Genomic DNA, 72,089 nt, shown 5'->3' on the forward strand with positions numbered 1-72,089 from the left:
CCAGGAGGGCAGCGGGGAAACGGGTTGGTTTCTGAGGGAAGTGGAACTTCAGGCCAGGCTGAGGAAGGCTTGTTTGTTGAGAAAGTGGAAGAGAAGGAGAAGAAGGAGACCCCGAAAGGGTGGACTCCCTTTGGACTGGAGGAGGAAGTAGACGGGGTATTAGGGATGGTAGCGAAGACACTACCGCCCCGGTTTGTTGTTGCTGCTGATGTTGCTGTTGTTTTTGCTGCTGCTGTGGCGGTGTTGGTTGTCTTTGTTGTTGTTGTTGTTGTTGTTGTTGTTGCTTTTGCTGTTGGGGTTGTGGTTGCTGCTGAGTGGGGGTAGTCTGGCGGGGACTGCGCGCAGCCCGGAGGTCTCCATCACCTCCGGGAGAAGAATGTCTATGGCGTTTCTTCTTGTCGCCCTCAGCCTCTCCTCCGGGGCGCTTGCTCACCCCGGTCATCTTCGCAGGGAACACAAGACCTTCCCCCTCGCTGCTACTACTCGAGACCACCATGTTCTCGGAAGGCCCCTTGACAGGAGGCTTCTCCACCACGGGCACGATTTCCCTCTCCACCACCGGAGACCCTTGCGCCTCGCCACTTGTCTTCTTGGGTGTGGCAGCTTTACCTCCCCTACCAGCTCCGGCCTTTCGTCCTTTCCCCTTGGACGGGTCTTGGCTGGTGGCGGCCTTCTTGATAAGTGAGGTAGCTCTCCCCAACATCTTTGCTTCGGGATGTTCTGTAAAAAATGTATGAAGAAAGGTTAACCAACCAGCAAGCGATGTGAAAAAAGATAAGCAGAAAACAAAACAAGCAACAACATAAAAGCACAAACAAGTCCACCAGCAGGGAACAAGAAACAAAAAAGAGAAAAGTTTGAAAGGGACGACCATGCACAAGAAACGTGGATGGCCTTCCCCGAGCAAAACAAGACACCGCTTCCTGCTCCAGGAAGCTCCCGTACTCCTTGAAGTCCGGGAATGACATGCTGAGGGAAGAAGGGTCAACCATGGTGACACCTTCTGGCAGACTACCGTCACTCAAACACCCAAGGAGCTCATCTACCCTATCGCAATATCTGTCAAAGGGTATCCTACGCGGATCTAGCCTAAGGAAGCGGGGATCGAACCCCACCTGAGAAGTCTGGGAAACCTCAGACAGGCTGGGGGTGTGGATCAATCGAAAGCTAGTCTTACCTTTCCTAGAGGTACCAGCTCCCGGAGTCCCTTCATTGGGGTAAGCTGCGGCGTGGCGAGCCTCGATTTCTTCTTCCTCCGACTGGGGGTCGGGGAACCTCTCCGCCCAACTGGGGGATAAATTATTCTCGTCCTGGGCCGCCTGGCAGATCACCTTGGACAGCTTCAGGGCAATCTGCTCCCAGACGTCAGCTGACACCTGACTTTGCCCCCTGCCACTCACTGGCTCAATATTATGGAAAGAGGCGAGTAGCCCATACTCCCTCAAAGATTCGGTGGTCACAAGTCCTTCCACCTTCAGCTCTTCCTCCGAGAGCCCCTCGTAGAAGTTTGACCTCCTTATCATCTCCGCGCAGCGAGGTGTCCGCGGGACGGCTTCTGCAAAGTCCAAACACGAGTGTTAGAGATCCTCCCGGAAGGAAAACCAAACGTGAAGAAACAAAGTTAGAAAAGAAAGGAAGGAGCACTTACAAGGGACTTTGAAGTCCAAAGACAGAGCTGGCACCCTCTTCAATGGGAAGCCAGTCGTCAGGAACCAGTACTCCCGGAGATCTGGAACCCTCGCGGTATGACATGTGGGACACATCACGTCCGGATACCTCTCCAGCCTATAAAACCCCACCTTGTCTGCATGACCTCTCATGGGCTGAGACTTCATTCCATAGAAGTATAGCACCTTCTCTGGGGTAGAAGCCTCCAGGTCCCGGGACTTGCAAAAGATATACCACCCCGTTAGAAGCTTGTAGCTGGGGGGAATCAACTGGAAGGGGGCAATCCCCGCCTTCATGCAGAAGTTGGAAAAATAACTTCTTAGGGGCAAGTGTGCCCCACACACTATGTGTGCCCAGCTCCAGGCACCAAAACCCTCGTGACTCTGGCTGGCAGACTCACCCAGCACCGACAGGCGGTGCCACATCAGGCCTGGGATGTTCTTCAGGCCTGCCTCTGAGGAATACAGCTCCAGCATGCCGTAGTTCCTGAACAGGTTCGGCTTCTGGTCCATCTCCCAGATGGAACTGTTGATAGTCGGTGGGCTAGCCGCGGCCACCTTAGCTTTTCCTTTCCCCTTTGCGCCGGCAACAGGGGAACCTTGCTCCTGGGCAGATTCAGCCTCTACTGCAGCGATGATTTGTTCCTTTGAGGTGTTCATCACTGAGCAAAAGAAACAAAGAAGAAAACACTCCAAGCAGTCAGCACCCTTGTCATACCCTAACGGTATTAAAGGCGTCGGGGAGACCCTCCCCAAAAACTGCTTGGAGAGGCTCCCACCGAGCTTGCCAAGGGGTTGGCACCATGCCACCCGGAGGACAGCAAGGAACCAGATTCAAACTCCGAGCCTAAGCCCACCGAGAGAAGTGTTTTCCCAGGGGAAGACACCCTAAAGGCGTTCACGCTTATGCCCTAAAATAACAAACCAGAACAGCACAAGCAGACGAGAAACAACTTTCCAAAAGCAAATCGTCAAAGCATGCAAAGAAATGACTTATTGACTCACATCAGTCACATGCCTATCAAAGCCCTATTCACGCATGCATAAAGATGACACCGGCAGAAAACTCAACCCTAACAACTACCAACAATCTGAGGTTTAGAAGGAAAAAGCAAAGTGAAAATACTTACTGGTATTCGGGTAGTTGAAGATTGAGGGAGTAACCGGGTCACTGCACCGCACGAGCACGTGAAGTAAAGGCTGCAAAGACAAGCAACGATTCAAACCTAGAACTTCGGCGAACAAACCTACTGCCAAATCGAAAGAAAAGTTCCTGGATTCCTTACCAAAAGAAGTGGCGAATTCGAAGGAAAGGAAGCTTGGAAGCTTGAGAGTTCGAAGATTTGGGAATCTGAGAATCTGAAAGTTCGAGAATTTGAAAGCGTAAAGAGGAAGAAGGGTCCGTTCCCTCGTTTTTATAGCAGGAACGAAGTCATTTCGAATTCCACAAATGGACGGTCCGGATCTTCCCATACCGCATGCATCAGATCCGACGGCTGGGGATGAAGTGCCGGTCCCATTTATGACTCCTCGGATGGGAATAAAGTATTTATTTCCCATCATTGTACCATCTCGGGCCCGGTGTACCATTAAATACCGTCAAATCACTACTCAGACGCCTGACGCACGCATACTCAGCCAGTCGCCTCACGCACACGTCTTGGTCGCAGAGCCATTCCCTGCATGACGCGTGGCCCTCGCCACACTTGAGTACTTGAGTTCAAACAGAAGAAATTTCCTTTTTTTTTCGTACTAACACTCAGATGGGAAAAAGGAACCCTTCCAGGAACACAGGAGGTGACCCCTCGCCTAATCTAGAGACCAGAATACCCGGAGGACTGTACAAGCTCCCGGACCTCTCAAGCTCCGTGACCTTGGGGGGTAAATGTTATCCAGATTTTCGGATAGCGTTTAGATTGATAGCCTCGGGGAAGCAAAATTATCAAAGTCTTTCACGAAAGGTGACCAGGGCTCGCGGATGGACAAAAAGGCTTCGCCTCTCCCGTTTAGTGTCTAGCACACTCTTTCAAGCAACCGCGACCAGGAAGCTCGTCAATTCTCCCAGACTCCCGAAGGGATATCCTTCGGGGAAGGTCCTTCCAGGAGAAGCTCTTCAGGTTACCTTCGCGGATACAGTTCCGTGCCTCGCACGAAAGAAGACCAAGCAGTCGAGTCACGGAGGAGGCATAGTTGGAATGATACTCACCTGACCCAGGATCCCGCCTGACACGCCTGACAGGTCGAGGCCGCACACATCCCAGCACGCCTAAAAGTGCCTTTTCGCCTACTGTTCCGCTGACAGCCTGGAAAAGACAGCTGCCTTTTGACATTCCCCATATTTTCATGTAATTATACCTACGTAGAGCCTTGTAGCCATGCTACTACGGTAATTGTATCCCCTATTTACGGCTGGTGTAATTAAGACTCATAGGGGCAGAGTAAAACCCTAATCCAAAACCCTAGCTATAAAGACCTCCTCATTTTACGATAGGGAGGGAGGCCAACAAGTTACAGAGCAAGAACTCTGCCAAAATCTCTCTAGCTTCATCTTCTTCAAGAGAACCCGAGAGAAACATTGTGAGTTTTTGAGGTTCTTGTACACCAGCCATTTTACTGTAATTCTCTACAAGTATAATAACATCGACTCGTGGACTAGGGCTCGTTAACGCCTGAACCACGTAAAAAGCCTGTTTGTCTATATTTATTTCTGCACTTCTACAGTTCTTATCTTTTTATTATTTTGTTTGTATTCATTTCCGAAAAACTCGGTAAACAGAGTTGGTGTGACCATCTGGGGATTATTTGGCTTCATGTGATGAGAGAAGTAGGTCGGCTCTGGTGAATCCTGCCTCTTCTTGAGTATTGGGGGAGTGGCGAGGACCACTCCTCATTGCAGTTGGTGGCGACTGTTGTGCCTTGCCACTTTGTCTTGACACATCATCACTTTGTGGGCCGCCATGTGGAAGTGCTGAATTTTGGGTATAATACCATCACGATCAATTTATGTTATAACTTGTTCTTGTTATAATTATTATATAAGTTTGTTATTTTGATAGTGGTAACTAGTTATCCCAACGTCACTAAAAAACAATTATTTTGATAATGGTAACTAGTTATCACTAAATCAATAAAAATATAAAAACTAATTTCATAGTGGTAATAGGTCACCACCGCATCATTAAAAAAAATGGTAACTGGAAACTACCATATCACAAAAAAATATTTTCAGAATAGTAACCAGTTGTACCAATTCATGATTAAATAAAATCTATTACTCATACAAATGAAGGAAGAAAATGAAAAGAAAGAAAATTAAGAAGGAGAGGAATGCAATTAAAAATATGTTGAAGAATGAAAATAGATGAATAGACACTATTACTAGGTACTTGAGAACCCTTGCATGGTAGAAATGATTTATTTATTTTTATTATTATGTGTGTAAAAATAATATTAAAAATTATTTTATAAAATCCAAATAATTAAAAAAATAAGTATATCCAAAATGACAAAAATACCCTCACAAAAATTTTATAACTATGTGTTAATATAGTCTACAAATAAAGTTGTTGACATGGTTTTTCGCCAACAATGAATTATATGAATAACTAGGATGGATTAGTGCTTAGTGATAAACCGTACTAAGAAAGTGATAATACTCAAGGATGTTGGAAATTAGCTGTAAAGAAAATGATCACTCATTTTCACATGGTTCGGAGGTTAAAATCCCCATAGTCCACGAGTCAATATTATTATTATAAACTTCTCTCTCTATTTTTACAGAGTATTTGCATTACAGAAAGAATCCAACCCCTTGCACTACCCAGGATCTTGGTATTTATAGGAGAATGATCTCTGGGTAGGTATTGGGGTCATCCCGTGATCTCTTGATCCTTCACATCATCTCTGTGACATTGATGATTAATATCTAAATTTTACATTGAAGTGTGGTCTAATCAACAGATAAAAAAGGTAATGGGCCGCATGGCCTAAATCAGGCGTGTGGTGTCTGATCACGCACGTTTATATTGTGTATCCGGGAATTCAAGAATAAAACAGACACGTGATGTCTGTTTTATGCACGTTTATATTGCGTGATCAACTTTATAAAGACCCTGAGGTACGTCAGACCTTTGGCGTACCACGAGCTTAACGTAATGTTTGCTCGTGCCTTTTGATGCCATATTACACAAAATGGTTCCAGGTGATAGGTTGCAAAATGTCTCATGAGCTCGGGCTATTTGTATAGGGAATGGCACCGAATGTCCTCGGATGAGAGGTGAACACGTGGTGCATCGATTATGGTTTTTTATTAGCTCGCTGTACCCGAGCTGTCTCAACAAGGTACGTGCTAATTTTTAGGGCGTACATTTGCCCCCAAGTCCCTGCTCGTGTTCCATGACGTCACTTCTGACTTACACGGTAGGGACTTTTAAACTCCTACTGCGATCATCCAGACCGTGTTCATTACTTGAGTATCGGACACGTGGAACGCCGTGATTGGCGTCTGTTCGGGTTTCGAGTATTGTATTAAATGGCCTAGCCACCTTTTTGCCGCCGTTTCGTCTTTCGAACTATGACCCTCGTATCTCGCATCAATTTGATCGGACGGTCCTCAATTCCTCATGCCTCTTACGTATAAATAGGGTTGGAAATTTTCAGTACCCATCACCTTTCATTCAAAAAAATTCTTTATTTTCTCTCTTCCGAGTTTCAAAAGCTCTTCTTCTTCTTCTAATTAAAATCCCAGAAATCCCCATACTCTCGCCACAAAAACCCTTCAGAAGTCCAGTCTTAAGGATTCCTCCAGGACTCCTACTTATACGCTGCCTGCAACCTTCGTTTGGAAAATATATTGTAAATTTCCTATTTTTTGAATGTTTTGATTTCCTTTTTCTTTGTCATGTAAATCTACATTTCATAGTCATATCCAGTAGATTTTTTCTGAATAGCTTTTGGAGCATAGGTTCCGATTTTAGGCGTATTAAGTAGATCCTAAAACATGTCTAGGATTGTGATGTTCATAACTAGGTAATTTCTGGGTAAATTTAGGAAATACCCACTCGGGATATGGAAGACGAGAGGATTTTAGGGTATAAAACCGGGTAGCTTAAGGGTCACATTTCTTGGACGGTTTTTCTTTAAAACCCTCTTCCCAAGGCAAGTAATGGCCTAACTTGCCTGACACACGGATCCCTGAATATCAGGGGTCTGTTGGAAAACCTAGGCATGTGGCACAGGCAACGCGTGGCATCACCCGGGCTGATTTTGCATCAGCTCGCGTGTTAGGACATCTTGCTATAGTTATTTCTCCTATTCAGAAATTCTACGTTGCCCACTAAAAACTCAGTCGTTTTTATTTAATAGGCGATCTGAAGGCACCCAAGAAAGGCGCATCTAAGAATAACGTAGCTGGCTCGTCGTCCTAGCAATCTCAAAAGGGAAAGAAGGTGTAACGACCCAAATTCGCTAATAAGGCTTAAGGGCCTTGATTAGTGTGCCTGGAGGGCATAATGGGAATTATGTGTGACTTTGATGAGTAGATGCATGATTATGATTTAAATCATTTTATATGACTATTTGAATATTTGAGATGCATGACTATGTGTATTAGTATGCATGTAGGCTCTGACTAGGTTAGAAGGGCATAATTGTAATTTTGGCCATTATGGGCATATCTGCTTTGATATATGTGATAATTGTCGAGACCACATTATTATGTGGATATATCTATGATCTGTGACTCGAGACGATCCTAGTGAGCAAAGTAGCGAAAAAGTCATGGCGGGGATTTATACCCGGCTCGGGGTGAGCCTAGGGGTATAAATGGGAATTTAGTGAGTATATTGGAGTCTATTTTGACATTGAGGAGTATTATTGGTGATTAATTAGGTATCGGGAGTTAAGCGGGAAATATTGGAGACACTCGAGGAGTTAGCGGGAATTGGGTAAAATGACTAGAATGCCCTTAAGTGGATTAAAGGATTAGAAATAAAGGGGAGGGAATTAAGGTCATTTGGCTTGTAAGGGATAGATATGCTAAGGCTTTATGTTAGTGGAAGTGGTAGAATGTAATAGAAGTCTGAAAGAGAGAAAAGAGAAAAGGAAGGGAAAAACATAACTACTTTCCATGGAGTCGGTTGGTGATCTCTTCACCATTTCTGGGCATTTTCTTGGAGTAAATTTCAGAGGGGAGTTAGGTCAACCAAGCCATAAGGTTTCTGAGCTAAGCTTGAAGAATTGGCAGAGGTTTAGCAAGAGCACACTAACACTTAAGGTAAGACTTTAGAGTTCTTCAGTTTCTGATTCTGGTTTTTGAACTATGGTGTTTAAGTTGAATTTGATGGGAACTCTAGGGAATTGAGGCCAAAGGCTGAGGAAGAGCAAGCTAAGGAGGTGTAGAGGTTATCTTGAAATCGAATTCCATTCAAAGGTATGAAGTTTTGAGCTCTAGACTTTGGTGTTTTGACTGGTTTATGTTGAGTTCTGAGTATAGGGTTAGTTATGGTGAATTTTGGGATTAGGATTGCATGTGCTTGAGTTTTGGGTATTTGGGATGCTTGGGATGAGTAGAGTATGTTCATAAGGTTGTTTTTGAGTTTGGTGAAGGTTTGGAGAAGTTTTGGTTGAGTTTGGTTCGAGGAAATAGCAGGAAGGAAAATTGGGGTGGTGTCTGTCTGTGATTAGCGCTACAGCGCTATCCTTTGGGCACTGTAGCGCTAGGCCATGCATGATGAGGGGATTTTGCTTCTGTTTGTAGCGTTGTAGCGCCCTCCTAAGAGCGCTGTAGCGCTGCCCTGCTTTCAGAAAGGGATTTTAGGGTTGTTTGCAAGAGTTTTTGACCAGGGGTTTGATTCCACCACCTTGTTTGGTGGAACTAGGACTTCCCGGGGGCTCAGGATTGGCCCCGAGACTAGGTTTTGGACTTGAGGATCGATGATGACTTTGGCCTATGGTTGTGTTTAGGTGAGCGCTAGGGCTCGAGAGGGATCGTGCTCAAGGAGTCAAGTGATCAAAGCTAGCAAATCGAAAGGTAAGAAAACTGCACCCGGTTATATGTTTGCGATGGGACTAAGTGCTCCCGATATTTGTATCGTGTCAATGATGGTATTATGCCATGGGACATGTAAAAGCGGCCTAAGAGTGCCATACATAATATTTGCGCACAGGGCGCGGCTTGGCCACTGGTAGCCAAGGACAGCTTAATATTCACTGAGCTCGGTTTAAGCGGGCCGGAGTCAGTGGGATAATAGAGGGAGCAGCCTGAGGGCGCAAGCCCTAGTTATCACTTGTGAACTGATATATGATATGAGATGACATGTTAGTGTGCTGAATACTTGATTATACTGAATGATTATATGGTTAAGAACTTGTGATGCGATATGAGATATTGATTTGTCTGTTGATTGCTTATGCTCTGTTGTTGTGTTTTCTAGCTAGGCCTTGGCTCACGGGTGCTATGTGGTGCAGGTAAAGGCAAAGGAAACCTGGGTTGAGATGGAGAGCTGCGGGGTTGAATGTACATAGCCAATTGTTCGATCACCATGGTCGAGGAGTGGATCAGGACAGGGATTGCCTAACTGTTTGTTTTGCCTTAATATGGCTTGTTTTTGTATCTAAACCTTATGACTTTGTAAACGGTCTTTAAACTTATTATTTTTGAGATCCCGTGTAAACAGATAATGTTTCTTAATGAAAATGCAACTTTTGAGACCAAAACATTTTAACCCTAGTTCCTCTATAGTTTCAGTAACACACTTTTAATTAAATGACTTGATTAGCAAGTCCAACACTTTATAAACACACAGTGTAACGGTCTTGGCTATCCAGGGCGTTACAGAAGGCCATCCCTGATTCCCCCCTGCCTAAGTTCGGCCCCGGGATGGAGAAGGAGGTCGCGGTCGCTCCTAACGCCTTTTTTGAGGCTGAAAGGATTGTTTCGACTATAACGACCCAAGGACGGGTCAATAAGATCCTGTTGTCCCATAACATCGAGGCTGGGACAGGGGCCCTCATCGCCGTCCTCCCTACGAGGGGGAGCGGAACTGCGCACCACTCCAGGACAGTTTTGCGGCCTGGAGTGATGAGCATATAAAGGCCGGGTCTTTCTCCCCCTTGACCAGTATTTCGCAGACTTCCTCAACTATGTGAGGTTGGCGCCATTCCAGCTCCCCCCAACTCGTATCGGCTGTTGGCGGGGTTGAAGTACCTCTTTCTGAAGCATGAATGGGAGGACCCCACTCCGGTTGACCCAGTTCCCAAACTCTCCTTCAGTAATCCAGCTGCCGAGTCATCCCAATGACTTCAAAGACCAATATTTCATGTCGAATGGGTTTCACAATTGCGAATACCATTACTTCAACCGTCCTCGTAAGTTTCCTTCCCATTCTCAGCTCGCGAAATTATCATTTTTTTTATTCTTAGATTTTTCGCGTGTATACTGATTGGAGCATTATCGTGCAGCCATTTTTGCGAGGACGGCCAAATCGGTGACCCTTGGTGGTCAGTACGATACCCTGGCGGGGCTTCCGCCTAGTGAGAAGGACTACTGCCAGCTTGTGTCTGATGACACGATGTTGGCATGTAAGTTAATCTCTACAGGGCAGACTCTGGCCTTGAAGAGGATGCGGGCAACTTACGCAGTAGCCCGCGAGCTGGCACCCATCCCCAAGGGAGGCGTCGTGGTCATCGATGGCGACGAGCAGGAAGAGGAGCCCAAGGTGCCACCTGTGCGAAAGAGGCAAGCTCCTGAGATTGCTCGGGACCCTGAGGTGGACCGAGCTCAATCGGGGGCAGCAGCCGGCCCCTCCGGCCAAGGTAACCCATACACTTTTCGAGACCTAGATAGGGCAGCTACAAATCTTAGGCTACTTAGGTTTAACCCAAACCAGCTCATGCATCGTCACCAAAGTGACCCTAACCGCAATATAACCCTACTCCAATGTGTTGACCAATTAGTACTACGTCACGACATTGGTCGTCCTAGGGGCACAGTAGCAGTATATAACACCTTGTCTTTTAGGTCGACCTTCTTTGAGGAGTATGGAACCAATCTTAGGTCGTAGCCATCCCTTCTCCAAGGTGTTGTTGCTCCTGGACTTACGCAATACATAGAGGAGTCCAGTCCTGAGGTAGAGCCTGACCCGGAACCTCCCCTAATCCAAGAAGTGGTTGACTTATAATTTCCTTCCCCTATAGGAGCTCCGAGGCTGGAGGTCATGGAAATAGACTCCTCTAGCTTGGAAGGTAGGATTTTTGCTACTTCGAACGTATTTATTATTATTATCTTTTTTTTTTATGAATGTATATCCATTTTTAACGCATTTCCCCTTCTGTTTTCAGGTGAGGAGATGGCACAGAGAAGGGAACCTAACATCCACTCGATGTTCCAGGAAGGGAGATCCAGCGAGGGTTCCCTTGTCAAGAGGCTTCGGCCTACTTCAAAGAAAACGCCGCCCCCGGCTGCGACTGCCTCCCAATCCCCGGCTAAGGGGAAAGGCTGAGGCTCAGGAGCTGCACCCACCGCAGCCCTGGACAAAAGAGGTCTGACTACACCCCCTCCTCATTTTCCTCCACCTCCTGCTCGGGACCTGGTAGCACCGGTTGGTCCCCCAGCTCCAGTGGTCCCTGTAACCACTGTTCGCATTCCTGTCAACCTCCAGAATCTAGAGCTGATTCCAGACACCTTTCGGGGGACCGTCTACGAGACGACGAACTACTCGATCGAGCACTTTTACAAGGCCAAGCCCAACGACCTGAGGGCGATTGAGGAGAGGAGCTCAGAGAATTTCATGGAGTCTGCCTAGGGGATGAACCTCACAGTGAGCTTTTCCCTGACCTGACTTTCATTATATGTATATTTTATTTTTCTGGCATGTGCCTAGCTGTTTCTTTGCTTTTTTACAGGCGGTCTTGGTTCAACACCGCAGCATATCTCGGGCCAGGGCCTGGAACGAAGAACTCAAGGCTGAGCTGAGTGTGACCCAAGCTGCTCTTGTCGCCGCTTAACAGAGCGAACAGAGTGCTAAGGCTACTCTAGCAGCGACCCAAGCGAGTGAACAGGCGGTGAAGGCTGCCTTAACAATTGCTAAAGAAGGTGAGTAGGCGGTGAAGGCTGCCTTGGTAGCCCTTCAGGCTGAGCTCGAGGGGGCCAAAGCCAAACTGCTGGAGGTCGAGGCGACCATTCTGGAGGAGAAAAAGGCATCGACATCCTCCATGGAGAGTATGTTGTACCACTGCTGGGCCTTCAACCAGGATGGCAACTTCTCCTTCATGGCCTCCGACGTGTGGGTGCACTACCTCGAGAAGTTTAAGGCTCGACTACAACAAGAGCTGCAGTCTGAGACCGGGGAGGCCTCTCTTGCTGGCGAGCAGGAGACTGAGGAGGTGACGTCCTAAGAGCGGCCTGGGGGGGCTTAGATAGATTTTTTTTTGTATTTTTATTTTTGTAAATGCTAAGCACGAGGTTATTCACCTTGAGACAATTTATATAATTTAATTTTAGTTATTCAAGTTTTACTTGTTCTTCAATCTTTTTCTCATACTTTATGATGTGTTTGGTAGAAACTTAGTTCACGTTAGTTTTATTAACACCACTTTTTCTTCAGAAAAAACATTGTTAATCAATTTAACCAACCTCTAAGTTTTGGAACCTAGTCGTGTCCAGGGTATTTAATTTAAAAAGTTAGTTTGTGTCAGTTTTATTGAATACTGCAATTTTTCCTTAGAAAAAACATTGTTAATCAATTTAACCAACCTCTATGTTTTGGAACGTGGTCGTGTCTAGGGTACTTAATTTAAAATCTTAGTTCGTGTCAGTTTTATTGAATACTCCGCTTTTTCCTTAGAAAAAACATTGTTAGTCAATTTAACCAACCTCTAAGTTTTGGAACCTGGTCATGTCCAGGGAGTTTAATTTAAAAACTTAGTTCATGTCAGTTTTATTGAATACTCCGCTTTTCCCTTAGAAAAAACATTGTTAATCAATTTAACCACCTTCTAAGTTTTTGGAACTTGGTCGTATCCAGTGTGTTTAATTTAAAAACTTAGTTCGTGTCAGTTTTATTGAATACTTCGCTTTTTCCTTAGAAAAAAACATTGTTAATCAATTTAACCAACTTCTTAGTTTTGGAACCTAGTCGTGTCTAGGATATTTAATTTAAAAAACTTAGTTCGTGTTAGTTTTATTGAATACTCTGCTTTTTCCTTAGAAAAATATTGTTAATCAATTTCACCAACTTTTAAGTTTTAGAGCCTGGTCCTCGGGTTATCTGCCCCCCAAGTACTCAGGAAGTGAACTTTCTGGGTTACTTTGAACTAAAATACAAATAAAACCGTACAAAGACACAAATGTACCATAAGCATTTTTTTATATACTTCTAAAATTAAATGTCTTTTATATCCAAGCCTTACATAGACAGGTAGTTTGATCACTGATAGTATTTTTTTCAAATGTATAGCATTCCAGGTCCGTGGTACCATTTCTCCATTAGGTCGGACCAATTTGAAAGTTCCTTCCTGTACGAGTTCGATTATCTGATAGGGCCCCTCCCATCTCGGGCCTAAGGCCCCATCTTTGGGGTCCTTGCCTGCTAAAAACACCCTTCAGAGTACCAGGTCTCCTAACCCAAAGGCATACTTCCTGACCTTTTAATTAAAGTAACGAATGATTTTTTGTTGATAATGCGCGAGTTGTAACTGTGAATCTTCTCGTTTTTCATCAATCAGGTCGAGGGATGCACTAAGCAATTTATCATTATGCTCCTGGATGAAGGTTTGGATCCTGTGCATAGCTATCTTTGTTTCGACAGGAAGGACATCCTCACTTCCAAAAGTTAGGGAAAAGGGGTGTGTCTCGTCAAAGTTCGGTGTGAGGTTCGGTACGCCCATAGTACCTGTGGGAGCTGCTCGAGCCAAACTCCCTTGGCCTCGTCAAGCCTCTTCTTAAGGCTTGCCTTGAGCATTTTGTTCACAACTTCGACCTGCCCATTAGCCTAGGGGTAGGCCACTGAGGAGAAACTCTTAATTATGTCGTGTCTCCCACAAAACTCGGTGAAGAGGTCGCTATTGAACTAGGTTCCATTGTCTGTTACGATCTTCTTTGGCAGTCCGAACTGGCAAACGATATTCTTAACCACAAAATCGAGGACTCTCTTTGACATGATTGTTACCAGGGGTTCTGCTTCTGCCCACTTTGTGAAATAGTCAATGGCCGTTGTAACGCCCTACTTCCTTAGAGCCGTTACTAAGTGAGTTTTAAAACGAAAAAGGTGCAATGAACTCGCTAACCAAGGTTTTTAAAACAAAAGTGTGACTAAGCAAAAGTTAAGGCTGTAATCTTTGAAAATGCGTTGTTTCATTGAAAAATTCTAGTATTAAACATTTGGGATCCCAAAATAAGGTTTGAAAACCATTTACAACTTAAAATAAGTTTACAGTTGGTCCGTTATTAAAATCACAGGTTATTACAGCCATTTCTCGAAAATACCCCCAACCAAAGCAGTCGGGAAGGCCAAACATGTACGCGTCGCTTCACGCTCTCCGTACTCATGGCTGGTTGACTCAATCTTTGCCCTTACCTGCAACACAGAGCACCCGTGAGCCGAAGCCCAGCAAGAAAACTCATACAGTACATAACATATGCGATTTATACAGTTAACATATCAGATAATCCATAGATAACCAAGTATTCCATTAGACTAAACAAACACGGCCATATCGTCCCAGAGGCCTTACCAAAGCCTGGGGTCTCGGTCTCCACCGAAAGGATATCACATGTATCGATGGGGTCCCACCCTGACTACAAGCACTTCACGTGCTAAGTGTTACTTCTGGCCCCACTGCCGTTCTCGGCCTTTGCCGTTCTCGGCCCTTGCCGTTCATTCGGCCCTTGCCGTTCTCTCTACTATAAATGCAAATAGTATAACTCAAGTAGCATTCAAACATATATCAATTCAATTAAGTCTATGCCCTAACATGTAGTGCAATATAGGGCCGTGCCCTGCAATCATCTCAGCATGCAATGTAGGGCCGAGCCCTGCAATCACATCATGGGACCATGCCCTGTCCTACGGGTGCTATAGTTTTCTTACCTGTCAATTTGACAGCTTTCAACACTTGACTCCTTGAGCACGATCCAACTCGAGCCTTAGTGCACACCTAAACACAGCCATAGGTCAAAGTCAACACCGAACCCCAAGTCCGAAAACCTAGCCTCGGAACCAATCCCGAGCCCCCCGGGAAGTCCTAGATCCACAAAACAAGATGGAGGAATCGAACCCCGAGCCCTAGGTCAAAATCCCTCAAAAATAACCCAAAAACCCCTTTCTGGGAACAGGGTAGCGCTACAACGCTCAAAAGGGGGCGCTATAGCGCTACAAGTAGAATCAGCATCCCCAGAAACAGGGCCTAGCGCTACAGCGCCCAAAGACTAGCGCTGTAGCGCTAGTTGCAGGCAGGCAAAACCCAAATTCCTTTTCTGCGAATTCTTTGAGCCAATCTCAACCCAAACTTCCCCAAATCTTTACCAAACTCAAAATCAAGCTTATAAACACTCTCCACTCATCCCAAGCATCCCAAATCCTCAAAACCCAAGCACATACAACCCAAATCTCAAAATTCACCATGATCAACCCTAAACCCAGAAATTCAGTCAAACAACAAAGTTAAAGGCTTAGAATTCATACCATTGATGCAATTTCGACCTTGATTCATTTCCTAGACCTCTTTAGCTTGCTCTTCCTCAAAGCTTGCCCAGAAATTCCCTAAAATTCCCATCATCTCAGCCCAAAACACAGCTCAAACCAGCCAAACCCTTAAAACTGAAAACTCTAAGAACTTACCTCAAAAGTTGATGTGTTCTTGCTAATCCTTGCCAAATCTTCAAGTCTAACTCAAGATCCTTGATGCTCAGCCTATCATAGCTCTCCACTGAGCTTTGCTCCAAGAAATTTGAAGAGAAATGGTGCTAGAACCCCAAATCGATCCTTTGAAACAAAACCCCTCTGTTTTTCTCTCTTTTCTTTTTCTTCCTTTTTCTTTCTTTTCCACAGCCATTCACTCTCTCTACCAATCCCACTAAGTATATAAAGCCTCATGAATCAATCTCTAAAAGTCAATTGACCAAAATGCCCTCCCTATTAATTCTAAACCCTTTTTGTCCAAGTAGGGCCATTTTAGTCATTTTACCCAATTCCCGCTAATCCTCAAGTGTCTCTAATATTTTCCTGTTGCTTTCCAACACCTGATAAATCACCAAATAAGTATTCCCCATCATCAAAATTAATCTCAATCTATTCTCTAAATTCCTGCTTATACCCCCAGGCTCGCCCTGAGCCAGGTATAAATTCCCGCCATGACTTTCCGCTAATCTGCTCTCTGGGATCATCTCGAGTCACAATCACAGATACATCCACGTACCACTGTGGTCTCAACAATCATCACATAACAATACAGTTATGCCCAAAATGGCCAAAATTACAATTATGCCCTTCTAACACAATCAGGGCCTACATGCATACTAATACACATAGTCATGCGTCTCAAATAGTCAAATAGTCATATAACATGCTTTAAATAATAATCATGCATTATACTCATTAAAATCAAACATAAATCCCATGTCCTCCTGGCACACTAATCAAGGCCCTTAAGCCTTATTAGCGATTTTGGGTCGTTACAGCCATGATTGCATGGCGAACTCCTCCTTTTCCCATTGGCAAGGCTCCAATTAAATCAATTCCCCAGACCGCAAATGGCCATGGGAACGAGATCATCTTCAGCTTGACTGGTGGAGCTCAGGCGATCGTGGCAAACTGTTGGCATTTGTCACACTTTCAGACGTAGGAAATTGAGTCCTTTGATAAAGTGGGCTAATAATATCCTTGCCTCAATACTTTTAAGGCCAGGTTTTTCCCCCCTGGGTGATCTCCACAAAAGCCTTCATGCACCTCCTCCAAAATAGTTTTAGCCTCCTCTGGCAGAACGCATCGCAGAAGAGGCAGGGAAAGGCCACGCCGGTACAATGTTTCGTCTATGATTGTATACCTCGGAGCTTGATAGAGTATCTGTTAGGAGTGTGTCCTAAAAGCATGTAAAGACATTTTTTTTTTCTGTGAATAAATAAATACGATGGGTTTATTATTATTGTTATATTTAGATTGTTAAATTATTGTTTGAATAATTTTGTAAATATCAGAAAAATTCCATATTCATTATTGAGGATGTGATCTTGTATTAGTACGAGAGAATTAAGATCACATGAATGAATAAAAATAGTCAACAACAACAAATTAAAGTTATGGAATTCTTTAATTGGAGTTGTAAGTACGGTTTACTGAGTATCATTATGATACAAATAATCTAGATTCGGATTATTGATGTGGTAAGACATCTCGGTAAAGGTGCTTTATATAATATGATTATATATGACAAGGACCGATGTGAATTAAAGTCTTTATCCAAAAACCATTTAACAATAAAGACTTGTAATTCATATCATAACAGATGATCATTTATAGATCAACCTAAATCCTGAGTGTTCATGAACTCCTGTTCATGTTTCTTAAATCTTTTGATTCACTCGTTAAGGTCTCTTCAAAGCATGAGGCTAATGACTTTTGTTTTGGAGATTTAATATCATGGATGGCTGGGAACATGTATCAACAATACGAAATCTAATCTTTCCTAACGGATCGTATATTAGTTCTCTTAAGGGTTAATTCTGGAACTGAATGATTTTGAGCTCAAATCTATAATTAGATTATAGATTAATTATTCACTAGTGAATTAATGGTACTTAAGGAATAAGAAGTAAATTAGAAAGGTTAAATGGCAATTCTTCCATTCTAATTTATGAACTAATTAATTAGAGGGTTGAACTATTGCAAGATGGTTATATCTATGGACGACTTAAGAAAAAGATTTCTGTAAAAGTATATCTATAACATAAAGAGTGCAATTCTGAATTTATAGTGGAGTAATATCATAATTAATAAATTAACTATTATAATTAAAGAGTTTAATTATTTAGTTTCAATTTATTGGAGCTTAATGTTATAGGTCCATGGTCCCCGAAATGGCTCAAACAATCACTGTCAAAGGCAAATACAAAAATGGGCAAAAAGGACTTATGTGATAAGTAAAATATTTTTCTATGTATCAAACATAATTATTGATTAATTATGTGTAATTAATTAATTAAGAATTAATTATTATTTGATTTAAAAAAAATATAATTAATTTTGAATTAATTTATTTTTTGTGATTTTTGGTATTTAAATAATAATAAAATTGGGAAAAATCACATGCCTGCACATGCATGTGGTACGTGTGGCGCAGTGCACAGGCACTGTGCTACACGCATAAGAGAGAGACTTGGTCTCTTGATTCCACAATTTTAGTTATTTAAATATTAAATAAATAATGAGATATTTTGATTTGATTTAAATATTATTATTTAAACAAAAATCTGATAACTGATCAGTTATTTTGAATTTGTTTAAAATAACAAATATTTTAATATATTGGAGATTATTAAAGATTGGATATCAGTTTTCACAGAACGTAAGTTTTCAGGGATAGAAAAATATCTAGGATTCTCTCAGAGAAAGATAACAGTGACAAAAACAAAGGTCATTGTTCTTCACATAACCTAGGTCCAAACCTTAGCAGATCTCATGTGTTGAGAATATCTGATAAATAGTTATTGCCTATTATTTGTATAGCGAGCCCACACTTGTTCTTTGGGTGACTGAGAACATTTTGGAAGATCTTGGTGTGAGATCTCAAGGATTCAGCCATACGAAAAGATAGCAGCAAGGAAGGACCTGAGGTAATGTTTCTATTCTTGTCCTTGATTCAATATATATATATGAGTGTGAAGAAGTAGATCTAGAAATCTTATGGGATTAATCTGACAATTTGATTGTTGTTCCGCTGCGCATAATCTCTGATTTGATCAATAAAAACCAACAGTATCTTCCTCACGTCATTTTACTCATCGGGTAACTTCCCTGTTGTAAGGTATTCGACTATGGGAGTCATCCAGGTTGGCCTGGTGTCGATCATCTTGACCTCCCTTGTACTCTCCATGACGCTTGGTCTTTCCAAGAATTCTATTGGTATCAGGCTCAAGGTTTCGGTCTCCTTGGAGGTGGTGAGTCTTGCTAGAGCATAAGCATTGGTGTTCTGCTCTCGAGGGATTTGCTCGACTAGGATGTATTCAAATTCAGACAACTCTGTCTTCACCTTGGACAGATAGGTCGCCATCTTGGTTCCCCGCGCTTGGTATTCCCCTAATACTTGGTTTACCACGAGCGGGGAATCGCTGTAGCACTGGACGACCCTGCCCTTCAACTCCTTTGCCACTTTAAGCCCAGCCAATAGAGCTTCGTACTCGGCCTCGTTGTTGGACACCTCAAATCTGAATCGTAATGCGGAGTGGAAACGATGCCCCTCTGGGGATATCAAAATGATTCCAGCTCCAGACCCGTTTTCGTTAGATGAACCATCCACAAAGACTCTCCACAAGGCCTGCACCGGTTCTTCCACAGGTTCCTCTCGAAATCCAGTGCATTCAGCCATGAAATCAGCCAGAGCTTGGCTTTTGATCTCTGTCCGTGGTACATACAATATTTCGAATTGGCTGAGCTCGATAGCCCATTTCAAAAGACGTCCCGATGCCTTAGGTTTCTGGAGTACCTGCCTTAAAGGTTGATCAGTCATGACGTGGATTGAATGGGACTGGAAGTACGGCCTAAGCTTTCTGGAGGCCATGATAAGGCAGAAAGCCATCTTTTCCATTAAAGGATATCGCGATTCAGCTCCGAGAAGTCTTTTTCTAATGTAAAAGACTGGCTTTTGAACTCGGCCCTCTTCCCGGACCAGCACAACACTAGCCGCTTCTTCCGTAACAGTTAAGTAAAGAAAAAGAGGCTCTCCTGTCGTTGGTTTAGACAACACTGGCGACTCGGCTAAATGTGTTTTTAGATTGAGGAAGGCCCACTCGCACTCCTCAGTCCATTCAAACTTTTTGTTCCCCTGGAGCAGGTTATAGAATGGCAAACACTTGTTAGTAGACTTGGAAATAAACCGATTATGGGCTGCCACTCTTCCTGTCAGAATCTGGACGTCTTTTCGCAACTTGGGCGGTGGCATTTCGAGCAGCGATTTGATCTTGTCAGGGTTCGCCTCTATCCCTCTAGTGTTGACTATGAAACCTAGAAATTTCCCTGATCCCACCCTGAAGGTACGTTTTTGGGGATTCAACCTCATAACATGCTTCCTTAGGATCTCAAAACATTCCCTCAGATCGGGAACATGGTTATCGGCAGTTTTTGACTTGACCAACATGTCGTCAACATGCACTTCCATGTTTTTCCCGATCTGATTAGCGAACATTCTGTTAACAAATCTCTGATATGTAGCTCCTGCGTTCTTCATCCTGAAGGGCATGACTTTATAACAATAGACGTTGGTTGGAGTCATGAAGCTTGTATGCTCCTGGTTTGCGAGATTCATAGCGATCTGGTTATAACCAGAGTACGCATCCATGAAGGACATGAGCTTGTGTCCCGCTGTGGCATCCACCAATTGGTCAATTCTTGGCAAGGGGAAGCAATCCTTGGGACATGCTTTATTCAGGTCAGAGAAGTTGATGCAGGTCCGCCACTTTCCGTTAGGTTTTGGGACCAGAACAGGATTGGCAACCCAGATCGGGTATTTTGCCTCGCGAATAAAGCCGCATTTTAAAAGTCGAGCTACTTCCTCTTCTAGGGCCGCAACTCAGGTCGTGCCCAGGTGCCTCTGCTTCTGGGACTTTGCGGGCATGCTTTTGTCCATGTTAAGGGTATGCATGATGACGCTCAGGTTGATCCCTACCATGTCTTCATGAGCCCAGGTGAAAACGTCTAGATTTCCTTGCAGATATTTCAGTAGCTCCACCTTTCTCTCGTTGCCAAGGTTTTTCCCGCGCCTAACCACCCTCGAAGGGTCTTTAGGATCGATGTTTACCTCTTCGAGATCTTCGATGGCCTAGAGCTTGGATCTATCTTTACCTACTCTAGGGTCGATATCATCACTCAGGGTGGTACCTACGCCATCGGCTTGCTGAGGTTCTTCTATCCCAGGGCTATTCCTCACTTCCTGGGATTCCTCGCTCCCGTCTTGGATGGCCATTGTCTGCTGCCCGGGTTGTGACTTTCCCTTCATGGAAATGCTATAGCATTCCCTGGCAGTGAGCTGATCGCCTCGGACCGTACATATCTCCATAGAAGAGGGGAATTTGACTACGAGGTGGCGTATAGAAGTTATGGCTTCGAATGCCATAAACGTAGGCTGACCCAAAATTGCATTGTACGCGGTGGGACAATCGATGACCACAAACTCGAGGAGCTTGGAAACAGTTCGGGGTCCCTCACCCAAGGTTATTACTAACTCAATTGTTCCTATCGCTGCTGACCCTTTGCCAGAAAACCCATACAACATCATGGAGGTGGTCTTCAGCTCGGTTACAGACAACCCCATTTTTTATAGCGTGGACCGAAAAACCAGGTTCACCAAACTCCCATTATCAACTAGTATCCTCCTAACTCTCTGATTGGCGAGTTGGGCGGTTATGATTAGAGGATCGTTATGCGGGAACTGGACATGACTAGCATCTTCTTCGGTAAAACTGATTGGTTGTCTCTCCAATCGCTGCTGTTTAGGCAGATGCTGCTCTGGGATAAACTCAACTCTGTTATGAGACCTCAGTTCATTGATGTATCACTTCTGGGCACCTCTGCTCGTACCTGCCAGATGAGAGCCTCCAGAGATGGTGGTTATCTCTCCCCCTACTATGGGAGGAAGGGTATCCTGATTTACCTGGGCCCCGGGCTGGTTTATAGGAGCCTCCAAAGCATGTTGAGTGCTTTGCCCAGCGAGCTGACTGGAAGGGACTCGATTCCGTGCATACTGGGCCAAGGGTCCGGCCTTGATGAGTGTCTCGATCTCATCCTTCAAATGCCTACAATCGTCTGTGTTGTGACCAATGTTGTTGTGGAATTGACAAAATTTGGAAGGGTCCCTTTTTCCCTTTGATTTTTTAAGGGCTCCGGCTTTTTCCAAGGAAAGCGAACAGAATTTTCCAGAAAAATACGCTCTCTAGTATCTGCGAGGTAGGCATAAGTAGCATAGACTGGTTTGAACTTCACCACGGGCTTGTTTTTCTTAGGACCATTCTGGCCGCCCTCACCATTTCCCTTTCTCTTGCTTCCTCCCCCCTGGTTATTCTGGGCAACGGTTTGAGTCGTAGTTACGACGTCCGTTTCCACTCCATCGGGTTGGTTAGGGACTTGGCCGGTTCCTGTGACCGACACTCGTGCTTCTTCCAAGTTTATCCATCTCTGGGCCTTGTTCAGGAATTCATCCACAGTGTTGACGCCCTTCCTCTGGATTTCTTTCCATAGGTCGCCCCCAACAAGGATTCCAGTTCTCATAGCCATGAGTTTGGAACTTTCGTCCGCGTCTCTAGCTCAGGCCGCAACGTTGGCAAACCTGCTCAGATAAGCTTTTAAGGGTTCTCCGGGTTGCTGCTTTACGTTTGCAAGGGAGTCTGCCTTGACGCGAACTACTTGAGAGGCTCAGAATGCCCTCTTGAAATCGGTAGAGAAACTCTTCCACGAGCTGATAGAATGTTTCTTATATTACTTAAACCATTGCCTAGCTGGCCCGATCAGGGTGGAAGGGAATATCAGGCATCTCAGCTTGGGCCCGATATTATGGGCCATCATTAGGGTGTTGAACATTCCCAAGTGATCCGAAGGATCTCCATCCCCATCGAATTTGGATAGATGGGGCATCCTGAAACCCGGCAGGTACGCTATTGCTGCGATGTTGAAGGCAAAAACTCGAGCTCGTCCCCCGATTCGTATTCGTCTTTTCCCTTTTCTGACAGGAGTCTCTTCATTAGCTCCTCCATCTGAGCTAACCTTTCGAGGGTTTGGTCTTTGAACCCTTGGTTGTTCTAGGCAATTCGGCATCTCTCGTCCCATTGTACGCGTTAGGCGGGTTATTGTCCCTCCAAGCTTGAGCTTGGTTTGGTGGGACATTCCCATTGTCACGTATTTTGGAAGGACCATCCTCTCGGCGAGCATGACTTTCATTTCTGGTTGGATCCCCTCTTTGCGAGTTGAGGCGATCTCGAAGGTCGGTCCGCGGGTCAGCTCGAGGGCTTTGTGCAGAACTTAGATGATTTCTCAGATCTTCACCAGATCTGCCACTTCGGTGGCTTTTGGTCCAATAATTCCCATTAGAGAAGCTCAGAGCCTGCTGTCGAGGGTGAGGATCTGGGACATTTCTGTGCGCTCGTGGGGGATGAGCAGGAGTAGTGGGAGGGAGATTCCTCCTGTTGTTTTTGTATGCAGGTATGTCTCAAGCAGGATAAGGAGGAGATGGATATCTTATCGGGGAAGGAGGATGTCTGATCGGTGATGCAATTCTAATTCCGTCAGGTCGGACCAAACTAGCCCGTGGTTTCTCTGTTCCAACGCCTCCAGCCCTCTACGTCTGGCGATCCAATCGTTGCGCGGGAGGGCTAGCCGGAGCAGCTTTTCTACGCGAGGCCCCCCCAAACCTCCTTCTTGAATCGTCGCGAGTTCTCCTGGGTGCATTCGATGGTGGAGCTGAACTTGTGGTCAAAGTTCTGACTAACCGGCTGACTCGTTGATGGTCCTTGGGAAAATCATCAAACATAGTTTCCTGGTGATGGTGCGACATGGGCATAGAACTCAGGGTTGAGGTTCTAACCGATCGATTGGGCCTGGGCCGACTATCCCAGCGGGACTTGTGAGTCTTGCTTTGCCTCTTGCCGACGTTAACGTCGGTTGCAAGAGGGGGTATCTGGGCCAAGACTTCCTCGATTTTCTTATTTGCTTTGGCTAGATGGCTCCTCAACTGCATGTTTTCCATCTCCACTGTCGTCAGGTAACCCGGGTTCAGATTTGGCGGTAGGGGCGCTGAACTTCTGGTGTCATCATGGGCCATCGGCTGTTTTCCCGATCGTTGCTGAATCTCCGGGTTTTGTTCATTGGATACAGCGGTATGGTGAGCCTCCCGCCCACCATGCTGATCCGTTTCGTTACGATGCCTTGAACGAGTGACCACCATTATGAACTTTTCGTGATAACACTAATCTAAATCCTCTCAATGAAAGCACCAAATTGTTGACACGGTTTTTTGCCAACAATGAATTATATGAATAACTATGATGGAATAGTTCTTAATGATAAACCGTACTAAGAAAGTGATAATACTCAAGGATGTTGGAAATTAGCTGCAAAGAAAATGATCACTCTTTTTTACGTGGTTCGGAGGTTAAAATCCCCCTAGTCCACGAGTCAATATTATTGCTGTAAACTTCTCCCTATTTTTACAGAGTATTTGCATTACAGAAAGAATCCAACCCCTTGCACTACCCAGGATCTTGGTATATTATAGGAGAATGATCTCTGGGTAGGTATTGGGGTCATCCCGTGATCTCTTGATCATTCACATCATCTCTGTGACATTGTTGATTAATATCTAAATTTTACATTGAAGTGTGGTCTAAACAACAGATAAAAAAGGTAATGGGCCGCATGGCCTAAATCAGGTGTGTGGTGTCTGATCACGCACGTTTATATTGTGTATCCGGGAATTCGAGAATAAAACAGACACGTGATGTCTGTTTTATGCACATTTATATTGCGTTGTCAACTTTATAAAGACCCTGAGGTACGTCAGACCTTTGGCGTACCACGAGCTTAACGTAATGTTAGCTCGTGCCTTTTGATGCCATATTACACAAAATGGTTCCAGGTGATAGGTTGCTAAATGTCTCATCAGCTCGAGCTATTTGTATAGGGGATGACATCGAATGTCCTTGGATGAGAGGTGAACACGTGGTGCATCGATTACGGCTTTTTATTAGCTCGTTGTACCCAAGCTGTCTCAACAAGGTACGTGCTGATTTTCAAGGCGTACAAAAGTATTACAAATATATGGGAAAAAAACTCCCATAAAAATGTAAACAAAAAAAATATTCCATAAGAATTTTAAGAAAAAAAATTGCCATATTTTTCAATTTTTTTTCAAAAAGTCTCATATTTGGCATAATTTCCTCTACAATTTTAGTCTTTGTCCATGATTAATTATCCAGAATCTTTACAATGGTATACCTAAAGCAAAATTTATTTATAACAATCACTTCATGCTTTTATTTACAAAAATTACTTATTGCTTATACGTGATTTTGAAAGAGAAAACATGAAACTACTTTATTTAAAAATAATCCATTCGTAATTTTAAAGGAAAATATGAAAGTTAGGTGCACATGCGTAAGATTTATGCGACACTAGTGCAAAAAAAAAACCATTCGTAATTTTAAAGGAAAATATGAAAGTTAGGTGCACATGCGTAAGATTTATGCGACATTAGTGCAAAAAAAAAAAGAAAAAAAATAGCTTGATCGCAGCCCATTTTTTTTTTATCTTTTTTTCTAAAGCTACTATGTGGTTTCCTATGATACCAATTATTTATCTTTTCAAAAATGACTTCATATTTAGGTTATATTTTAATATTTTATAATTCAAGATACATTTTGGTTACCTTAAAATACCGATTAGTAACATTTTAAAACATGACTCATTTTTATGTTATATTATGGTATTTTAATATGCAATATATATTTTTGTTTGATAATGATTGAGACACACTCAAATTGCACACACTATTTACACACAATAATGTGTAATTAATCCCAACTATACAACTAAAAGTGATGTGGTCTCTACTTAAAATTATCTATAATTAAAATTTAACACACATCATTGTGTATAAAAAGTGTGTGCAATTTGAGTGTATGTCTAGCATTACTCTTTTTTGTTACTTTCAACCCTATTTTAAAAAAGAATGAGTTACTATATAGTATAACAAGTTAACATAAAGCTTATTCACAAATGATACTAGTAAGTATATTATATAGTAACTTTTAAATGAAAAATTATAACTCTTTAGTCTCTCATGTTATTTACATGTGAATTATAGTGACCTTTTTGTATTAACCAAGCAAAAAAGAAACTTAGAAGTAACTTTGGAATCATAGCAAAAAAAATACACTTTTGGAGGACTTTTATATTTATTTTTAGTTTAACCAAATTAAAAAGCAACTATAAAGTTACTTTTCAAACACAACACAAAAATGACCCACTACAATCATCTTCTGAGGCAATGACAAAAAATCTATGTTGGCCTTATACCAAAATAATTATCTCAAAAAGTAAGTCACGATAGTACCACTACTGAGCCCAAAACAACAGGAAGTGTTGCCGGAAAATTCTTCTAAAGTCGTGGATATACCCACGAATTCGTCGAAATACGTCGACAGTATAGGCAGAGTGGGAGGCTGAGTTTTGTTCTTCTCAAAAATCTCATTCCAATGATGCTACCCTTGAGGTGTGTGGTGGCTGGAGTTCGCTGGAAAAACTAGCCAAAATATCACCAGCACCGCCTTTGACCAACAAGTGCGGCGACAACTGATGGCAAGCTTCCAGCCATGAGACCATGAAGAAGAGAGAGTGGACACAAGTATAATTTTAATTCCGGTGTGGAGATTTTGATATTTTTGTAAATAAAATATCCTAAGTAATTTGTGTAATTAAAATGAAAAAAACAATGTGGGATATAAATTTATTTTAATTACATGGATCTTAAGTTTTGAAGAAATATATTTTTCAACTTTATGTTTTGTGAAACTATTCAAAATAGTTCTTTGAATACATGTTTAGTCAAAATATTTTTTAATTAACCAAAATATCCTTATTTGTATTAATTAGTTAATTTAATATAAATATATATATATTTTTTTCATGTTCACTCATTAGTGAAATTTTACTCTCCGACTTGTGATTTCTCGTGAGCAACCTTGGAACCACTTTCTTTGTTTCGCCATACAAATTAGTGCCAACACAATAGTACTACCCACCTTCAACCTTTACGTGACACCCAAAATTATACCACCAAGTAAATGAGTTACCAAAAAAATCCTAGCAATTTTATTCTCAATTCAATCAACAAATATTAAGGATAAATATTGATGTAGAAAAACGACTTTATCAGTACTTGAAGCACGGTGTCCTAAGCACAAAAGATTTTTGTTGTAAAAAATTACACCTCATGGCCCCCTTCTCCTCCACACATAGAATTTGTTAAATACAATGTCTAAGTTGTCTTATACAATGTGATGTAAAACATTTAACCATTTCATATAATGAAAATGTAAAATTTGAGTTTTTATTGTAGGTATATTTAAAAATTAATTTTTTGGTCTAAAGTAAAACAATAAGATATCTATGTAACCCAAAAAATTTAGGAGCATTTGGAGTTGATTTAGCATGAAAACAGTGACGTTGACCAGGCCTAGAGGCAATAGGTGCCCCAAGGCGTTGAAGGCGGCCTTAAAGGCATACATGATTGTTAAAGAATATTATAAATTCAATGGAATAATAGAAACCAAAATTTCAACTCAAGACAAGAATACAATTGGACAATGAGACTGATAAAATAAAGTTACAACTCAATACTTGAAAACACAAATAAATAGAGATAACAGAGAAGAAGAGAGAATACAACTCAAGACAATAATCTACAAATAAACACAATAGAAATAAGGAAGAATGAAGAAAATAAACTCTTATTCACACTACTAAAGTGAAGAGCAGTAGGAATCATTAGACTTGAACAATGTTCAAAACCTTTGTTCAAAAACTTATTTCTCCTATTCTCTTAACACTAAGGGAGTCTCAAAGTTTAGAAAATAGTTCTTTTAAATTATCAAGCCTTAGTTTTTCGAGCCAAGTGCTAAAATGGATGGAAAAATCATATTCACAAGTGACTCAATTGTCTCTATTTATTGAGCTTTGGATTACCATTTTATTTTCAAATTCCACCAATCCCCTTGGCTCTTAACAGTGATAAATTGGGTGTTTATATAATTAAATTGATGATTTTGGAGTTACTTGAGGAGTTACAACGTTCAAAGCATAAAAAATTGCTTCAAAACCGAAACTGTCAAATTATTGATTTTTAACATCCAAACACTTATTGGCTGTCAAAATAACATCCCTAATAGCTATAAAACATTATATCACATGAAAATCAAATCATGAATATGTAACTCCATTTACATATTGATTATGGTGATATTTTGGGAGTTACAAATCAATAACTAGATTTGTAACTTCCCTTTGTATGTTACAAATTGACAAAAAGATATTTTGTCATACCCAATTTTATTTTTCACACTCATTTAATCAACATTATATTATTTATATAAAATAATATAAAATTCATCCACTTGATTAAATAATATCTCTTTGGTAACAAATAATTTGTAATGTTTATTTAATCAATCAAACATTATATTATAAAGATAATATTCCCCACTTGATTAAATAATCTCACTCTTTATGGAAACCAATGCATTAGTGCATTAAGTAAAATATCTTTCAACTTTAATTTTACCTTAATGTAATTAACACAAAAATTGATTAAATTTTGGTTGCCAAAGTATTGAACCACTATTCCTTAATAACAAACCGATTATAATACACACACTTTTGGCATGTTCACTTGGGAACCACTTGTCTCGCTTTGCACCGTTAATGGTCATGTGCACATTCCGTTCACAAACTTTCTTGAGAATGACTCCCGAATCTTATGAGGGGTGACATCATCCCTAGGTCTATATAGGTAGAACTCTTACAGTATTTTGTTACCCTAAGATACTTGTCTTCTAAATACTGAGTTCTATTAAAAAAATCTTTCGGTTTTAATTATCAATTTGGTAACACACTAGTACTCATATATGAGATGAGACACTTTTTGAGTACTACTAATATTCACTTCTTGTTATTACCTACTGAAAATAGTATTAAGATATGTTAATACCAATCGTGAATCTCTTTTGGGAGTATTAGTCTCATCCCTCGAGAAGTACTAAGCATTTTAGATTTAGTTATTTGACAAGTTTTCACTTAATTTCTCAAAATTGATTCCATTTTGAATCACTTCTTTCTTATGTATGCATATCTCATTATTTTATTCAAACTTTGTGATAGCTATAGTTTGAATAAAACATTTAAACATTTTATCTAAATTGTAAATTTGATCCAAGTCAACGCCCCCACTATTTTCACACTTTAAAATCCAATATAATATATTTTATCTTGATTTGAATATAGAAACCTCTTTGTTTCTATAACTTCCTTTATGTTTTATATTGATTTCTTCTTGAATCAAATATCTCACAAACAAAACCTTTAGACATCAAGCATGTATAAATTATTCATATTATACACATATAGTTAAAATATTTTAGAATGTGAAATTCCAAATTTACCCCCACTTTTAATAAGATGACCAAAAATCAATCATTTCACAAAATTAATTGACTAATTTTGAAGCATGACCCCTACAATTTTCACAAATGATGAAATATCGATTTAAAATAGAAATCTCTTCATTTCTATTAAGTTTTTTTTATTCACTTTCTAAGTTGTAAGTTTTAACTCCTATTAAAATATGAAGTTACAAGAATATATGTTATATAATTCAGTAACTATCCTATATTAATTAAATTCATTTATTATATAAAATGACATTTTTATGTGTATATAACTCAATAGTTACTAGCCGTACGTTATCTTTTTCTTTAAAAAAATATTATTTATATCTATATATATCATGGTATTTTTTTAATTCATTTAAATATAAAAAAAAAACTTAGTAAACAAGCAATATTAGTTGCCACACGATTACTTTATTTATTAAGTTTTAATTTTTTATATTTCAAATTCATTTATAATTTTATATATAATATTATATAATTTCCTTCCATCAACCTTTTCTTATGAAAATTTCAGATTTTTTATTTATTTTATATTTATAAAAAATACATTATTACTTATGTTGACCTTTGATTTAGTCGACGACACGAAGTCAAATATACAACAGAAAATGAGACAACAATTAAGACACTACCACAAAAAAAGCTTTTTAGGACTCGCGGGGCTAGGGTTTTTTATGACTCGCTTTTGAATCTGGCGGCGGGACTCTGGCGACGGTGGCGGCGCCACCATTAAAAGGTGGTGGTTTGGAAAACAAACTATTGGGTTTTAAAGCCCAAGAAGCAAGGAGTATGGTGGTGGTGGTGGTGGTTCAGCTCGTGGTGGCTCGAGGTGGCCGGAATATGCTCGGAAAGTTTGGGAGAAACCCATGAACGACCGAACTTCAAGTGCCTCGTTGAGGGCCTTAGGTCGCGCGTGAGGTAGCCATCTCCGGGGGTCGGGGGTTTCTGGGGACGGCGCTTCCATTGGTCTGACGAGTGGCAGTGGCCGGAGATGGGACGGCGACATTCGACGTTGGCACTTCGGGAGAGAGGGAGAGAGAGAAGGAACTTTGGGAGAGAGAGAGAGGGAACCGAGGAGAGAGAGTGAAAATAGGCTATGTGATTTTTTTGTTTTTTTTTAATATATAATAATAAAACTTTTGTTAAAAAAAATTGGAGGGAATTCGAAATTTTTAAAATTAAAAATTTTATGATACACATAAGTTGCGAGTCCTAAAAACATTATTCGCGAGTCCTAAAAAGTCCAGGAGGTGTTTGTTTAAAAAAAACTCAAACTTTTAGGACACACATAGTTTTTAGGACTCGCTCCGCGAGTCCTAAAAGGTCCAGAAAACTTTTTTAGGACTCGCATTTATGTGAGTGTCCTAAAAATGTGTCATAAAAATGTGTTTTTGTAGTAGTGAGAGTTTAATCTAATAGAAAAGAAGAAAACACCAACGATTTATAGTGGTTCGGCCCCAAAGAATGGTAATGACCTACGTCCACTTAGTGCTATTATTAATATTGAATCCCAACACTGTGATCAAAGAACTAGAGTTCTTGAGTTTCACAACCCTTGGGAGAATTACAATAAAATGATGGATAATCGCACTATAGCTCTCTCTCTCTCAATATTCGTGAAAAAGATTCAAAGAAAAAAGTCTCATCCTTAAGCTATTTCATGCATATTTATAGGCTCAAGGAGGGTTACATGGGCCATTGGGCCTTAACTCTCATTAATATCTTTGTATCATGACAATAAAGAGGAAATATTAAATGTAATTATTATAGGATTACAATTTTAGAGGGGAATAAACCGAATCATACGACCAGCCTGGTCGTACCTAAAGGTCAGACTTAATGAAGCAATGTGTATCTAGTCGATAACCGAACAACACCTTTTCACTTCAATTATGCCACGTATCAACCACGTGTGAGAAATCCTTGCCACGTCATCAACAACCGTTTTTTGGTAAACAACCTATATACATGTGATAACCGACGATCAATTGTAACATTTAATAATTAATTAAAAAATTAATGACAAATTTTATTAATTCAGTTAAATGGTAGAATTTATTATCAATTTTATTATTATTAATTAAATAAATTAATGACAAATTATTATTAATTAAGTGAAATGGTAGAATTTAATATCAATTTTATTATTATTAAAACAAGAGTATTATTACTTTGCTATATATGGAAGTATGTTCATGGGAGAGCTCAATACCTTTCTTCACTACCACTATCACAATACAATTGAATTTTCTTTTTCTAATTCTTCTCCAATTTTGGTTTTGACTCTTTCTCCCCTCTCTCACATGGTTCTTCTTATTCTCGTTCTTTAAATTTTGGAGGAGTATGTTTTTATTAATTACATTACACATATAAGAATCATGTATAAATATATATTTATACAATGTTTAATGTTTCATCTTTTGTTGTACTATTTTGTTATGATTTTCTTCTTCATTTGTAAGAAAAAATGGCTGAAAATGACACTATCATTTTTTATGCATTACTTTTTCTTTGGACATAATGGGTATGCATGTATGTTTATTTTTATTTCATTTTGCCAAAACAGAATATTATTTAATTAAAACCTTTTTTTTTCCTTGATTGATCACATCAAATCAATGATTTTATCTTTTGGGTTTGGATAACACTGCACCAATTTACTTCTGTTATATTTTCATCAAAAAGAAACAAACTTTTACTTTTGCAATAGAGAATGCCTTTCATGCTACAACTTTCATCCTGACTGTATTGTTCAAGTATAAAGAAAATGTATAACTATACAACTAAGTTCTTTGGTATATTGGCTTACTTACATTTTTTTTTTATTGTAGATTTGAGCATATATGACTTTCAGTAGAGGAGATAGTAAACCTAAGGTAATTGGATCTGGGATTCAAGAAGCTTAGGTGGGAATACCAGTATTTTTCCTTTTATATTATTCTTTATTTAATTTTTCTAAATTATTTAATTGTAATTTATATTTTTAACTAAAAATTATGTATGTTATTATTCATTATTTAATTACAATTGAACAGATTATTTAACATTTTTTTGTTGGTTTAAATGTAGAACCATCCATATATAATAGTTTTATTTTTGAATGTGTACAGTACATATAAAATGTATAAAATGTCATTAAAACCATTAACATTTTTTTACTATAATTTGTTATGCTAATTAATTTATTAAAGATAGATAACAAATTTATAAAATCACTTTAAATTAACAGAGTTTTATTTTATTTTACTGTCCACATATATATAAATTATAAAATCACATTAAAAGCATTAATATCTTTTTATTGTAATTTGATATATTAGCTTTTTAATATTTATACATCTAAAATATATAAATTCAACATTCAAAATTCAAATAAATATATATGCTACTTAGAGCTATAATTTATTTATAAGATATTTTATCTTTTAATTAACTTTTTAGAATTCAAGTTTTGTATAATTAAGATATTGGTTATATTTATTCTATTTGATTGATAACTTAAATATTTTTACATATTTTATATATGCCTCTTCGGAAAACGTAACCAATCATGTCCAATTAGGTCTTTTCGTCTTTCCAATAACTTGTCTGACGACTATTTCAGTTCCCCATGTTTTGAAAAAAGTAATTCATGATTACTCATTTTTTCGTGTCACAGTCACTATAAATAATACCCCAAATTCATGTTTTAACTTTTTACTTTTCATTTGTCATCTCCTTCTCAAGAACTCCAACCTTCAGAGCCTTGAAATCCCAGGAGCCTTCATCGCTGACCTAAGGAATCTCCGTTCAGACGCTTAAAGCTTTCGCTTTCAGACTCCACCTTTCATCCAAGTAAGTTTTACGAACCTTTCAGTCGTTTATGTTGCCATGCAAAATCGTTTTTTACTCGTTTCAAATCTGAGTTCTGGGCTGTTCTTTACTGAAACTGTCTTGGGGTAAATGGGTATGTTCGATGGGCGATAAGGTAGTGAAATAACACTTCATAGGAATTAGGAGTCAGTTTGGTAGTCGAGATTGTAGATTTAGGGTGTAAAATCGATGTAAAAATTTGATTTTTATGCTAGTTGAAAAACTGGGTTTTTCCCGCCCTCTCAGAGTCGAAAAATTTATCCTTGAAAAACTTTTTTCTTCCACTTTTTAATTTGTTTCTCAAACTGCTCGTAAGAAACTTCGTGTTTTTGCCAGAATGTTGTTGGTCGTATAAAAGCTTAACTTTATACGCGAGCAACGTTATTCCAACATTCAACACAAGTCTTTAGACTAAGTTCTCATCTCCCCTTTTCTGTTCGCAGATTTTGATGCAAGATCCGTGGGGAGGTGAGAGACAAATTGACGACGATCTGCTCGCTCAACTGCTCGTGGACGTAGAATAGCCATCATTACTTATTCTAGACATCCCTTTTTCTCGAACTTCACCCAACAGACCTCAGTCAAACTATCTAGCCATGGGTAGAGTAAAATCCATTGCCCAAAAAAGAAAAATAAACCTTCTGAACACCAGCTTGCCCCACACGCAGAAATTCCCTCGACCAGCGGTAGAGCTGAGAGTACTCCCGAGCCAGGAATCCAAGCTCACGCCCAACTTCGAAGTGCCACTCGACCGAATGTCGAATGGTACATCGCCCCTCCTAGTCGAGTAACGATTAGGATGATCGCCAATTATATTAAGAAGTACGGACTTCCTGGGGTGACCCTAGTCCAACCTACCCGAGATCAAAGGGAAAATTTTCCTGGAGGTACGTATAGCGCCTGGTCGAGATACCACATCAAGGCAGGAGCGATCTTGCCTCTCCATCCTTTTTTCCAAGGAATGGCCAATTACTTTGGGGTCGCTCTTTTTCAAATCACCCCAAACGGATATAGAATGCTCTCTGCACTCTATATCCTTTATAGCCATAAGAAGTGGCCGGTCCCACACCACACGAGGTCAACTACTTGTTCGACCTAAAATCCAACCCCAACCAGGAAAACACGGGGTTCTTCCATTTCTACCACCAGGAAATAGGTCGAACTTTCCTGACTGACACTACTTTTATCTTGAATGTGGGGAAGTACCATCTGGAGTACTTTTTGACTGCTGACATGGTCGCGAACAACTTGGCCTTCCCACAAGGAGGTAAAGTCTTTGCACCCCTAGTCGTATATTTTTCTTCTTTGAGTCTTCCTGCATTTCCCTTAGAAAATTAGTGCATTTCAGGCCCTTGGTTGCGACCAGAACCCACTCCAGACATTGAGATCCGATCATCCCTCCTGGCCAGTATGACCAACATAGAGAAAAGTGTCAAACAACTCGTCATAGAGGCCAATCTGAGACTGGTCGGCCTTCTGGCTCCTCACCAGGATTTGAGGGAAACTACTGCATGGAGTGCTACCGGCGCTGAGGTTCCCGAGCAGCAACAAGATGTGTCACAACCTCCTCCGAGGCGGGCAACTGGGGTGACCATCAATGAACCAACTAGTTCCCCACGACATGTTGCTGCACCGGCCATCTAGGGAAGGGAAAGAAGAAGGCCACAAAGCCTATTCTAGAGTCGTCGAACGAGAACAGTATTGATTTTACGCTTTTAGATAGTCTGCCTATTCCCTGTCACCTCTTCGACGGGGATGGCAACTTTAAATACCCTCCTGTTTTAAATTCAGAATTCTTCAGGCCAGAGAGTGAGTGTAGCACTAGTAAAGTAAATAGTGTAGCGACTAGTAATTGTAGCTCGGGTATTATACTTTTAATTTCTCTACCCTTATTTCATAAACTTAGCAAGTTCCTTTTATTATATTGCTGACTGTTCGCTTGTTTCTTTTTTGCAGACATGCCTGCTGAACGTGCCTTCGACTTGTACACCAAGTCAGCGAGCAAGAAAAAGTCCCATAGGCGCCAGTCTAGGGAGGGCTGTAGCAATCACCCTGCGAAGAAGCCTCGAACAGACGACCCTCCTGTGCCTATTCCAATGAGGGAGACAACTCCTGCAACTCCAACAAACCTAGATCCTCCTTCTCCGGTCGGACAGACTCCTCCTCCAGCTCCAGTCGACCCTACGCCTCCAGCATCCACCATCTAGCATTTGGCTGGTCACCGGGAAGAGGCCTCGAGAGATGACCTCACAGGCGTGGTGCTCATCTCAGCCAAAGATAGGCTGTCGAGAATAACAAAGCACCGCTACAGCCGGGAGGCAATCCAAGAGACCAGCTCTATGGGGGTCGACCAAGTCCTCAACCGTGCACTGAATGAAGTGCTCGGTGTGAGTTATTTTCTTTATTGTACTTTATGAATTTTCTTTTTAACATGCTCCTATTACAGCCTTATCTTTTTCTGATTGCAGGGGGTGCTTACCTTTACTTATGGCTGGCAGTTTTCGAGGACACAGAATGTTCTATTTGAGAAGAAACTCAGCGACCAGCTTAGTGTTGGTGAGGCTCGATACACCGAGCAGCTCAAGGTGTCTGAGGCTACTCATGCCGAGCGGCTGGAGGCAGTCGAGGAAAAACATTCTGAGGCCCTCAAGGAGGCCGAGGCGAGGCATATCGAGGCTCTTAAAAAAGCCAAGGCGAAGCATACTGAGGCCTTCAAGGAGGCTGAGGCGAAACACCTCGAGGCGCTGCAGCTTACTGAGGCCAAGATCGCTTCTCTCGAAGAGGAGGTGAAGAAGAAGGATGCGAGTATTACCAAGATCACTGCATCCAAGGAGCAGTACAAGGAGGTCTCGCTTAATAATTACGGGAAGCCCACAAGCTTCAAGATGAGCTGGAGATAAGTCGCAAGGAAGTTGCTGCACTGGAGGAACAGAATGCCTGGAACCTTGAAGAATACGAAGGGGTGGCGTTCGAGTGCTTTTACATGTTCTGGAAGAACAACCCCAATGCTAACTTCTCCTATCTTCCAGACCATATCAGGCAGGCGGAGCTGGCCAGGTGCGCTGCTCGCTTGGAGGAAGAAACTATTCCAAGGTCTCTAGAGATTTCTTTGGCGACTGGGATCGAGGGCGCTCGAGAAGAAGCTGGAAATGCAGTCGAGCAGCAAATATCGCCATAGGATCCCTCGGCTACTTCATAGTTATCTTTTATTTTTTTGAATTACATGACCTACGGGCCATGATGTAAAAACAATTTCATTTATCTTTTAACTTTTATTGCTGTACGGGCAGCTTTTCTCTTTTTATTGGACAATTACATCCGAGCAGTCACTGCTCGCGGTGTAAAAGGTTTCTTTTTGATATTATAATACCTTTATTATAACATCTGTTTGCATGACTGAACTTAGCATAGTACTTTGGATTGATTTAACAAAATACAAAATTTTGAAAAATACTCTAATTTCCTTAGCATGCTTTCACTTATTTTGCTCATGTGTTTACATACCTTTCAATATGCTTTGCTTACTAGATGCCTTATATACCCCCTAAGTGATTGAGGAGATTTAGGTCCTTAGTCACTTACCTTGACCAGAACCTGCTAGAACATTACTACTCAGAATAAAGGAATTAAAATGATGATACAGCAAAACAACACACGTAATGAGCAAATACTTGTAATAAATACAATAATTGGCAAGAATGACTGGCTGCGCACAGTCCCTTATATTTCTCTTAATAAATGGACAAAACGTGTTTGAACGAGTGATCAATGAGATCTTACACTTATAAGCGATTAGTCACATACAATGACCAACCATTTTTCATAACTTGTAAAAAGTAAAATTAATACAAGCCAATTCTTTAAGAAGTATTGTTTATTGATAATACTTGTGCAGGTGTTCTCCATTCCAATAGCGAGAAATGAGATCTCCATTTAAGCGAGCAAGTTTATAGGTGCTTGGATGGAGGACTTCTTCAATTTGGTATGGCCCTTCCCAATTAGGTCCGAGTACTCCAGCAGCCTGGTTGCGGGTGTTTAGGAAAACTCTTCGGAGTACTAAATCTCTAACGTTGAATTTTCTTTCACGTACTTTAGAGTTGAAATATCGGGCTACTTTTTGCTGGTACGCAGCTACTCGGAGTTGGGCTTGTTCACGTTTATCATCGATCAAGTCCAGGGATTCCATCAAATTCTGGCTGTTAGAGCCTTGATCGTATGTTATTCTACGATGCGAGGGTTGATCTAATTCAACGGGAAACATAGCCTCATACCCATAAGACAAAGAGAATGGAGTATGGTCTGTTGCTATTCGATGGGAAGTTCTGTATGACCAAAGGACTTCATGCAATTGCTCTGGCCATGCCCCCTTAGCTTCTTCTAGTCTTTTCTTCAAAGTATCATTTAGCGTTTTATTGACTGCTTCGACTTGTCCATTTGCTTGGGGATGAGCGACTGAAGAAAAGCTTTTGATAATCCCATGTCGTTCGCAAAAGTCTGTGAATAAATCACTATCAAACTGCGTGCCGTTATCTAAGACGATTTTCCTCGGGAATCCATAGCGACAAACGATGTTTTTGACCACAAAATCCAGCACTTTCCTGGTCGTTATGGTTGCGAGTGGCTCGGCTTCGGCCCATTTAGTGAAATAGTCGACGGCAACCACAGCATACTTGACACCGCCCTTTCCTATGGGTAAAGATTCGATTAAATCTATACCCCACAGTGCAAACGCCCACGGACTTTGCATCTGTTTCAGTTCATTAGGGGCTGCTCGCGGGATTTTGGAGAACCTCTGGCATTTGTCGCACCTCCGCACAAATTCCATCGAGTCTTCATTCATTGTTGGCCAGAAATATCCTTGCCCCAGGATCTTTTTCGACAAACTTTGCCCCCCAGCATGGTCCCCACAGAAGCCTTCGTGTACCTCTTTCATCAATTCTTTGGACTTTTCTTTTGAAATACACCTGAGTAGTGGCATTGAGTATCCCCTTCGGTACAAGATTCCATCAACCAGGATATACCTAGCAGCCTATCGCTGGAGGGTCCTAGCTTTGTTTCTGTCCGTTGGTAACACGCCTTGCGTCAGATACTCTACATATGCCGCCATCCATGTATCCACCATTTGGATCACCAGAGTGGTCTCCTCTGCTCGAATGCTTGGCACAGATAGCCGCTCAACTGGTACTATGTTTAGAGTGTCAGCATCCTTCGCACTTGCTAATTTTGCCAAAGCATCAACGTTTGAATTCTGGTCACGAGGTGCTTGCTGAAGGGTGTACTTTTTAAATTGCGCCAATAGATCCTTTATTTTGTTTAAATAAGCAACTATCTTTAAACCTCGGGCCTGGTATTCTCCCGTGACTTGATTTACCACCAGCTGTGAGACACTATAGATGTCAAGTACCTTTATATTCATGTCCATGGCTAATCGTAACCTAGCGAGCAATGCTTCATACTCAGCCTCGTTGTTGGAAGCAGTGAAATCAAACCTGATTGCACAGTGAAATTGATGCCCATTAGGCGTAATCAGGATCATCCCTGCGCCTGCATGATGCTCATTGGAAGAGCCGTCTGTAAATAACTACCATGAGGGATGTTAGTTTTGAGACTCAGGCTCATCAGGCTCTTCGATCTACTCGCTATCTGTAAGTTCAATGAACTCTACAATGAAATCAGCCAGGGCTTGCCCTTTTATCGCTGCTCGCGGCAAGTAAGAGATTTTGAATTGCCCAAGTTCGACTGCCCATTTTAACAATCTACCTGCAGCCTCTGGTTTTTGCAGAACTTGTCGTAAAGGTTGGTCGGTCAAAAACGTGATTGGGTGAGCTTGAAAGTAACGCCGCAACTTCTTTGAGGCCAAAATTAAGCAATAGGCTAACTTTTCAATTGGTGGATATCGTAGCTCCGCTCCAATTATCCTCTTGCTTACATAATAAACAGCCTTCTGCACGCCTTCTTCTTCCTTTACTAAGACAACACTAGCAGCATATTCCGTAATCGCCAAGTAGACAAACAAAGTCTCCTCATTGACCGGCTTTGATAGGATGGTTGGTTGCGCCATGTGAGTCTTTAATGCTTGGAAAGCCTACTCGCACTCCCTCATCCATTCAAATTTTTTGTTGCCTCTAAGTAGATTAAAAAATGGAACGCACTTGTCTGTTGATTTCGAAATAAATCTACTGAGAGCGACAATTCTTTCGGTCAAACTTTGAACATCCTTAATCTTTGCTGGCGATTTCTTATTGATCAAGGCTTTGATTTTCTCGGGATTGGCTTCAATTCCTCTCGAGTTAACTATAAATCCCAAGAACTTCCCTGATCCACTCCGAAGGAGCATTTGAGGGGATTCAGCTTCATCTGATATTTGTTCAAGACGTTGAAGCACTCCTGTAAATCCTCTATATGCCCTTCTTCCTTCTTTGACTTGATCAGCATGTCATCGACATAGACCTCCATGTTTGTGCTGATCAGCTCCTTAAACATGTGGTTGACTAGTCGCTAGTAAGTCGCTCTAGCGTTTTTCAAACCAAAGGGAATTACTTTGTAATAGTAAAGCCCTGTGTCAGTCCGAAAGCTAGTGTGATCCTCATCAGGAGGATGTATACTAATCTGATTATACCCAGAGTATGCATCCATAAAAGAGAGAATCTCATGCCCTGCAGTGGCATCGACTAGTTGGTCGATCCTAGGGAGTGGGAAACAATCCTTGGGGTAGGGTTTATTGAGGTCTATGAAATCCACGCATGTTTGCCATTTGCCATTCGTCTTGGGAACTAGCATGAGATTAGATACCCACGATGGATAAAACGCCACCATGATGAACCCATTCTCCTTCAGCTTCTCGACTTCTTCTTTTAGGTCCTTTGATCTATCTTTATCGAGCAGACTTCTTTTCTGTTGCACTGGTGGAAAACTCATGCCGATGTTCAGGACATGGCTGATGACTGCAGGGTCTATTCCAACCATGTCTTTGTGAGACCAGGCGAAGACTTCCTGGTTCTTCCTCAAAAACTCCATCAATGCTTGTTTTATTGTTGTTGTCTCTAAGTTTTTACCGACTTTCACAACCCTGGTCAAATTTTCTTCATCGAGTTAGACCTCTTCAAGGTCCTCGATGGGTCCTATTTCCTCCTCAAAATCTCCAAAGCAAGGATCCAAGTCTCTATCCTCACTTTGGGCAACACCCTATTTGGTGACATTATCACCTGACTGGGCTTGAGCATCAACTGCCATTTGCAACTCCTTTCCAGAAACATCTCTCGAAACACCTTTCTTTGCTTTGGTTATCGAGGCGTTGTAGCATTCCCTTGCTTCCCACTGATTTCCCAATACGCATCCTACCCCTGCGTCTATTGGTAATTTCATGGCAAGGTGCCATATTGAAGTGACGGCTCGTAGGTCGACCAGAATTGGGCTCCCAATTACAGCATTGTATGCCGAAGGACTATTAACTACTATGAAAGTAGTGAATAATGTCCTGTTAGGAGGTGCAGTACCTGTTGTAACTGGAAGCCTAATCGACCCAGTTGGGGCGAGCCCTTCGACGGAAAAACCATAGATGGTTTGGTTGCATGGCTCCAGGTCCTTGACGGACAACTTCATTCTCTCCACTGAAGACTTGTATAGGATGTTGACTGAACTTCCTGTGTCGACCAATACCCTCTTCACCATCATATTGGCAATTTGTACGTCTACGACCAGCGGATCAGAGTGTGGGAATCGTTTGTACTGGGCATCGTCTTCGGAGAAGGTTATCAACTCCTCCTCTGTTCGAGCCTTCTTCGATGTTTGATCATCCAAACTCATCATCTCGATGTCCTGGTTGTGACGTAGGGTACAAGCATATCGTTCCCTTGCCTTCCCACTGCCCCCTGCAAGATGTGGGCCTCCACAGATGGTGAGTAAAGTGCCTGCCACAGGAGTTGGTTGTACAGGTGGCGAGCATTGGCATGCAGGTGCCTGCTCGTTGCCACTTTGAGCCTCTCGCTGAGACCCTCTTGCGGCTCACACATATCTTCTTAGATGTCCCTACCTAATTAGGAACTCAATCTCGTCTTTCAACTAGTTGCATTCGTTGGTGTCGTGCCCATAGGCGTTGTGAAAATGACAGAACTTCGTCGTATCTCTCTTGGAGATATCTTTCCTTATAGGTCCGGGTCGTTTGTAAGGAACGCTTGAACTAGTCGCCTGGTAAACTTCCGCTCGGCTTTCGACAAGGGCTGTGTAGTTGGTGAATCTCGGCTCATATCGACTGCCTTTGGGGCGTTTATTCTTAGAAGCTGAGGGTTCTTTGCTCGCCCGTTTTCCACCATTCCTACCATTTCCATTCACGTTGCCATTGCCGTTGCCATTGGGTTTTTCTGACCCATTGGCGGCCTTGGCGGGTTCTTCCTTTAGCCCCTTGTCTTTTGTTGGCGATTTCCCCTCATTGGCAATCGCGTCCTCGAGCTTGATATATCGATCAGCCAGATCCAAAAACTCCTGGGTACTTTTTACCCCATTCTTTCTGAGGCTACTCCAGAGGGGTGAATGGCGCCTAACCCCAGCAATTAGAGCCATCATCTTACCTTCATCGCCTACTATCTTGGCTCCAGCTGCTGCTCGCATGAGCGTTGGACATATTCCTTTAAGGGCTCTCCCTCCTTCTGGCGTATCTCGACTAGCTGATTAGCCTCTGTGGGGTGTATGAGACCCGCGTAGAATTTTCTGTAAAATTCCTTTACGAACATCTCCCAAGATACTATACCAGCAGGAGGGAACTTAAAGAACCACTCCTGGGCGGTGTCAGCTAGTGTCGCGGGGAAGATCCTGCAGCGGGCATCTTCTGACACTTTTTGTATATCCATTTGTATCTCAAACTTGTTAACGTGAGATACTGGGTCTCCGTACCCATCAAAATTCGGCAGTGTTGGCATCTTTAATTTACTGGGGTTTCAGCCGCAGCAATCCTTTGTACAAAGGGAGTGCCCCTCCTCCTATCGTACTCTATATGGGACGTTCGTCCCCCGACCAGCTATTGTACTGCCTGGTTCAGAGCATCAATCTGAGCTTGAAATGCTTCTGGGATCGTAGGGGCAACCGATGCCAGGGGAGCGTACTCATCATGCCTTTCTCAATGGTCATTGAGTATGTCCCTTAAGTCATCATCCCTACGTCTTTGCTCGCTAACTCCTAGCCGATCAAAGATGTTCTACTGCCTGGGTTTCCCCCCAGCGTTATGGCTAGCTAGCCTATTTTCTCTAGGCGGGGGGCTTCTGCCTCCACCTCTTTCCTCATTCCACCGACCAACATTTCCACTGCCGGAATCGACTTCATTATAGTCATGACCATCTCTAAACTGTGGCTGACTACGGCGTGACTGGCTATTAATGCTATTTCCTCCTCGGGCTAGCATTTCTCGAGCGTCAGGGGGAGGCCTGCGCTAATCATTAGGTTCCCGTGCATTGTTATGTCGTGGGGGGCCCCTGACTACAGAGCCTGACTCGATGTTCCTTCTGTTGGCAGAACGATGTTGTCCCCTGTTTGGTAGATTCGGCTCTTCATCCCCTGGGCGTCTAGGGCTGCGGGGTGGCTGCCCGGCCCTATTCTGCCTCGGGCGCTGGGGATTGCCTCGACCAGCCTGAGATGGAGGTTGCTGCTCAGGATCCCTAGCTGGGACGTCATCCTGAGCCACAGGTGGCTGATCCGGCCTTTGAGGGCTTGCTGGCTGGAGCATAGGGCTAGGATTGGGAGCCCTCTGAGGCAGCGCACTCGGCGGTTGATTTGGTTGAGAGGCTGGCACAGCCTGACTCAGAGCCAATTGGATGGCTGCTTCGAGAGCGACCATGGCATCCCTCTGCCGATGGTCCATGTCCGCCTGCCACTCACTTAGCTCCTGGCACTGGCGTTCAATTTCCCTTTGCTGCATCGCCATTATCTCTACAGCATTCTCCTGATTGGCCCTCAGATTAGCCAACTCGTCCTGCAACACTCCCAGTGTTGCCCTCAGTGTTTCAGAATCTAACTCCTCCTCTTCAAATTGCAAATGTGGTTCATTCTCAGCAACATTTGGGGGAGAAGGTTGGGATGATGCAGCGCCAGCAGTCTGTCCAGACTTCTTGGATGTATTCGCCATTAGATTTTCTCACAGTTTTTTTATCAATCTCTCAATGAAAGCATGAGAATGTTGACCCTCGATTTGGCCAACGACACGAAATCAAATATACGACAGAAAATGAGACGACAATTAAGAGTTTAATCTAATGGAAAAGAAGAAAACACCAACGATTTATAGTGGTTCGGCCCCAAAGAATGGTAATGACCTATGTCCACTTAGTACTATTATTAATATTGAATCACAACGCCATGATCAAAGAACTAGGGTTCTTGAGTTTCACAAACCTTGGGAGAATTACAATAAAACGATGGATAATCGCACTATAGCTCTCTCTCTCAATATTCAGGAAAAAGATTCAAAGAAAAAAGTCCCATTCTTGAGCTATTTCATGTATATTTATAGGCTTAGGGGGGGTTACATGGGCTATTGGGCCTTAACACTCATTATTATCCGTGTATCACGGCAATAAAGAGGAAATATTCAATGTAATTATTATAGGATTACAATCTTAGAAGGGAATAAACCGAATCATATGACCAGTCTGGTCGTACCTAAAAGTCAGACTTAATGAAGCAATGTGTATCTGGTTGATAACCGAACAACACCTTTTCACTTCAATTCTGCCATGTGTCAACCACGTGTGAGAAATCCTTGCCACGTCATCAACAACTATTTTTGGGTAAACAACCTATATACATGTGATAACCGATGATCAATTGTAACATTTAATAATTAATTAAAAAATTAATGACAAATTTTATTAATTCAGTTAAATGGTAGAATTTATTATCAATTTCATTATTATTAATTAAATAAATTAATGAATTTTTTTTATTAATTAAGTGAAATGGTAGAATTTATTATCAATTTTATTATTATTAAAACAAGAGCATTATTACTTTGCTATATATGGAAGTATGTTCATGGGAGAGCTCAATACCTTTCTTCACTACCACTATCACAATACAATTGAATTTTCTTTTTCTAATTCTTCTCCAATTTTGGTTTTGACTCTTTCTCCCCTCTCTCACATGGTTCTTCTTATTCTCGTTCTTTAAATTTTGGAGGAGTATGTTTTTATTAATTACATTACACATATAAGAATCATGTATAAATATATATTTATACAATGTTTAATGTTTCATCTTTTGTTGTACTATTTTGTTATGATTTTCTTCTTCATTTGTAAGAAAAAATGGCTGAAAATGACACTATCATTTTTTATGCATTACTTTTTCTTTGGACATAATGGGTATGCATGTATGTTTATTTTTATTTTATTTGGCCAAAACAGAATATTATTTAATCAAAACCTTTTATTTCCTTGAATGATCACATCAAATCAATGATTCTATCTTTTGGGTTTGGATAACACTGCACCAATTTACTTCTGTTATATTTTCATCAAAAAGAAACAAACTTTTACTTTTGCAATAGAGAATGCCTTTCATGCTACAACTTTCATCCTGACCGTATTGTTCAAGTATAAAGAAAATATATAACTATACAACTAAGTTCTTTGGTATATTGGTTTACTTACTTTTTTTTTTTTATTGTAGATTTGAGCATATATGACTTTCAGTAGAAGAGATAGTAAACCTAAGGTAATTGGAGCTGGGATTCAAGATGCTTAGGTGGGAATACCAGTATTTTTCCTTTTTTATTATTCTTTATCTTATTTTTCTAAATTATTTAATTGTAATTTATATTTTTAACTAAAAAATATGTATGTTATTATTCATTATTTAATTACAATTGAACAGATTATTTAACATTTTTTTGTTGGTTTAAATGTAGAGCCATCCATATATAATAGTTTTATTTTTGAATGTGTATAGTACATATAAAATGTATAAAATGCCATTAAAACCATTAACATTTTTTTATTATAATTTGTTATGCTAATTAATTTATTAAAGATATATAATAAATTAATAAAATCACTTTAAATTAACAGAGTTTTATTTTATTTTACTGTCCACATATATATAAATTATAAAATCACATTAAAAGCATTAATATCTTTTTATTGTAATTTGATATATTAGCTTTTAAATATTTATACATCTAAAATATATAAATTCAACATTCAAAATTCAAATAAATATATATGATACTTAGAGCTATAATTTATTTATAAGATATTTTATCTTTTAATTAACTTTTTAGAATTCAAGTTTTGTATAATTAAGATAATGGTTATATTTATTCTATTTAATTGATAACTTAAATATTTTTATATATTGAAATTATTAAACTAATAAATTTTTCTTTATTTTTTGGTTGGAATAAATTTTATTTTTTCTTTTATTATATTATATATAAATTTTGATTTTGAAAATAAAAATAAAAATTTTCTAAACAACCGCGCGCAAGAACAATTTTGTTCCCTAGTAATGTAATAGGATAAAATACATACCTATTAACATCTCACATATACTTTATTAACATGTTTATATGTCAAATTGTCAACATATGTGATTTATCATACTAATATGCCTCTTCATTCACATATATTTTTGTGTAAATATAAACCACAAATATCATGATAACTCACATGTTCACATGTCTATGGACTATATTATTTCACAAAACTAATATATAGTCATGTCTATTATGATTGGTTAAATTCAAAATGATAAGAGTTAAAATACAAGCTATGTATAAACACTTTGAGTTTATTTCAAAATGATAAGAGTGAATTTCACATAATGAAGATGTGAAATTTGAGTTTCAATTGTAGGCACTTTAAAAATATGTTTTTGAGTCCAAAGTGATGCATGTAGGTATTTAAGAGTTCCCAAAAAATATGGTAGCATTTGGAGTATTTTTATGACCTTTGGAAAGGTTCAAAATCAGAGAGGGTGGCGATGCGTCGCCACCCAAGTGGCGTAGCATCACCTGATGCTTAGGGTTTAAAAAAACCCTAGCAGGCGACGCATGGTCTGCATGGAGGTGACGTATAGCCGAGGAGGTGTTACATCGCCTACTCGAGTTCGTACAAGTTACGTAAATTTTTCTAAATGACATGTTTTACAAGTCTAATCCTATTGGTTAGACCTAATGACAATGCCTACTCTTTATAAGGGTCAAAATAGAGTTTTGGAAGATTTGATCACATTCTCCATTCTCTCTCTAACCTCTCTCTCTAGCTCCAAGAATCTTAAGTTTTCTCCAAGAACTCATAAAGAAAGTGCTTGACTTTGGGAGTTTAAGGCTTATTCAATCTAAATCCTCATTTCTTCCTAGAAAGTCCTCAAGCATCAATGGTGGCTAGGAAATAGAGTATTAGGAATCCGTTAAGAAATGTGTATACGCCTTGGATTTGTGGTTTTTTTTTTTATTCTAATGATTTGCTCAAAGTGGTGGTGCTACAAGGATTTTTGAAGGTTCATCAAATTTGAAGAAGATCATTCACCAACTTGGGTTTGGATAATCTTTCTCAATCTTTATTTAGTCTCTGTCAATCCATTTTTTGTGTAGATTCAAAATTTTGAGTTGGTGTTATCTCACTCTCCACCAACATTCTAATACTCTATAATCTGAGATAGCATATCATGGTTGAATCTAAGTCCTTTTTGGCATTGAAATTCATGACTCAAGACTTTGTAAGATTGAATAGGTTTGATGGGAGTAACTTTGTTCGTTGGCAATACAAGATTCAATTCTTGCTTACTACTTTGAAGGTTTTCTACACTTGGATAAGGACCTGAAAGCCTTGGGAGAACCCAAAGAAGATGGTACTCAAGAATTTGTCAAGGAAACGAAGAAGCGCAAAGAAGATGAATTGATATGTAGGGGCCACATCCTCAATACTCTTTGGGATAGACTCTATGATCTCTACACCAACACCAAGACCGCCAAGGAGATTTGGGAGACCTTGGAAAAGAAGTACAAAGTGGCTGAAGAAGGTACAAAGAAATTCCATATTACTCAATATATGAAATTTATGTTTCACGATAATAAACCCTTTCTCCCTCAAATTCATGAGTTGCAAATTGTTGTAAATAAGTTATCTACACCCAATATTGAATTTTTGGAACAATTCCTTGTTGGTGCCATTATGAGCTAATGGCAACACTAACTGAAGTTAATGCCATCCATGGAAAGGTGAGTGGGTGGTGGTATGATACTTGTACCCCAAACTAAACACGAACTAAATCACTCAGTTCGGTACAGCTGACAGATAAGCACATGGAGAAAGTGAATAGGTAGAATATCTAGCTAACTCTGCGGAGAACAGTTAGAGTCAAACTTGGCAGTACAACAACCAGATAATCTTCAAGTCGCCTATTGCGCCAATAACCTACTTCGAGATGCGTGATGACTAGATTACCTTCTAGGTAGTCTAAACATGGCCCGTGAAAAATTCCGTTAACTCTTTGACATCCAGCTCAAGGGAAGTGTTCAGCTCACGGAAGCCTGATCATGATGCACAGTGAAGGATCTCAAAAGACTAGGAGATTCCTTATACGCTCATTAATGCTCATATTTTATTACACATTTATTACCCGAGATAACGGATGTAAATTCCATAGACAATCATATCCCTACGTAAATGGGAGATTATTTTGATTGATTGTTTACCATATTTATATACGTGGTTACCCAAAGCTGTCTAGGAAAACCCACTATAAATATGAGGGGAATGGATAAGAAAAAGGGTTGGCTTCTTGAGATACAAAAACTCTACTGAAATTGTAAGAAACAATTTCATCCAGAGCCTTAAAGAGATTAATAATATTGTCTCGTGGACTAGGTGGATTTTAACCACTGAATCACGTTAAACTGTGAGTGTTTCAAATACAGTTCATTTAATTAATTACGGTTTAGAAAGTGAGCATTAATATCTCTGTTGTCAAATTTCTTAATCCACTGTTGGCGAAAAACCGCATCAACAGATTGGTGCTTTCATCGAGATCTTATTAGTGCTTAATTCCCTACGCAAAGTTTCACCCAAAATTCACCATGCTGGTCACCCGGTCTATGCATGACAAGGAAATGGAACAACCTAGTGATCAGGAGGTGCATCATACGGTCGTTTCCGCTGAAAAAGACCCAGACGCTCAGCATCATCCTAGAAAGCAACATGTGGGCCAAGACGATACCGAAAGTTCAGCATCACGCCCACCAAATCCCAATCCGGGGTACTTGACAACCATCGAGATGGAAAATGCCCAATTAAGGAGCCATCTCACTAGGTCTAAGAAGAAGATCGAGGAGGTTATGGCTCGATTACCCCCTCTTACAATCGATGTTAATATCAGAAAGAGGCAAAATGGATCCCATAGGTTCCACAAGAATAACCGACCTAATCCCAGTCGCTCTGTCAGGACTGTAACCCCGAGCCCCATACCTTTAGAGTGAAATCAACAGAATACTAAACTTGCTAATCCTCATAGGAACCATTGGTCCCATGCCAGTCAATCGGTCAGAACTGTGACCTCGAGCTCCGTGCCTTCTAAACAGATTCCAAGGAATGTTCAGAAAAACTTAACAGGGCGAGTTGGGACCAATTTAAGGAGGCAAAACACCCCAGCAAATCCATCTGTGCCACGATTAGAGCCTCTGGAACAGAGGACCCAGGAGATCGAGGTAGAACAGAGACAGGCTAACTTAGTGCGCCCTGTTGGAATAAGGATATCTTTATCGATTAGACACCCGCGGTCACCGGTTCAACATATGACAACACCTCGCCTGCAGAGGAACGCTCCAACTCGAAGGGATAGTAGGAGAAATCCTCCTCCCTCAGAAGACATCTATGTCCCATGACCTCGTGCTAATAATCTAGGTCCTCGATCCTAGCCATGAGTTGTAAGTTTTGCTAACAGAAGTTACTCGACGAAAAGCCAGAGTGGAGGCAGGTCTAAGAGCGACCTGAGGAATCATTTGAGTTCTGGTCAAAGTCTTCATTCTAACCCACATCCTGACTTGTGTGATCATCTGAATTCCCAAAGGAGGTATCCAGTTTGCCATGATGATTTCAGTTATACTCAACACATGGGAGAATCGTCTATTGTACGTGACAATGGGAATGCCCCACTTAATCGAGCTCAAGCTTGGAGGGAAAACAACCCATCTAACGTGTACAATAGGATGGGGGATGATGACCAGCTCCTAAATAACCTAGAGGCCAAGGATCCAACCCTCGAGTGACTGGCCTTGATGGAGGAACAGATGAAAAGGCTCCTATCTGGAAAAGGAATCGATGATTGTGACTCTAATGAGGAGCTCAAGCCTTTTGCTCCAAACATCGCGGCAGCTCCATATCCTGTTGGCTTTAGGATGTCGACCATGCCCCCATATGACAGAAACACTGACTCGTCCAATCACATCGAGACATTAAATACATTAATGATGGCCCATAATGTCTAGTTTGACTTGAGATGTATCTTGTTTTTCCGCAACTTTGACTGGGCCACTAGATTGTGGTTCAAAAAATACAAAAGACATACAATGATCTCATGGAAGAAATTGTCTTCTAAATTTAAGAGACAGTTCCGAGTTTCGAAGGATACTCGCGTTGAGGCTGATTCGTTGGCCAACATAAAACAACAGCCTGGTGAGTCCCTAAAAGCATATATGAGCAGGTTCACCAATGCAACAACACGAGGTGGGGATGTTGATGATAGCTCAAAGCTCATGGCAATGAGGATGGGAATCACGGTCAGGTGTGATTTAGGCAAGAACTCTAGTGAAAAGGAGTAAAAAGTGTAGATGAATTCCTGGACTAGGCTCAGGAATGGATAAATCTAGAGGAGGCACGATCTGTTGTCGCAGGAACAAGCCGGACCCCTGTTCAGCCCTCTACAGTAGTTGCATATGTTGCAGCTATGGCTCAACCTGTTACCCAGAATAACCAGGTGGGGAACAATAAGAGGAAGGGGGCTTGTGAGGGCGACCAGAACATAACCAAAAAGAACAAGCCCAGAGAAAATTTCAAGCCCATTTACACCTTCTATACTGACCTAACTGATACGTGAGAGCATATTTTCCTGGCAAACTCTAATCGCCTTCCATGCAAGAAGCCAGAGACATTGAGGCACCAAAGAAAGATCCCTCTAAGTTCTGCCTATATCACAAAGATATCAGCCATAACACTGATGATTACCGACAACTAAAGGACAAGATCGAAACTCTCATCTGATATGCACTACTGCGAAGAAGGCTTTTGAGGGCTCGCAGGGCGCGAGTCCTCTATTTGAGAGCCTTAAATAGTGAGGTATTTTAGGGCTCACGTTGCGAGCCACAAAATAATGTTTTTAGGGCTCGGAATACGCGTTCTAAAAGATCCGGTTGAGAGCCTTTAAGTATAGTTTTTAGGGCTCTCTTCACGTGCCTTAAAAGAATATTTTTTGGGCTCGCAATGCGTGTCCTAAAATATCTTGTTTAGTGTCTTTAAATAAAGTTTGCAGGGCTCTCTTCGCATGCCCTTAAAAGTTAATTTTTTTTAAAATGCAGCTACATTTTTCATTTTGATTTAAAAAATATATCGTATTGAGTGTCCAAAATGTATTATATATATTAGATTTCTAAAATTTCAAAAGAAAATACTACAAAAACGCCCAATTTTTTTTTTTAAAGAAACTTAAATTTCTCATTAACATGTATTGTAAGCTAGCTTAATTATAACATCTTTAAATTTGCTCTAACCAATTGTAAAAATGACATCGCTCATTCTTCTCGAACTTCGTCAATTTCTTGAGTAGTATATGGTTTGTCAGAGGTGAACTAAAAAAACAAAGAAACAAAACTTTAATTAGAATTATATTAGTAGTAATAAATTAAAAGCATATAGAAAAATTATACCATATTTATATTATGTAGTTGTAGATTCATTGTTACCTGTTTTGACAAGAAATGTTTGATATGAGGGGCATTTATAAGTACATTCTTGATCATCCTCATAACGTAATATCCTCAGTCGATATTGTTTGATTGTTTACGACACTATAAAGATTGGTAATACATGTACAAATTTTAGTATTACATATCTTAAACACCTTTATATATACATAAATCCATATAAAAATAGAAACAAACCGTAGGTTGGAAATACATTACTCCCGCTGGGATTTTGTTGATCCTTTAACGTGCTTTCATTCTTTTCGTGAAATACATCTCAAATGCATCATGGATGGTCTCCTTGATGACTGTCCTGTTATCTAATGGTGCATTGTGAGGATCGAGAAAACAACAATAATGCCAATTGGGATATGATAAAAATAACATCCAATGCTCCCTTTTGAAAGAACAAGTATTACAAAGTTTTTAACTTTAGATTCTATTTTTTGCATCAATGAAAAATATATAAATTAAACTTACCCATGGTTATAAGGCATAACTATCCAATCATGTCTTTTAGACGTGCAGTATAATTGTAATGCCCCAGATTCCCTATTATGGTTTATTGGCTGGATTAGTAGGCCGAGAGGGCCATAACTGTTTAATTATGTCATTAAATGCATTTATGCATGTCTATGAGAATTATATTATAATATGATGTTAAATGTATGCATGTGAGTCCGCATTTGTTTACAGGGGTATTTCGGTAATTTGGCCCGTTGAGGGTATAATTGAATATTTGTTTGCGTGTTAATGACATATATTGTGAGACCACATTATAATGTGGATTGGTTCGAGTATTTCGACATGAGACGATCTTTAAACATGATTTATCGGTTTGGTCATAACAGGTTTGAGCTCGGGGCTCGGGGTGAGTCTCGGGGTGATATTAATGATTATAGCGTTACCAGGGATTTTAGGGTAACAAGATATGAATTATTGGTGTTTGAGGATATTGGGATTAGGGGGAATTGGGAAGCGTTAATTATGATTAACGGGATAAGCGGAAAGTACCAATTTTACCCTTGAAATGGTTTTAGAGGCTTTAGGTGGCTTAAGGGTATTTTGGTCTTTTGAGGGGATTAATATTACCCTTTAGTTGGCTGTAGAAGGATAAAGATTAAACAGAACAAAAACAGGGGTTGTCTTCTCCCTTCCCGTACATCACCCTTCTCTATATTTCTCTTTGGTGTTCTTGAGCTCAAGGTGGGGTTTTAAGCTAGGAAACTTAAAGGCTGGGTTGGTGGACTTGGTTCAACCATTGAAGGAGGTTCAAATATGAATTTGAGGTGAGTTTTAGTCATTGGTTTCAGGTGTTACTCTGTTTTCCTTTTAGTTTTCAGCTTATGGTTTTTGTTGTAGAAAGTGGGGATCAAGAGGAGATTTTGTGTATGTTTGATTGGGTTTTGATGAGGGTGAGTTATGGGTGGTGTTTAGAGGTTAAATTGAGTGTTTGGAGGAGGTTTTGAGTTGGTTCGAAGGGTTGGTACCAAGGGAAAACGCAGGGGAGTTTGCTGGTGCGTTGCTGAATTCTGGGTTGTTTAGCATAATGAGCCGCGGCCTGGCTATGGTGTGCCGCGGCCTGTGATGGTTTTAAAGGTGAAAATGGCTCTGTCCGGAGGGTGAGCCGTGGACCATCAGGGCAAATTTATCCAAAAACATGTTTTTAGCTTGGGGATTCAAACCTTAGGCCTCGGGGTTGAACCTAGTACCTAGTTGAGTTATGTTTGATGTCCCGGAGGCTAGATCTTGGTTTGGGAACCCTCAGTTATCATTTTTATTGATGAATCCTATATTTTGGTTATGACCAGGTGACCGTCAAGGAATTTAAAGGTTGATCGTTCTCAGGGGTCGTTCATATAATAATTCTCACTCGAACCAGAGGTAAGAAAACAATGTATGAATACAGTTGCACCCTGTATAGGTATATGACATGCATGGTTTGATATTGGGGCATGTTGGTTGATATATGTGGACATGGATTTCATATTAAATGTTAGTGAACGCTGATTACCTATTTGAGACACTGACTAGTCAGGGACCGACTCTAAAGTCGATGATCACGCATTGAATAGCTCTATGGCATTAGAGCGGGACCGACCCTAAGATCGAAGAACTTATAAGCGCTTGCCTGGTCTATGACCAGATGTTTATAGCCAAGGTATATGACCCCGGTGACTGTTTGTCACATGGCTAGGGGACGCTGTCCATAGCACGACTCTAAAGTCGGGAGGTAGGTTATGTTGGTGACCACTCACCATGCACTTGTCCTGATCAAACTTATGAAAGAATCACTTATCAGTTAAGCCCTGGTGACCCTATCGTCACATGGCTAGAGGGAGCTATGCTCACTATTGTGACTTTTGGTTATTGTCACCTATTTTCTTAGACTGATAGTCCTGAATGGTTATTATGACCGTTGCAGGATATTATATCCTGCTTTATTGTGTTTTCTTCTGGGCCTTGGCTCATGGGTGCTTGTGGTGCAGGTAAAGGGAAAGAGAAGCTCACCCAACCCTGAGTGGAGAGCTTGGGCGATGTTGTGTACATACAGGGCCGCTTGACCGCCACGGTCAAAGAGTTCTCAGAGGGACTAGGGGTTTACCCTATTTTTGCCGCTTAGGCCGGCGGGGACTGTAAATTTGAAACAATAGCGACTCTTTTGTATTACGAACTACTTGTAAACATTCTGAAAGGCTCATAAGAAGTTTATTTACTTAATGAAATATATCCTTTCCTTTTTACTAGTTTTTCACCTTAACCTGATAGTAGCACTTAGATCACGTTTTTAACCAAAGGACTCGGGTAGCGATTCAAATTTCCGGTTCACTGTTCACCGTAACTGTTCTGGGGTAACCAGGGCGTTACAATAATATCCTATCACATAAAAGCACGACTATCTGCACTAGTCACAGAAGTAGAAACCTTATTCAGATTCATAAACAACAACGATCCTCTCTTTTCCTTGTCTAATAATAGTTCCTGGTACAAAATCTACCAACAAATATCATTAATTAAAAAGAAATGTTAAAAGAAAACTAAATAGTTGATGATAGAAAATCCTAACAATAAATATTATTAACTTCATATAGAGCATACCTCATGTAGAAGACAATGCTGATTTTCCAATCATCTCCTTTCTATAAAATTCAAGTATTTCATCCCGAACAGAGAAAAGTATTCACAAGCAATGCCAAACACATAAAAGTCAATGGACACTACAACAACATAATCATGTTTAGGCCAATCATTGAAGATTTCATATACTTGTCTCAACTTAGGCGACAATGGAGATGGTTGTTGCACCTCTTGTGACAATGACACCTTAGGTGCTCGTTTTGGAACTAGTTTTTGTGTTCGTGCTGCTAATGGTAGAGAAGCTTTTTTCTCAACTTGCTTTCCTATTTTTTTCACGACCTCGTAATAAACCCATACAAATAATTAATAATAGAATAAGTAAATAAAAATTTAATAGTCTTAAATAAAATAATTATCCGCGTCACTGCATTGAAGATGACTAGCAACTTGGGCCAACGTATCAAAGTCCCAATAGCTTGTTTGACCGTATAAATCTCACTGGTAGAGATCGGATTAACAATTAAAGCATTAGGTTGGTCAGCAAAATCAATTGCACCGTGGTAGTTTTCTCCATGGATGTTTGTGCTACTAGTAACCAGAATGTATTCCCTACCAACGATGTTGGTGATAGACCCTAATGCAATTTTTCATTCAATCATTATATCCTACACATATTTGTAAATTTTTATGTATAAATATGTTATACAAATTAAAGAATTTAGATTTCAAAAAGATAAAGTTATACTTGATTTGAGCCGTGTGTGGGGATAAACATAGGTGCCTCCTCTGGTTGTGGGGTTGGTGGTGCTAGAGGTTGATGCTGCGATTGCGGTGATGCCTGATGAGACAGTGTCGCCTGATCTATGGGTGATCCATAGTTTGGCACTGACGCATGAGAAGATCCTCGAAAGCAACTATGTTGTCCTTTCCCTTCTTCTAACTGAATCATGGGGTTTTTTAGAATTGGCTAGGCATTACATCGATCCCAGTATCCCTCACTCGCCTTCTACTCTCAAAGGCGACTAATGCCATAGTAAGCACATCCTTAGACCCATCAAGTTCAAATTTTCCATCACTCATGAGCTGACTATAGTGCTATTGAAAAAAAAATATATAAAAATATAATTATTCTCATTAAAACTAGGTAATCCAATCATATCAAAAGTAGTACACTTACTATGTTGCGAGCTATGCTTATTGCCTTGGTACCAATCATCTCACCAATTTTGTTATAATGTCCAACCAACCACAACCGTGACCTGTTGATTTCAGACACCTCAAGTCCAAAATTTTGTTGTTGCAATCTTTCCGCTGCCAACAAATACCCACTCTATGACATATGGTGGTCGTGTTTCTTTATTTTTTTTCAACGAACTTGATGTATTTTTCTTTTTTTCTTCCAATCATCAGTCATACGTGAAGCATAGAACGCATCCCATTTTGTTTTAGTGATCAACTGTGAGTAACCTCTTGGCATTTTGAACGTCTTGATGGTCAGATTTATAGATAGGATTTGAATGCTCTCCATTGTTTTGCCGCCTTGACATAATTTTTCTTTTTGCTTTATAGGCTATGTCAAATGTAGCCTACAATTGAAAATAATACATATCATTAGTCTATATTAAAATACAAACAAGATATATTATAGTGATAGAGAAAATACTTTAATGATATTTCAAAAAATTTCTTTGTCTGATTCTGGGACTTTATCCCAATTTCCGTGTGTGATTGAAGTAGACCTCTTTATAGTTGATTCGATCATTGGTCCTAATTTTTATCTCGTTGTATCGATTTCTTGCCCATATTCGTTGAACTTGAGTGGTACCTTAACACCTTCACTTCACATCTTGGCTATGTCGGGCATGGTACATAGTCCTCTACGAGATCCCACCTCTTTTATACCATCATCATCATTCTCCTCTTCATCATTCTTCTCCTGACCAACATCATCAAGTCAAGGAAGTAGACAATCATCCTCAAAACCTCTTCAACCAGCCATGGAAATATCTTAAAAGGAAACGATGATTAACAATGTTAATAGACAATCATCAACATAATAACATAAATAAATATAGAATGAACACAAACAACTATGATCATGTTTAAAATATCCAACCTTAAAAAGAAAAAAAATTAGTCAACATTTATCAACTTATATGATCAACCCATACACCGTCACCATAAAAACGCAAACAAATATCATCGCCATCTACACCATCATCAATAGGGTATTTGGTAAGTTGTGGTTCAGGAATTGTGTCAGGTTGCTGAAGGAGTGGTAGGTCATGTACATCATTCTCTTTGTCACTCCATTCTATCATATGAGTAAGAATCACAACTAATCATTGCTTTTCTGATGGATCATTCACATAAAAAACTAGTTTGGGTTGTGTTGCAATTATGAAACGATCATTTTTGTGCCCAATTCGATTTAAATCAACTGATGTAAAAACCTAAATCATCAACCTTTACTCCCTTGTCACTTTTCACCCAATCACACTTGAAGACTGGCACACTAGTTGTAATATAATCTAATTCCCAAATCTCTTGGATTACTCCATAAAATGTCATATCACACTCTACAGGATTTTTGTCCTTTGAACTAGAGATTTGCACAATTTTTGCTACAATACAAACTCCACTATTCTGTGTTGTTCTTACATTGTCTCATTCCAAATTATTGAATTGAGTACCATTGATGATGTGTGATGGGTACTTAAATACATTAAGAGAAGGACCACGGGAAATCCACTTAACTATGTCTAACACATGACTTGATGTTTTAGTCACTTCAATTGCAACCTTTGTCAAAAACAAAAAAGGAAATAAAAATCAATGACATGTCATGAAATCAAACAAAAGATATAAAATTATTTACCCAAATCAATACCTTGTTCTCTAACCAAGTACTTAATGTATGATAGTGTTTATCTTGGATATATTTTTGGTTCTTTGACTTAGGTGAATTTTTTATTTTGAATCCAAACGAAATAATCCCTTCATAAATGTATACAAAATTAGTATGAATCAATACAAATATCACAACAATGTTTTATCATATCGTACTTTCAAAGATAACTTACTCGATGTAAGGTTGAATCTCATAAGTGTTTTGTAGTAAAAGATAGTGTGCTTTGTGTCTTTCATCTTGACTTATTGAGCATACAACACCACCTTTTCCACCATAACCACCATTACTTTTATCTAATGTAGATTGATCGCCCACGCTTGTCACAACATGCAAGTATTCTGAACAAAATTCAATAGCTTCTTCTGCAATATAACATTCAACAATACATCCACCGGGTCTGCTTCTATTTCTAACATAACTCTTAAGAATCTTCATGAATCGCTCAAAGGGATACATCCATTTCAGGTAAACAGGTATGCAAAGTTTAATCTCTTTAACCAAATGGATTGTAAGATGCACTATTATGTCAAAAAAAGGTGAGAAGAATCGCACCAAGTAACACAAGATTATAACAATCTCCACTTGTAAATTGTCCAACATTGACACATCAATCGTATTACAGCACAAATACTTGAAAAGAAAACACATTCATGTGATTATCTCTCGAACCTTTTTAGGTAGCACACCACAAATAACCACAGGTAGAATGTGTTGGAATAGGACACGACAATCATGAGATTTCATGCTTATCAAATTCGAATTCTTCATATCTACCAACGTTCTTATGTTTGAAGAATACCCTTCTGGAACTTTAATATTGTATAAACAACAACAAAGTTCTATTATCTCATCCTTAGTGAGTGTGTAACAAGCTTCCGATAAAAATGTTCTCTTAGGGCTTGCTTTCCGATGTAGCTTTTTTCGCAAGCCCATTTCAGCTAAGTTTTTCCGAACTTTAATGCCATCCTTACTTTTACTAGGAATATTTACAAAGTTCCTATTAGACTATCACACACATTTTTCTGAATGTGCATATCATCTAAATTATGTCACAAAAGTAAGTGTTCCCAATATTCAAGCTCAAAGAAAATTGATTTTTTCTTTCAAGGACTTATAGAATCATCTGGACTAGTCATACTAACTTCAGTCTTATCCTTGCCAACACCTTTTCCACGACCCTTCCTCTTCTTAATTGGACAAACAATAGGTTCCTACCTTAAACTGAATTGTAGATACTTTATTAAGTACTTGATTCTTAGTCAAAGGTTCTGAAGAAAAACCAAACTCTTGTTCACCATTGAATGCATTTTTCCAAGTTCAAAAATAATGTCTCTAGGGCAAGAATTTTCTATGTCCCATATAGCACACCTTGCGGAATTTTTCAAATACTGTGAAAAATCTTCTCCTCACAAATAGGACAAGCTTTGTATCCTTTCACACTGTAACCATATAAATTTCTATAAGCAGAGAAGTTGTTGATTGTCCATAAAAACACTGCTCGAAGGGTAAGCTCTTTTTTTTGGTATGCGTCATAAGCCCTAACTGTAGCGTCCCAAATTTGCTAATAAGGCTTAGGGCCTTGATTAGCGTGCCTGGAGGGCAATAATTGATTTATTATGTTAATATATGAATTTGATAAGTAAGTGATTAGAAATACATGATTAGGTGAATTAAATATGCATGGGGGCCCCATTTGGTTATTAGGGGCATGTTTGTAATTTTAGCCCGTTGAGGGCATAAATGCAATATTTGTGTATATTGTGTTGACACCACGTGTGAGTGATGATATAATTGTGATGCACGATCCGAGACGGTCCTAGGGAGCAGTTTAGTTGGAAAGTCACAACGGGGTCAAATACTTGGCTCGGGAGGAGCCTAGGGGTATTTTGGGTATATAATATGAGTTTGGAATTTATTAAGTATCGGGTAGTAATTTAGTAATGATTTGAGTATGCCGGGATTAACGGAGATTTTTAGGTGTACTCGAGGACTTGGCGGGAAATGTCAAATGACTAAACTACCCTTGGTGATATTTGAGGACATAGGTTAACTTAAGGGGGCAATTCAGTCATTTTGGCAAGTGGATATACTCAGTGGGAGTTGGGAATTGTAGAGGCACCTAGAAAAAATAGAGGAAAGAAAGGAAATGGATCAATTTCTCTCAGCTCACTCTCCCATTCGGTTCTCTCTCACTCTCTCTCACAATAGGGCTTGATTTTGAAGGATCTTAGGCCAGAAATTCAAGTGTTCAGAGGCTTAGTTAAGATCAAGGGTAAGTTTTCTAGTCAGATCTTTGTTGATTTTTATTGGAAGTGTTGCTTTGTTGAGCTGAATTTATGTTTTCTTGGTGGACTTTGGGATGAATTTTTTGTGAAGCTTAAGCTTAGGAATTTGTGGATTTGAGCTTGGAACTAGATTTGAAAGCATCTGAGGTCGAGTTCCTACTTGAGGTAAGAATTTCATTGATTTCTGAAGTAAATATTCTGGTGTGGTTTTAGTTTTGTGGAGTTTTAAACCACTAGGTGATTGTTGAGTTTTGTTGAGTGTTTGAGTTTGTTGCTGGTATTTTTTAGTTGCTATACTGTTTATTTGAAGTTTTAGGTCGAATTGGGACTTGGGTGTACTTTGGTAGTGATTTGGATGAGTTTTGGCTTGGGAAAAATGTTAGGAAAAACCCAGTTTTATGGGTTCGTGTATAAGCGCCACGACTCTGTTCTTCCGTATCGCGGTGCTGGGTTGAATCAGGACAGGGGAGCCCTGCTAGGTGTCGCGGCCCCTATAGGGCTGTGCCACGGCGCTAGGCCATTTTCAGGATGTGGGATTTTGTGTTTTTAGGGTTTTGGCCTTGGGGCTCGGGGGATGCTTTTGCCACCTTGTGTGGGGAAACGGGAGGTCATGAGAGCACGGGATTGGTTCTGGGGTACAATTATGAATTGGCTAGTAACGAGAGTGTTACTTGTGTGTTGTGACTAGGTTTTCAGTGAGGCTCGGGTTAGAGGACTGTGCTCGGGATTTCGGTGCTCAAGAAGCTCGGGACACAGGTAAGAAAACTGTTGTACTCATAGAGCAGGGCATGGCCCTATAGTTTGTATTGCAGGACACGACCCTATGTGACTGAGTTGCAGGGCGTAGCCCTATTGTTTATGTTTGGTACATGTTTAAGTAGTTATTGATGTTATGCTATGTATGCTTATTTGTGAATGAACGGCGAAGGCCGAGAACGGTAGGAAGCCGGGTACAACAAGGGGTGGGAATGGCGTTAAGCACATGGAGTGCAAGGCTTAGTACGGCAAGGGGCCAGGAGCGGCATTCAGCACGCAGAGTGCAAGCCGTCTAGGGTGAGACCCTTCTCGGATGCATGAGTCATCCTCACAATATAGACCGCAAACCCAGGGCCTGGTAAAGTGCCTGGGATGGGATGGCCGCTATATGTTTAGCCTGTTGGCGGCTTTGTTATATGCTGGTTCCTGGATATGTATATGTTGATTATTTTTGTTGATTTTCTTGCTGGGCTTCGGCTTACGGGTGCTCTATGTTGAAGGTAAGTGCAAGGGAAAGGTCGACCAACCATGAGTACGGAGAGCGTGAAGCGATGTGTACATGTTTGGCCTACCTAGCTGCCACGGCCAGGGGTATTTTTGGGAGACATTATGTATTAATCAGAGTTTTGTCGTTTAGTCGACTTAAATCATATTTTGAGTTGTAAATATTTCTAAACAGTAATTTTGGGATCCCAAATGTATAACGCTTTATAATTTCAATGAATGAGTACATTTTCAAATTGTATGGATTTTATTACAGTTTAGCTACACTTTTAACCTAAAACCTCGATTAGCGAGTTAATTGCACGTTTAAAACTCACTTAGTAACGGCTCTAAGGAAGTATGGTGTTACAACTTGGTATTAAAGCAAGCCAAGGTTTATGGTTCCTAGAGATTGACCGAACATGTACGCTCGCTATTAGTGATAAGCTCGACTAAGTGCTTGAGTTCCCTGTTTGCCTAATTATTTTATATAGAGCATGATGAATGTGTTAACATATGCGTGATGCAGGGCATGGCCCCTTGAGTGTTGTATGTTATTTGTGTTATGTGGACTACTATTTATGGTTGGTTGATGTGAGTTGGGAGGTGATTTTGGATGTTGTTATCATGCCTGATGAGAGGCATCATTGATTGCAGGAAAATTGTTGAGATGCCTCATCAATCAGCCAGGCTCTGTGGCAGTAGGGCCGAGGATGACAACCAGGGTCAGGACCCTCCCCCTACCCCATAGAATTGACAACAGATGCTTGCCGACATGGAAGCCAGACTGTACCAAACAGAAGAAGAGCTTCGATAGCTGAGGCAACAGGCCCCTCCTCAGGGAACTGGGTTGTAGGTTCAGCAGGCTATGGTGCCAGTGTCAGTTATGCCTGTTACGGAGAATAGGCGGGAACCTTTGTATGAAAGGTTCAGGAAGCAGCATCCTCCCACCTTCGAGGGTGGACCAGACCCACTGTAGGTAGAGCAGTGGATGAATATGATTTCCTCCATCCTAGATTTCATGAGGGTGGAAGGAAACGAGAGGGTAGCTTATGCCAGCTACATGTTCAGAGAGGATGCCCGTATCTGGTGGGATGTAGTGACACAGAGAAGAAATGTTGCAGTTATGACCTAGGAAAAGTTCAGAAACATCTTTAATGGGAAGTATTATAGTGTTTCAGTCCGAGTTGCAAAGGTTGATGAGTTTACCAACTTGACTCAGAACCGGATGACAGTTACTGAGTGTGCCTTGAAATTTGACCAGTTGGTGAAGCTTGCATCGGATTTGGTGCCGACTGATGCGACACAAAGGGATCAGTTTATACAGGGGTAGAATGTCATGATCGCCCGTGATGTTAAGATAACATTGGACCCGGGGACTTCTACATATGCTTAGGTAGTGGACAAAGCCCTTACAACTGAGGGGGGCGAGGATTAGATTTGGAGAGAGAGTGCTGCTAGGCACGATGCAAAGAGGACGGTTCCTCCTTTTACCGGATCTAGTCGGGGTAGCGGCCCCAGTGTGCAGAAGAGAAAGGCCCCAGATTCTTTTGTTCCTCCTAGCTCGGATAGGAGGGCACATGGTGCTTTTAGTGGCCGTCAGGGCGGGGGTGACAACTGGAAGAGTTTCCCAGTATGTCCTTGGTGCAGACGACGACATCAGGGAGAGTGCAGGATCAGGGCCTGCTTTATTTGTGGTAGTGTCAACCATTTGAAGGTGGACTGCCCATAAGCCAGGAAAGAGGAGCCGAAGCAGAGCGACAGTCTCGCTCCTGCTAGAGTATTCACCTTGACTCAGACTGAGACTGAGGCTAGCCCTTCAGTCGTGACAGGTTAGATTTCTAGTGCTAGTTCTTCTTTTACTGCATTGATTGATTCGGAAGCTACTCATTCATTTGTGGCTGCTAGATGATAGATCAGCTGTGTAGACCTAGTGATTTGTATGCTAGGGGGTTTCAGACTCTGTTTCCGATTAGGGAACTGGTAGTCTCTAGGAGATGAGTTAGAGCATTGCCAGTAGAGATAGAAGGTAGAGAGTTGTCTATGGATCTAATCGAGTTAGCGATGGATGACTTAGATATGATTCTAGGGATGGATTGGTTATTGAAGTATGGGACGACGATTGACTGCAAGCACCGGATGGTGACTTTTGAACCATAAGGGGAGGTACCCTTTGTATTTGTGGGGACAGTTAGTGGATCGCGGGTACCTATGATTTCGGCACTGAAGGCTAGAGACCTGATGCAGGAAGGTTGCATAGGATTCCTAGCAAATATTGTGGATACCTCTAAGGTTCTGTCGGCTGGACCAAGTGAGACCAGATTGGTATGTGAGTTTCTAGATTTGTTTTCAGTAGACTTGCCAGGGTTGTCACCACAGCGGGAGATCGAGTTTGTTATAGAATTGGTGCCAGGGGCGGAGCCAGTATCTAGGACACCTTATAGAATGGCTCCAGTAGAGTTGAAGGAATTGAAGATTCAGTTGTAGGAATTACTAGATTTGGGGTTCACCAGACCGAGTTTCTCACCATGGGGTGCTCCAGTGTTGTTCGTCAAGAAGAAGGATGGATCTCTTAGGATGTGTATTGACTACAGGGAGCTGAACAAGTTGACCATTAAGAACAAGTACCCAATACCCAAGATCGATTACTTATTTGACCAGTTACAGGGGAAGACAGTGTTCTCTAAGATCGACCTCCTGTCAGATTATCACCAGTTAATGATTAAAGAGGAAGACATGCCAAAGACCGCCTTCCACACGAGATACTGACACTATGAATTCCTGGTTATGTCCTTTGGATTAACCAATGCCCCAACAACTTTTATGGACATGATGTATAGGGTTTTCAAGGACTATTTGGACAAGTTTGTGATTGTGTTCATTGATGACATATTAGTGTAATCTCAATCAGAGATATAGCATGAGCAACATTTACGCCTGGTGTTACAGCGGTTGAGAGAGCATAGGTTATATGCTTAGATCAGCAAGTGTGAGGTTTGGCTACCGTAAGTCACGTTTCTTGGCCATATTGTCAGTAAGTAGGGGATTCTGGTTGACCCAAGTAAGATTGAGGCAGTGAGGGATTGGCCTAGACTGAGCAGTGTACTGGAAGTTAGGAGCTTCCTGGGTTTGGCAGGGTATTATCGGCGGTTCGTTGAGGGTTTCTCTAGGATAGCCACACCATTGACTGAATTGACGAGAAAGAAGACTAAGTATGTGTGGACAGACAAGTGTGGGAACAATTTCAAAGAATTGAAGCGACAACTGATCACCGCTCCAGTATTGAGTCTGTCGTCAGACAATGAGAAGTTTGTGTTTTATTGTGATGCTTCCAGACAGGGTTTAGGGTGTGTGTTGATGCAAGCTGGAAAGGTGATAGCCTTTGCATCTAGACAGCGAATGGAGTACGAGAAAAGATATCCCACACATGATCTAGAGTTGGAAGCAGTGGTATTTGCACTTAAGGTTTGGAGACATTATCTATATGGTGAGAAGTGCAAAATATACACCGACCATAAGAGTTTGAAGTACTTCTTTACTCAGAGGGATTTGAATATGAACCAGAGACGATGGCTAGAATTGGTAAAGGATTATGATTGTGATATCCTATACCATCCTGGGAAGGCTAATGTAGTGGCTGATGCATTGAGTCGGAAGGGCCCAGGACAATTGTTCAGTTTGAGGCAGATATCTGATAAGTTAGTTGAGGAGATGATCAGAGCAGGTATAGAGTTGGTGGTTGGTCAGTTAGCCAACATCACTCTTCAGTCTACGCTCATAGAGAGGATCAAGGAGGCACAAGGGGAGGATCCTTAGTTAGTAGAACGTAGAGAGAGTGTCTTAGCCAGAGTGGCTAAGGACTTCTCTATTTCAGAGATGGGATTATTGAAGTACAAGGGTCGGATTTGCGTTCTGAAGGACGTTGGTATTCGTTGAGAGATACTAGATGAATCTTATACCACTCCCTATTCTTTACATCCAGGTACAACAAAGATGTACCAATATTTGAGAACCTTGTATTGGTGGTCGGGAATGAAGAGGGATGTGTGGACTGTGTGGCTAAGTGCTTAACTTGTCAGCAGGTAAAGGCTGAACATTAGAGGCCGGCAGGGTTATTACAGCCTCTAGGGATTCCAGAGTGGAAGTGGGAGGATATCACCATGGACTTCGTGGTTGGTTTGCCGAAGACCGTGGGACAACATGATTCAATGTGGGTGATTGTGGATAGGTATACCAAGTCCGCCCACTTCTTGACTGTTAGGACGACTTATACTGTGGAGTAGTATGCAGAATTGTATGTGAAGGAAATTGTTCAACTTCATGGGGCTCCGAGGTTGATAGTATCTGACAGGGACCCCACCTTCACCTCCATATTTTGGGAGACCCTACAGAAGGCTATGGGCACGCGGTTGTGGTTTAGTACCGCTTATCATCCTCAGACGGATGGACAGTCTGAGAGGACAATTCAGATACTAGAGGATATGCTAGGAGCCTGTGTGCTTGATTTTTGGGGATCTTGGAGTAAGTATCTCCCATTGATTGAGTTCGCATATAACAACAGTTATCAGGCGACTATCGGAGTGGCTCCGTATGAGATGTTATATGGGAGGAAGTGTAGATAACCTATCCATTGGGGTGAGACGGGTGAGAGAAGGTACTTAGGTCCTGAGATGGTTCAAATGACCAATGAGGCGATTGAAAAGATTAGATCTTGAATGCTTGCCTCCCAAAGTCGCCAGAAGAGTTACTCGGACTTGAAACGCAGGAGCGTAGAATTCAAGTTGGCGACCACGTGTATCTCAGAGTTTTTCCTTTAAGAGGAGTGAAACGGCTTGGTGTTCGGGGCAAAGCTGAGCCCTATGTTTGTTGGCCCCTTTGAGATTCTGGAATGGGTTGGAGAAGTAGCATATAGTTTGGCGATGCCTCCAGCTTTATCAGGGGTTCATGATGTGTTTCACGTGTCCATGCTACAAAAGTATGTGTCAGATTCTACACACGTGTTGAGCTACGAGAACTTGGTGTTGGATCAGGATTTATCTTACAAGGAGAAGCCGATTCAGATTCTTGACGGGAAGGATAAAGTCTTGCGGAGCAATACCATCACCTTGGTAAAAGTGCTATGGAGGAACAAATAGGTAGAGGAGGTGACGTGGCAACTTGAATCAGATATGCGGGAGTGGTATCCCGAATTTTTCAGGTAATTTCGAGGATGAAATTTCTGTAAAGAGGGGATAATTGTAGCGTCCCAAATTTGCTAATAAGGCCTAGGGCCTTGATTAGCATGCCTGGAGGGCAGTAACTGATTTATTATCTTAATATGTGAATTTGATAAGTATATGATTAGAAATGCATGTTTAGGTGAATTAAATATGCATGTGGGCCCCATTTAGTTATTAGGGGCATGTTTGTAATTTTAGCCCGCTGAGGGCATAAATGCAATATAATTGTGATGCATGATCTGAGGCGGTCCTAGGGAGAAATTTAGATGGAAAGTCACAACAGGGTCAAATACCCGTCTCGGGAGGAGCCTAGGGGTATTTTGGGTATATAATATGAGTTTGGGATTTATTAAGTATCGGGTAGTAATTTAGTAATGATTTGAGTATGCCGAGATTAACGAGGATTTTTAGGTGTACTCAAGGATTTAGCGGAATATGTCAAATGACTAAACTATCCTTGGTGATATTTGAGGACATAGGTTAACTTAAGGGGACAATCCAGTCATTTTGGCAAGTGGATATACTCAGTGGGAGCTGGGAATTGTAGAGGCACCTAGACAAAATGGAGGAAAGGAAGGAAAAGGATCAATTTCTCTCAGCTCACTCTCCCATTCGGTTCTCTCTCTCTCTCACCACAGGGCTTCATTTTGAAGGATCTTAGGCCAGAAATTCAAGTGTTCAGAGGCTTAGTAAAGATCAAGGGTAAGTTTTCTAGTCAGTTCTTTGTTGATTTCGGTTGGAAGTGATGCTTTGGTGATCTGAATTTATGTTTTCTTGGTGGACTTTGGGATGAAGTTTTTGTGAAGCTTAAGCTTAGGAATTTGTGGATTTGAGCTTGGAACTGGATTTGAAATCATCTCAGGTCGAGTTCCTACTTGAGGTAAGAATGTAACGACCCAAAATCGCTAATAAGGCTTAAGCGGGCCTTGATTAGTGTGCCAGGAGGGCATTAATGGAATAATTGTGATTTAAATGAGTAATTATATGTTTAGTAATGTTTATATAATAATTGATGATATTATGTGTTAATGTGATATGAAATAAATATGTGATATATGTGAGAACCACATTATTATGTGGACTGGTTCGCAGAGCACGACTCAAGACGATTCTAGGGTAAGATAGCGGGGAAAAGTCACAACGGGACTTAAGATAAGACTTTGGATAAGTCGGGGGTATTTTTAGATAGCGGGTAGCGATTTGGACTATCGGGTCATGAAAATAAATATATGGAGATATATTTGAGGTTAGGTCTAGGCGGGAATATTGGGGATTTTACCATTTTGGCCTCAGGGACGGTTCCGACATCCCGAGCCTCGGGATTAACTTAATGAGTGAGATAGACATAAGGAAGCCTTTAGAAAATACAAACCGACTAAAAATTTTACCTCAGCTCTCTTTCACTCTCAAGGAAAACAAAGAGAAGGAAAAACACAGAGAACTTAAGGGGAACAAGCTGGAATTTCTGAGATTTGTGGTGAGGATTTGGAGGTTTAGCTCAGGAGTAAATCAAGAACTAAAATAGGGATTAAGGTAAGCATCTAATCTTCTTTTCTATGGTTGAATTCTGAGTTCTAGTTGGGTTTTGGTCAAGTTTTGAAGCAAACATGGTTTTGATGTCTTAAGGCTGAATTAAGGAGGGAACTTGGAGACTTGGCTTGGCTTTGGCTTGGTGAGGTGATTCAACATAAGTGGTAAGTTTCAACTCATGGTTTAGAGGTCTTAAATTGGGTTTGAATGGCTGGTTTGAGTGTTTATAGCTCTTGAGTTTCAGAAATTGAAAAGAGAAGATTAGTGTGTGCTAGGCTGTGTTTTTTGTGGAATTATGTTGTTTAGATCATGCTAAAGGAGTTGGGGAGTTTTGGGATGGTTTAAGGTGAGGTTTCAGGCTTAGAAATGGTGGGTTTTCTGGGCACGAAGGGGAGGGTCGCGGCTCTGTTCTAGAGCGCTGCGGCCCTAGGATGAGAAAGAGCCAAGAAGGCTCGGCCATGGGAGGGCGCCGCGGCGCCCTAAGCAAGGGTCGCGGTGCATGTGTGGTTCAGCATGGATGTGGTTTTGTTTTGAGGCTAGGGACGTGGCTAGGCTTCGGGGGCTGCAGCCCTTGGTTGCACACATGAGTTTTTGAGGGTTTTAGGAACGGGAAAGTGGTCTAGTGTGCTCGGGTTTAGTTTCACCACCATGCTTGGTGGAATTTGGAATCCCGGGAGTTAGTTTTGTTACTGGAAACCTATATTGGAGTATTAATGGAACCCTATACTTTGGTTGTGACTAGGTGATAAAGGCTTAGGCTCGGGAACGGATCGTGCTTGAGAGGCGTTGCTCGTAATTCAATAACTGCACAGACTAAAGGTAAGAAAACTGCACCTGGTTGAATATATGTGACGGGACTAAGGGCTCCCTATTGTAAATGCTTGGAAAGATGGTATTATTCCATGCAAGCCATTTAGTGAACCAACGACCTAAGGGTGCCAAGGGTTTCACTAGCGCACAGGGCGCGGCTCGGCCACTGGTAGCTGAGGATAGCTTACTATGCACTGAGCTCGGATTATATGCGCTGAATATCTGTTGGGGATTATCTGATGAGAATACATGCATAATGGATTAATTGTCTGTTTTCATTGATTGAGTTGTTTAAAATGTTTTCTTGCTGGGCCTTGGCTCATGGGTGCTACGTGGTGCAGGTAAAGGCAAGGGAAAATTAAACCAACCTTGATTGGAGAGCTCAGCGAGCGGAATGTACATAGCCAGGTGCTCGACCGCCACGGTTGAGGTCTGGGCAAGGATATGAAATCTGAAGACTGTCTGTTTTGCCTTAGTATGGCTAGTGAATACTCATTTATTTTTGGGAGTCTGTAAACTTATTTTAACTCTACTTTCTTATGGGATCCCGTGTTTATTAAAGTTTAAATATATGAAATGAGTCTTTTGAGACCAAAACCTTTTTCACCCTAGCTCTTACATGTTTAGTGACACGTTTTTAAAATGTTGACTTGATTAGCGAGTCTTGCACCTTTATAAGTACGCAGTGTAACAGTCTTGGCTATCCAGGGCATTACAAAGAATTTCATTGATTTCTGAAGTAAATATTCTAGTGTGGTTTAAGTTCTGTGGAGTTTTAAAACACTAGGTGATTTTTGAGTTTGGTTGAGTGTTGGAGTTTGTTGCTGGTATTTTTGAGTTGCTATACTGTTTATTTGAAGTTTTAGGTCAAATTAGGACTTGGGTGTACTTTCGTAGTGAGTTGGATGAGTTTTGGCTGGGGAAAAATGTTAGGAAAAACCCAGTTTTCTGGGTTCGCGTATGAGCGTTGCGGCTCTGTTCTTTCGTGTCGCGGCGCTGGGTTGAATCAGGACAAGGGAGCCCTGCTGGGGGCCGCGACCCTTATAGGGTTGTGCCCCGGCACTAGGCCATTTTCAGGATGTGTGATTTTATGTTTTTAGGGTTTTGGCTCTGGGGGATCAGGGGGACGCTTTCGCCACCTTGTGTGGGGAAACGGGAGGTCCCGAGAGCATGTGATTGGTTCTGGGGTATATTTATGAATTGGTTAGTAACGAGAGAGTTACTAGGTTTTCAACGAGGCTTGGGTTCGAGGACTGTGCTCGCAATTTTGGTCCTCAAGAAGCTTGGGAGACATGTAAGAAAACTGTTGTATCCGTAGAGCAGGGCGTGGCCCTATAGTTTGTATTGCAGGGCACGACCCTATGTGATTGAATTACAGGGAATAGCCCTATTGTTTATGTTTGGTACATGTTTAAGTAGTTATTGATGTTAGACTATGTATGCTTATTTATGAATGAACGGCGAAGGCCGAGAATGACAGGAAGTCGGGTACGGCAAGGTGTCGGAAATGATGTTAAGCACGTGGAGTGCAAGGCCAAGTACGGCAAGGGGCCGAGAGTGGCGTTAAGCATGTGGAGTGCAAGCCGTCTAAGGTGAGACCCTTCTAAGATGCATGAGTCATCCTCTCAGTATAGACCGCGAACCCAAGGCCTGGTAAAGTTCCTGGGACGACTTGGCCACTATATGTTTAGCCTGCTGGCGGCTTTGTTATATGCTGGTTGTTGGATATGTATATGTTGATTGTTCGTGTTAAGTTTTCTTGCTGGGCTTAGGCTCACGGGTGCTCTATGGTGTAGGTAAGGACAAGGGAAAGGTTGACCAACCATGAGTACGGAGAGCGTGAAGCGACGTTGTAACGCCCTACTACCTTAGAGCCGTTACAACTTGGTATTAGAGCGAGCCAAGGTTTATTGGTTCTGGAGATTGACCGAACATGTACGCACGCTGCCATTGAAAAGCTCGACTCAAGGTTGATTGGTATGGTTGATTAATGTACTTGAATATGTGTTTGAATGCCTTGTTTGCCTGCTTAGATTGTAATGAGCATGATGAGTGAAATAACATATGCATAATGTCAGGGCAAGGCCCGTTGTGTGTTATATGCTATCTATATGTTATTTGGATGGTTGATCTTGGTTGTTGTTGAGATTGAGAGGTGGGTTTGGATCTTGTTATCATGCCTGATGAGCGGTGTCACTGATTGCAGGCATTTAGTTGTAATGCCTCGGCAATCATCTAGACTCCGCGGCATTCGGGCCGAGGATGACAATCAGGGTCAGGACCCTCCACCTGCTCCTCAGAACTGGCAACAGATTTTAGCTGAAATGGAGGCTAGATTGAAGAAAACAGAAGATGAGCTTAGTCAGTTGCGGCAGAAGGCTCCTCCACCAGTCACCGGGTTACCACTACAGCAGAGTGTAGCACCAGCTCCGGTTCAGCTTATGGTTGAGAATAGGTTGGAACCTCTGTATGAAAGATTCAGAAAACAGCAACCTCCTACCTTTGAGGGTGGAACAAACCCACTGCGGGCTGAGCAGTGGATGAATACGATTTCTGTAATCTTGGATTTCATGAGGGTTGAAGGAAAGGAAAGGGTTGATTGTGCCAGCTATATGCTTAGAGATGATGCACGAATATGGTGGGATGTAGTAAGGCAGCGAAGGGACACTGCAATTATGACTTGGGAAGAGTTTAAGAGCATTTTTAATGAGAAATACTATAGTGTAGCAGTTCAAGCTGCGAAGGCTGATGAGTTTATCAGCCTGACTCAGGGTCGGTTATCAGTCACTGAGTACGCCCTGAGATTTGACAGGTTGGCGAAGTTTGCACCAGAGTTAGTGCCGATTGATGCGGCCAGGAGGGATAGGTTTATACGGGGATTGAATGTGATGATCGCCCGTGATGTGAGTATTACATTGGTTCTAGAGACTACTTATGCTCAGGTAGTGGATAAAGCCCTTACTGCAGAGAGGGCTGAGGAGCAGATCTGGAAGGATAGCGCTGCTAGGCGCGATACCAGGAGGACGGTGCCTCCTTCTTCTGGGCCTAGTCGGGACAGTGGTCCCAGTGAGCAGAAAAGAAGAGTTCCAGATTCATTTGTTCCTTATGGTTCTGATAGGAGGGTTCGCGGTTCTATAGGTGGCCGTCAGGGCGGAAATGACAACTGGAGAGGCTTTCCGATGTGTCCTCGATGCAGGCGACGACATCAGGGCGAGTGCTGGACTAGGGCCTGTTTTATTTGTGGGAGCATCAATCATTTGAAGAAAGATTGCCCACAAGCTAAGAAAGAGGAGCCAAAGCAGGGAGACAGTCTCGCTCTTGCTCGGGTATTCACTTTGACTCAGACTGAGGCGGAGGCCAGTCCCTCAGTTGTGACAGGTCAGATTTTTAGCGCTGGTTCTTTGTATATTGCATTGATTGATTCTGGTGCTACTCACTCATTTGTATCTGCTAGGGTGATTGATCAGCTTTGTAGACCTAGTATTTTGTATGCTAGGGGTTTTCAGACTTTATTGCCAACAGGAGAACTGGTAGTCTCTAGGAGATGGGTTAGAGCATTACCAGTAGTGATAGATGGTAGGGAATTGTTTGTTGACCTGGTTGAGCTAGATATGGACGATTTTGATATAATACTAGGAATGGATTGGTTAACGCGGTATGGAGCAACAATTGACTGTAAGCGACGAATGGTGACTTTTGAACCAGAAGGAGAGGTACCCTTTGTGTTTGTTGGGACGGTGAGTGGATCGCGGGTGCCTATGATCTCAGCACTTAAGGCTAGAGACCTGATGTAGGAGGGTTGCACAGGATTCCTAGCGAGTGTTGTAGATTCCTCTAAGATGACGGCAGTGGGACCGAATGAAACCAGAGTGGTCTGTGAGTTTCCAGACTTGTTTCCAGCAGATCTGCCAGGATTGCCGCCACAGTGAGAGATTGAGTTCATCATAGAGTTGGTTCCGGGAGCAGAGCCAGTGTCCAAGGCACCTTACAGAATGGCTCCGGCAGAATTAAAGGAATTGAAGATTCAGTTGCAGGAGCTACTGGATTTGGGGTTTATCAGACCGAGTTTCTGGCCATGGGGAGCTCCAGTGTTATTTGTTAAGAAAAATGATGGATTGCTCAGGATGTGCATTGAC

Source organism: Humulus lupulus, chromosome 4 (genome assembly GCF_963169125.1).
Source record: "Humulus lupulus chromosome 4, drHumLupu1.1, whole genome shotgun sequence".
NCBI classification, from domain to species: Eukaryota; Viridiplantae; Streptophyta; class Magnoliopsida; order Rosales; family Cannabaceae; genus Humulus; species Humulus lupulus.